Genomic DNA, 72,089 nt, shown 5'->3' with positions numbered 1-72,089 from the left:
ACCACCATTTCAGTGAAGAATTTCTTCCTAATATCCAGTCTAAACCTCCTGTGATGCAGTTTGAGGCCTTTACCTCATCCTACCACTTGTTACTTGGGAAAAGACAGCCCATTCTAGTACATTCTGGTCGTGCTTAGCTGGCAGCCACCTTGCCGATCAAGTGACTTCTGCCAGCTCTTTCAAGAAGTGCAGAAGCTGGAGATTGGGAAGGGAAGGTAGCCTCTTGTGTCCCCTCCTGGTACTAAGGATCCCTCATGGAATCAGACAGAACCTGGCTTTCCAGAAAATATTCTTTTAAACATCGTTTTGTTCTCACCAAAGGTAACTTGCCTGCAGAACATCCAGACTAAGATAGGATATTACCTTTAATCACCTCATTTAAAAAGAAAGTATTCTCCTTAATGTGCTTGAGGATTTTGCCTCGGCTGGGCAAGACTCACAGGTCTCTCACTAGCATTTTCTGCTCAATTAGTTATTTCAAAGAGGGTGTTGAATCTACACAGATATTGTGTAATCTGGGTTAAATCAGGAAACAGTATAATGAGAAGCAGTTACATAGGGAAGGGAGGTCAAAAAAAGCAGCAACAGGAACTCAGAAAATATGAGGATATAAATAAAAGGACAGGTGCTATGTTCAGTCATGTAATGTGATGGGGACTCAGTAATTGACCTAAAAATAGAGGAGACTAGAAGAAAACATGCTGAAAAGCACAGCAGAGGCCGTAACCTCAGCTGGTGTAACTCAACATACTTCCACAAGAATGAGTATAGAAGTGAATCACCACAGCAGAATAATAAGAACTTACATATTTATAGAACTGGAAAAAAATATCACTTGTAAGAAAAGATTACTCAAAGCTAAAGAAAAATACTTATCAAAGTAGACCACAATCTGTGATCAGAGCTGCGATGACTATATCATACAGTAAAGGCAGGCAATGCATAGACTAGGCTAATTTTAAATACATGTTAAGCAAGAAACATTTGGTAACTATGATACAGATGGTAACAATCCTAAAAAAAGAAGGGATCATGTTTATATTTTCCTCCATGGCAGTATTTTTGGAATGACAATGGCTAAATCAGAACAAATACTCAAGTGGATCGTGCTCAGCTGGATATATATCTGATCAGATTTCAAACCTTGCCAGTTTTGCCTTGGATATAATTATCTTGGGCTCTGAAGAATTACTGAAGGAATTTTACTTATCAGAGGCAACTGGTGATTTTAAAGGATGGACATTCCCCATCAGTCTATGGACAAAAGGAGACTAAAGGCTACGATTGTCTCAGACAACCTAAACCTGAATTCTAGCTCTCCTGCTTTGAAGTGAGATATTATCAGATCTCCATTTTCCCCTGTTTCAAAACATGCTCAGCTTGTTCTGGATCCCATCCTGAGCAATTTCACTCTTGAGAAACGTTGAGAGACAGAATGGATGAGGAAATGCTAATTTTCTCCTTGGTTGATTTTTTTTCACTTGAATAAAAGAACTTTCATGAAGTTGGAGAAATTCTGCTCCAAGAGGAGTAAACAGGAGGAGAAACATGCTTTCTGGGTGGTATCCTGAAGACCAAGAAACCTGCTAAATCTGGGCTTTAATCATTGACATTTTATGCAACCATCTATAATTAAAAGCAGAGTTCTCACCCAAAATGTATCTTATGCAATCAACATATGTTTTGTGCAATTGCGCTTAACTGTTCCTATTCAGTGAAGGAGCAACTTCACTCCTGGAGAGCTGAAACTGGACCATTTCCTTACAATGCTGCAATGCTTCAGGAAACCAAGCTCAGCACTACCATTTCCACGCTCATAAAGTCTGTGTGCAATACCCTTGTTGTTGTAAATTAGCATAGCACCATGAATTTTCACAGTACTGCACAGATTTAAGCCTACTGAGACTGTGACTCCCACTTAAGCAGGACCATTTGACTGCTGAGACTTCATGCAGCACCAGGATAATTGCATCCAGAAGTGGTTTTCTCCCACAGTGCCTAAATGCAAAGCCCTGTAGCAGAGCCAGCTCCTCAGATACATTGCTGGGTCACTGCATCCATTTTGCACATTCATAGGTGAGCAGCATTGTAGGAACCATTTCAGAACAGTGCACTTCAATACAACGGAGAAATGATAAATGGCAGAAAGCGCTCTATTTTCTGTTTCAGTGAGGCTAAAGAGTAATTTGATGGCACAAAAATCATACTTTAATTGAACCTTTTAATGGCTTTGAAAATACATTTATCCACAAAATAGAGTTCCAGCCTTTCCAAAGATCAATGAAAGCTGTATGAGGGTATTATTTCTTGAAGAATGAGCACAGCCAGAAAGTGTTATGGAAGTATTATGGTTATTGGCTTTCAATGGAAGCCAACAAATTTTAAACCAGCTCAACCAACACCTTTGATTCACTATGTTTGGTTTGTAGCTGAATAGGCTAAACAGAAATAAAACTGATACATGTGCCTCAAGGTTACAAGATAATTTTTCAACGGAGCAGAAAGGTAACACACACAGGCTTTTTTCAGAAGGAAAAAAAAAGGCAGGAAAAATTTCAACACCACTTAGAGATGTTTGCAAAACATTAACAACTTTTACAGAAAAAAGGTCTTTTTTTTTCACTTAATTTTGAACCAGCTCTCCTCAGATGCTTAGAAATCCCTTTTAAGAGCCAAGCAGGGAGTTGGCATCAACTGTGCTGCAACATCATGGAACAATGAAGCAGGATAATATAATAACAATCCTTCTTGTTCTCTTAATATTTTCTCCTTTGTCTGTTTTGCCCAGAAATATCCTATAGGTTTGTTTCCGTTATCTCCTTTTTGCCTGAAATACTGATCTGTTGCCGATCTGTTTTGCGAACCTTATCCTCCAACAAATGTGTCATCAGCTGTCACTGCAAAGGTCACAGGACGGTGCAAAGCACTTTGACAAGCAACAAAGATGTACTGATGGTTTGGTTGTTTAATAATTTCAGAAATATCTGAAACCACACAACTAGTCACACACTGTCATCACTTTTATTGCATCCTATTAATGCAGAATTTGTTCAAGTCTTTGCTAGATTGAGCCTGAACACACATAGGGGAGTATACTCCGCCTTCTGTGCACAAGAGTCTTCTTGTTTCTTACTGGAAACTCTGATGTTAACCTTGGAAGTGGTCACGAGAAATGCATTGAGGACTGTGCAGTGGCACAGAAACAGTAAGGAAGCCTCACTGTGTGTTTATACTCTACCAGGAGAGGCAGGGGTGTCTGAGGCTCTGCAGCAGTACAAATTGCAGACCAAGCCTGCAGCAATGTGAGATGTGATTAGCAAATCCGTGCAATTCTTTGGTTAGTAATAGGCAAACTCTTTCTGACTGTTTAATAAAAAACATTACAATAGGATTGTCTGAAACCCCACTTAAGTATTTTCCAGTCTCTGTGTTACCCATTTTGAAAACCCCATCTTAAATGTTGACATTGCACTAGAACAAGATTATTTAGTGAAGTCACTGGTGGAGTTGGGAACGTTTTGAGACAGGTTCTTAAAACAAGCAATTGATTAGTAAATGGTGTTCTCTGCAAGACCAGTATTAGGAGGATGATGAATATTATTTGTGCTCAAAATTTGAAAACACTTCATTTATTTAAACAGCAACAGCATTGTTTTAGCTGTCACAATATAAGTCCCCTGGCAAGGTATGTGGGAGAAGCTGACATGTTTTTGTAGGCCAACTGATATAATTGGGAGAAAAACAAACAAGCAAGTGTTTTTTGCAGTTTCTGCAGTTTGCAAGAGCTTGTCTTTTGAGTTCCCTCCACCTCTTTTTTCTCAGTTATATCCACAGGTCTAAGAAAAGACAGTACCTTTTCACTTACGTTAACAGAGGGAGAAAATGCAATTGTGCTTGAGGAATAAGAGAAATGTAGGAACTTTGATAATTTAACCCAAAAGCAACCAATAAACCAAAAATCTTCACACAAACTTTAATGTTCCTTTATGGTAGGTAGATAAAATCAGGAAGAGCATACTGCATTCCCTTTATCTAAAGTTTCCCACTTGCTTTGCTCAATGGCATACCCGTAACCAGCAGTGGAACATTTTAGCAGATATTCCCAACACTGACAGATCTTGGGAATAAGAAAATAGTTTAGAAAGCTGGGTACATCAGGGGACCACATAAAACACAGTTTAACTCAGTCCTTAAATTCTACCATAGTGTACTTTTTAGACTAGCCTCTCTTACGGTTTTCTGATGTTTCCCTAACCTCTCCCCCAGGATAACTGTGAAAATGAGAGGAAGGTGAGCTCAGAGACTCCCACACCATGTAACAAGCCGCAGAAGTTTGTCTAAGAGCAAACAAGCCATTCTGTCATCAGCTACTTTTGAAGAGGTTGCAGATGCACAAATTGATCTTCATGATGAATTTGACAACAAAATGGAAGCACTTCAGTACATCACACATTTCTAAAGCTAGACTTTCCTGGCAGATGGTTAATACATTAGGATATGATGTCTGACACCAGAACTTTGGTTGTAACAAGGGGCCAAGCATTCAGATACCCTGATCCCTTAATCCTCATTCAAGTCACTGAAGTAAACGTAGTTTTCCCCTGGAGACAGCCCTAGAAAACATGTTATAAAAGCAACGTCCTCTCTTCAGAAGTGAACATTAGCAAGCTACACATGTTTCAGAGTTCTTAGGGTTTTGTTCTTTCAGTGTCAGAGCCCCTCTACCCACATGCAAAAGAGGTATAGTTTACACATTGCATTTAGAAATCAATATCCTCAAAACATGCAACTCCTTTTCTGAACACACGTCCTCTTATTATGGGACTGGCATGAATGGGGAAAATAGACTGTTCTGTAGAGCCCAGATTTGCATATATCAGCAGAGCTCTCCCTCACCCTTGGACCCTACTGGAGCTTGTCATTGTTCTATATTAATCCAGAGGACTGAATTTTGCCTTCAGCAGCTGGCAGGAAGAAACACAGCAAATTGAAAAGGGAAGAAACATTTGTCACAAACATCCTCACTCCTGGGGGTGATCTGGGAGATAAACTGGCAAATCATACCTGACAAATTTGGTGACCTTCTATGATGGGGCCACGGCAATGGTGGATAAAGGAAGAATGACTGACATCATATACCTGAATTCATGCAAGGCATTTGACACTGTCCCACATGGCATCCTTGTCTCTGAACTGGAGAGACATGGATTTGATGGATGGACCACTCAATGTGTAAGAAATTGGCTGGATGGTCACACTCAGAGAGTTTCGGTCAACGGCTTGATATCCAAGTGGAGACCAATGATGAGTGGTGTACTTCAGGGATCAGTACTGGAACAGGCAGTGTTTATCATCTTTGTTGGTGACAGGGACAGTAGGATTGATGCTCCCTCAGCAAGCTGGCCAATAACACCAAGCTGTGTGGTGTGCAGTCAACATGCTGGAGGGAAGGAATGCCACCCAGAGGGACCTTGACACGCTTCAGAGATGGCCAATGCAAATCTCATGGAGTTCAACAAGGCCAAGTGTAAGGTCCTACACTTGGGTTGGGGCAATCCCAAGCACAACTACGGGCTGGAAGAGAATGGATTGAGAACAGCCCTAAGGAGAAGGACTTGAGGGTATTGATTGATGAGAAGCTCAACATGCCCAAATGAATGCATATCCCCATGCAGAGCATTCTCTCCAGGTAGTCATACTTACCTCAGCCTCTCCTACCCCTCCCTTCCCACTCTTCAGAGAGCTCAGGGCTTCTCTCATATAGAGACTACCAAGTTTCTGCTGTTTACTGGCTTTTCCAGGCATTCCTGTAACCCCTTACTTCAAATCAGGTCCTCCTTCATTCGTCCCAACTACTCCTTTCTCCCTGGGAACAAAAGGAGCAGATTCCCATCACCCCTTGCCCTGCCCCTCCACCTGACCTCTTCTCTCTGATAGGAAATGAAGTTTACATGTGGAAATGCACAGTATCTGAGGCAGCAGATAGTTTGCCATTGAAGTACACACTGAACACCAGTGAGCGTAGCTGTCAGGTGAGCAAGGTGTGTTTTGCTCAGAGGTAGGTGCCCTGCGGTTGGATCAGGGATGTATCAAGAACTTGGCTGACTCCTTGTCCTGGGGAAGTGGCCTCAGACTAAAGCAACCTGCCAAGCTTTGCCATGACATACAACATGCAGTAATTAAGTGCTTCTGCATTATGCAGCACTATGTAATGTTTTAATTACTCTACCTTCATTTTTATGGGAAATGTTCTATTACTAGGTCAGTAAGAGGGCAGAAGACAAAGTAAATATAAACCTTTTATATCAATACTGGAATAGCACATAAGCATGGTGAGCACCGTTGACCCTCTCCCACCTACTCTCCAACAAGCCTTTGGATAGCTTCCCAGGATATTGCTGCAACTCAAGCCCATCATCTGTATACACACTAACCCACAATGTGGGGCATATAAATTCCCACCAGCAAGACCTAGCTGAGTCAAATGTTACCACACCCATACAAGTGTACACACACATGCATGGAAGCACAAGCCTGGAACAACTGAAGCCCATGTGTCATGAACCTATGTTTTCCATAAGGCATGTGAACTGGTTTTTCAAACCTAGTGAAACAGCTTCATGAGGCCTTCAGTGAGGGGTGCCATCTACTCACTCTCCAAATCTTCAGGCAGACCATGCAATGACTTTTGCCAGCATCTTCTGTCTGTTCAGAAAAGTTGGTTCTCCATTGTGCTCAATGGAACACCTGCAGCAGAAGGAGCACACTCATCAGACACCCAATACTGCACGCCCTTAGCATGAGTGGTCATCACCCATGCACCTCTACCACCTAAAACTGTCATACCATGCTGTGTCAAAAGAAATCTAGTGTCATGAGAAGGAAAAGCATTTCAACACTTGCCTGCAGGATTTTCCAAATGTAAAGCTTATTTAATCATTGCATTTCTGTAAGTTGCCAGGAAAAGCAGCTCAACTCTGAATGACTCACCCTTCTCAGCCCAAACCATTTGTCCCCTGTGCTAAGTATGGCATCTACTTACTCAAGCAGTCAGGGGCCAGGCATGAAATGTGTGTCAGGTCTCCTCAGGTCTACGGTCCACAATTACGTACTGTTGTTTTTAATTCAGGTAGTTTCCATGAAGAACCTTTCCTCCATACCCTCAGGAGAGCTTGTTCCCTCCAAGACAACCTTCTGGTCCTCTGCACAGTGGTGTTTGTAGATACAGAGAATGTGTTCACAATGGTGCAGAACAGCAGTAATTGTGGAAAAATACTGGAATACAAGCACTCAAACAACAATAACGGTGATTTTCCAGAAGCCTGCTGACTCCAGTGATTCTGCTATAAAGTAACTTTGTGGGTGATGCTGGCTGAACTGTGTGACCCATTACTGGAAGCTAATAACATGCAGTCAACCTACTTAAATACCTTTTTTTTTTTACACTGGAAAAGCCTGCCCTCATACATACAAACTTCAAGATTCCAGAGGGATCTGTGTACAGCCAAATACAATAAGGCAGCATCTGTCTTTTATCATATAAACAATAAAAAGTTAAGGCTATTGTCATTGCTCTTTGCCATCAGCATGAAGAAAGGCTAGTCCCTCATTGCCCCTCCAGAAGTCTGAGGGTGCACCTCTCTGGAGCTGTGTGATGCAATTATTTTGAGGTTGAATCCACATTAACTCCTTCAGTTCACAAGCAATTGCCAGAACAGTCACTCAGTTCACCCTGTGTCAATAACTTATTGCAGAAATGCTGATTGCACTGAAGGCAATGGTGGAACTTCTGATTTATATCCAGCCCAATGTGCATTCCTGGGTTTGGGAAGAAAGACTGCTAATAACGAAAACACAAATTCAAGTTCAGCCAGGAGTTTTGGTACATCACAGCATGAGGACCCAAGTAAGAGATCTGTTTTCTTCTATTATCTAAAACCAAATTATTTTCAGTGTTGCAATTTGCATCTAACATGATGAAATTATGATTTCAGGGTTTGCAGTTTTTGAAGAGAAACAAGTGTTTCAAGGCACAGCAGAGCTTGTCTTTTGACAGAATACCCTTATACATTTCCCACCTCTTCTAAACAGATTGTCTTTTTTTTACTTAAGAATAAAATACAGTAAATTTCACTTTGTTCATTTATTGATCAGCCATTATTTTAAAAAAAACTTGTGTATACACATTAGATCTCTTTTCATTCTCTTTATAAAAAAAATTGGTATTAATCAGTTCACAAATCTTGTAAAAGAGAAATGAGAAGTGACCAGGTCTATTGGCCCACCCATGCACAGATTTCCCAGTAAAGTCTACTATTCATAGCAATAAGAAATAATTTTTGATAAGTGAAAACAAGCTTGCTGAAGGTTCAATATGAAGAGCTGTGAAGGTTATTAAACCACAAGACTAAAGAGGGGGAAAGAATTCTAGCATTTTGGGCATAACTACGATGCGGTTAGACACCCCCCTGAACAATCAAACTGGCTGTGCTGGTGCTTTTCAGTTTATATACTGGAGAGTTTGATGTCCCAGTTGTATCATTTTGTAGAAAAGTAGCCATGAAATTGCCTTACCCTGGTAATTTGGCTTCATCAACATGTCAGGATGCCCTGTCAGGGGAAAAGAAAAGTAAAAAGGGGCCCTGTTGTTTTAAAGGACAAGCTGTCTGGGATCTTGAGCTATGATGTATTTATCTGCTGCTAGTGGTAATTGAATCACGTCAAGAGGGTTCACAGATGACATCCAAACAGCAGTTGCCCTCCTTTTACATATAGCCTAAGCCAACATGGCTGCCTGTGCTGTGGTGGGACTCTGAGAGAACTTCTCTCAGGGTGGCACTTTCCATATGCAGTGTTTCCCAAAGCTTTTGTCCTTAGTGACTACATGAAGAAAGACGTAAGAGGTTTTGTGTTCTGTAATTGCAATAATACCCATAGCTTCTGAAACAGGGAAGAAATAAAGGTGTGTTGGTTACCCTATATACAGCCACATTAAGAATACAAAAGCTGGTATCTACCTGAAAACCTGGAATCTCGTTTCCATTACCTTAATTCAAAAATTCTTTTCCTTTGCCACCAAATCTAATTAAAAGGTTATAGAAATATTATCTAGAGAGCTTATTTTTTTGCAGTTACAGGGTTTTTTTCAGCCAGAGAATACCTCAGTATTCTCTGAGCTGAGAGCTCCACTGATAAGAGACTTTGCTGAGAGTGGATGTTAACTGGTTTAGGTACAGAAATAAAAAACTAGCAAACCATGAAATGCAGCATGAGCACAAAGCTAATCCTCAAAGGAAGAAACAAGAATAAGTTGTGCTAGAGCTTATTTTTCGTCTTTTTTTGTCCAGCTTCAATTTATGAAGAGAACATGAAAGCTCTGGAGCCTGTTTTTCCTTTCCAGATTTTTCTTTGTTTTTTTTGCATTAAAAACTTTCAGAGCATATCTGAAAGAGCATGGTCTCACAATCACACCTATGTAAGGGGAATGTATGATTTTTAATATATACCTGAATATTTTTTGCAGATATGCAGACAGGCACACAAACAGACCTCAGTGGAGACAAGGTCTAGATAATGTTAAGCTTCAGTTGCCTTTTAAATACTAGTACTGTCAAGTTAGATAATACCAGTATTAAGGCAGATGTGTTTAAAAAGACCTATTTTTCCAAATTAAGATGCAGCTATGAAAAGCTTTAGTGATCACAAAATCTTTGCTTATGAGACAGAGACTAGTAATTGTGAAGCATAGAAATACCTAACCAGACTGTTCAACATATGGAATTTTTCGTTGCTTGTTTGGGGGTTTTTTCTCCCCTCAATGCCCAGTACAATCTGCCCCTAGTGGGCTTTGCAGATTGTTGTGTCTTTATGAAATCTGCATGCAGAATGCCTACCAACCCAGCAGGATGCTCACAATGTGCGTTTGAAACTTCACAGGAGCATAAAGAATACTACAGATGTTTGTTTCATTTCTCAAATATTTAACTGCTTCTCAAGTTTTCTGCAATAGGGAATTCCCATTTTTCATTCTGGAGCTTTTGTTAGATTTAGCAGCTGTATTCAGATTTGCAACCGTCTCAAGAAAACTCCTCCAAAGGGCATAAGTATCACCTAGGAGAAAAACATAGCCATATATGCTGTAATGCCAAGAACCTGCTCATTAACAAGTGCAGAAGAGGAGAACAGATCCGGGATACTAGCCACTGGGATACTTGCCACATATGCACTCCATTTTTTACAAACAGGAGTGTTCCTTATGAGCATTACATCATCCACCTAAACTTTTTTCTTCCTAGAATATTGTATTGTTTTCAGTGAGCCAGAAGGAACACAAAAGGTTGTTCACAAAGGTGAATAAGCTGTAACAGCTTTATATGGTAACCAATGGATTTGAATCTCAGAAAGCGGAGGAGCCATGCCAGCATCACCCCATTTTCTTCCACGTCATGCGCAGCTGGTGTTGGGACCAGGGGGCATTGTGAAAGGCTGAGGATGGAGGTGTACTTGGCTCAGAAGCAGCATGAATCATGGCTTCAAAGCAACAAAGCAACCTGTTTCATGATTAAATAGGAGAAAATGAAAGCTTCCAAAGTTGTTTCTGTTCCTGTTCTGCTTGCATATATGTGTATGCATATCTGACACACTAATGCACACAACTAACCACAGGGAAATGTAAATGAATTTGAGTAATGTATGGATGACCTGCACACATACATACTCATGTATGCATTGGCATGCAAAAAGCACCTACTTCACATATTACTGTGGTACTGCATGTGTACTCTGTGTTTAATGCTTGTAGGCTGGTTTCACTCCTCAGATCAACTGACTCAGACAAACCAGAACTAAATATGCCAGTTATTTCTCTGCCCTAAGTGGCACTGTGAAGTACTCATACTTCCATTAAGTCATCACACCAGTTTCCACCTCAAGAAACAGACAATGTTGAAGGAATTTCTTTATGAAAAACAATCATCTTGAAGCCTTGTTTTAATCAAGAACCTATTGGGAAATCACCATCCTTTTAAGATGGATCACCAAGTGAGTTGTAACAGTAGTATCAAAGCACCACGATATATCAGGGAAGATCTCTGAATAACTTTCCCACATGTCCCCAATGAAAAGCTGTCACTCTTTTAGGTAACAGAGTCATGGTACAACTCAGCACAGAGCACCCAAACCCTGCCTGGCAGTTAGCACTGCAATTCACAGCAAGGAGACACCAGTGGTTAAATGTGATTTTGATTCCCCTGGGCTTTATTCCCACACTATGCATGTGAAGCCTCCTTATCTACACAATAAATGTCCCCTCCTGCCTCACAGGGAGGGTAAGGCAGAACAGTTTTCATCACGAGGGATGCATGAGAGAGAGCATCAGTACCATAAAATCAAGCTCCTTGTTGAACAAGGTGTTCAACAAACACCCACAGCAGCACCTCAGAGAGACAAGAGAGGCACAAACTTCTGAGCCTCTCCTAGGGAAACCATCCCTGTTTCTTTGGATGAGGGAACGTTCCTTCTTGAGAATTGTATCTACATCAATGTTAGTGTTAAACAACTTCTGACATTTCTAGCGTTCTACATTTGGATATGCGTTTTATTCTCTACAGTATCCCTTATTTTATCATTTAAATGAACACTAACAACAAATATTAAGAAACCCCGAACAACACCTGCTGCCTGCTGTCAGAACTGCTCTGTTTTCTGCTGTGAGAAACAGAAATCAGTCCTTCACAAGTTATCTTTTGTACATTACTCCAGTTGTTACCATGTCTTCTGGCATCTCATCCACATTCTTGGAGATGTTCAATGTTTTTTCTTATGGAAACAGCTTCACATCTTTGATTATTTTATTGCCTTTATCTACATGATCTTCAGTCTCTGAACTACTGAAAATCTGTTTTCAAGCCAAGGAATACCTGAATTTAATGCAATGTTAGAGACTGGTGCTTGCCATCAAGGAGCTTCCCACTGTGCCTCCAAGATGTTTTTTTTAACATTTGATTATAGCCAGTTTAGAGAATATCCTTGTGTTCATAGCTAAGGGTGTGCCATCTGCAGTACTTTGCAATTATCACACCAAATTCAACCTTCATTTTATCATCATCTGCTAACTTAGAAATGTGAGAACCTTCTGTATGACTTCACATTCATCTATAGGTCGGGCTGCCCTCAATAACTGTTCATCATCTACAAATGTTATCAGCTTATTATTAACTCCCTTTCCACATCACCCAGGAATATACTGCGCAGCATTTGCCCCATTCTGAGATCTTTGGGACATCTCTGAAATTTCAGTAACCATCCTCCTTCAAGAAAAGACAATTTTTTCTTACTTTTGTTACTTATCTTGAAAGCAGGAGCTAATTTGTAGGATGATTTATCCTCTTCTCAGAATCTAGCCTGGATTCTTTTAGAACATTTGCCGAATCTATCCATTACTCCAGGTGGATTCTCACGAGATCAGAGTAGAGGGGTAGGATCACCTCCTTTGACCTCCTGGTCACACTTCTTTTGGCACATACCAGCACACAGTTGGCTTTCTGGGCTGCAAGTGCACACTGCTGGGTGGTGTTGAGCTTCTCACCAAATCAACACCCCCAAGTCCTTTCTCCTCAGGGCTGTTCTCAATCCATTCTTTGCCCAGCCTGTATTTGTGCTTGGGATTTTCCTGACCCAGCTGCACGACCTTGCAGTTGGGCTTTATGAGGATGGCATTGGCCAGCTCTCCAGCACGTCTGGGTCCCTCTGGGTGGCATTCCTTCCCTCCGGCATGTTGACTGCACACCACACAGCTTGGTATCATTGGCCAGCTTGCTGAGGGAGCATCAATCCCACTGTCTCTGTCACCAACAAAGATGCTGTTCATATTAGCATATTAACACTGGTCCTAATACCAACCATGAGGAATACCACTCATCACTAGTCTCCACTTGGACATAGAGCCATTGACCACAACTCATTATCATCAAGCCTGCTCTTAGAATCACAGATTCATAGAATGGGTTGGGTTGGAAGGTACCTTAAAGACTGCAACCATCCAGCCAATTCCTTATCCACTGAGGTGTCCATCTGTGAAATCCCCATCTCCCCAGTTCAGAGACAAGGATGCAGGACAGTGTCAAATGCCTTGCATAAGTACAGATACATGCCATCAGTCATTCCAATCTTCCCTTATCCACCAGTGCCATGGGCCCATCATAGGAGTCCACAAAATTTGTCAGGCATGATACGCCCTTAAGTGAAGCCATGTTGGCTGTGACCAGTCACCCCCTTATTGCTCATGTGCCTTAGCATATAATCCGGAAGAATCTGCTCCATGATCCTGCCAGACACCAAAGTGAGACTGACTGCCCTGTAGTTTCCTGAGTATTACTTTTTCCCCTCAACAGATAATGGGAGATTGAAGTTCCCCCCTGAGGACCAAGGCTTGTGAATAGGCTGCACCTGTCTGTCTGTAGAGAGCCTCATCTACTCAATCCTCCTGGTCAGATGGCCTGTTGCAGACCCCCATTGTAATGTCCCCCACCCCTGCCCTCCCTTTAACCTTGACCCATAAGCTCTCAGTTGGCTCCTCATCCATCCCCAGGTGGAGCTCTTCACACTCCAGCTGGTCACTGATGCAATGGGTTACACCCTCTATTATACCTTCATCACCTTACCTTTTTACGATACCCTTTGCAATACACCCTCTATGATACCTTCAGGCATTTCAGCCTCCAGCTGCTCCTTTCACTTCCCTTTTTCTGCTTGCTCATTCTAATGCTTACAGTTCTCTCCTTTGCTCCTCGAAAGCACTGAAGTGGATTTTCTGTATCGTATCTCTTTGGTAAACCAGCATTCGCTTTCCTCCCTGGGAAGACCAGAACTGGCAACATCACACTTTCTGTTCGTACTCAGCCCCTGAAAGTTATGGCAAATGTAGTGCAAAATCTTGCTACTGAAGACTTAAAAACATAATGTATATTAATGGTGAAGATACCTGTATCTAATTCTATACAAACCTGGAAACAGAATAAAAGTATAAAGAACTAGCCTAAATACACACAGTCCACCATCAGAGATCTCACCCACAGGGAACAGTAACACCAGAAAATCAGCAGAGAAAAAAAATCTACATTAGTTTTAAGAAAATATTAATATTGAGAGTTAACCTTTAGAAACAAAAACTAGAAAAGCTTTCTTTTAAAAAGGGTAGAGAAATGAATCACATTTAAGTTATTGAGCCCCAGCTCCACTTTTCCTGAAGCATCTTAATAAAAAAAAAATCAATCTGTTATGCATTTCCCTCCTTATTTTCTCTTATATGCTATCTCCTGTGACTGTGGAAACATTCATTTCCTCTCAACTGTATTTATATGCTATGGTATCACAGCTAAAAATATACAGATTTACTAATTTTTGAGCAAAACTGGGTTTGTAAATAAGATAACTCCTTGAAGAGTTATGTAATGAAAGTTTAAAGTTTGTGCCATTGACTTCAAAGGGCAGCACAGAGAATTCTCTACAGACAGTAGTTTTGCACAGAAAAGCGTGCAATAAATACGAAAACAAGTATCTTCTTATGCTACAGGTTTCTATCTTTCTTTTCTGTTTCTTTTCAATGAAATAAAGAGACATGGCTCGAATATATGAGTTGACAGGAGTACTAGCACTGTCAAGTCCACACAGCTGAGGAACAGTGATTTAATTAATTCTCCTCATCAGCTGAATTGAGCTTGACAACTTTGTATCTATTGGTTGTCAGAGAAGTGCCTTGATTCCCAGATTTTAAGCAGAGATTTCAGTATTGGCTTTGGAAGAGGAAAGGCAAAGTTTTGTGAGGAGGGGTGCTTGATATGTAATCAATTGAAGAAAATCAGGAATGATATGAAACCATCCTTCCAGAGCCTTTCTACAGAATATTGCTTGGTTTAAATTGGTTTTGGTCAGGATTTAAACATGTAGGATCAGAAGCTCAGCTGGTACAAAACTGTACCAGCTCCAGAAGCAGTCTTACAGATCAAGAAATAAAGTAGAAAAATGGAAAACCTAAAGACAAATTATTTATAGTTTTGTCAGTCTTGTGGAGAAGTTTTTGTTTGTCTTGGGTTGTTTGTGGGTTTGTTTGTTTGTTTTTTAAACACTGCTTGAAACAAATACTGAAATCCTGCAAGTGTTTTTAAGTTTTTTAAGACTGACCAGCTTTTTGTAAATGTTGCTGTTTGAATAATTTCATCCAATTTTTGTGGAGAAATTCCTGCATTTATTTGTGAATAAGCAGCACCGAATTCTTTATTAAGTTAGTACCTCCCGCTCAGTCCCTTCTTTTAGGTAGTCCCCCCTGCTTTTTCCAAAAGTAGCATACCAGTTGGGATTCAAAATGTCACTTGGGGAACACACCAATAGAAACAAGACAAATTTTACCCTTACGGAGATTTTGGAGTAATGAGGAAAATTGTGTCAGGAATGAACTTGGCTCAGCCTACACAGAGGCACTACACATCCTGTTCAGTAGGATTTGTTGGATTGTCAGTACAATATAACATTTTATCTGCTCTCTTCAGATTCAGATGTGTATTTAACCCTACTGCTTCTGGTTCCTGCTGGAGGCCACACAGAGCCCAGGGGCCTGGGGATGGCACTTTGGTGATGATGGAAAGATCAGCAAGATAGAACTTGAAAAAGGGAAAGTATAAAATGCAAACTCAGCAGGATGTGTAACCAACAGCCTCCTCTCCTCAGAAAATAAAATCTCGACTTAATGGGGGGGAAAGGGAGGCGGGAGAAATATCAGCCAGCAGGTATTCTTTGGGCAGACTGTGCCCTTTACAAACATTAACATGCTCCTAATACGTCAAAAAGTGCTCATCGAGATAAAACAAACAGCTGAGTCAGTCACAAGAACTGTTACTCAGGCCAGACAGCCTACAAAGATGACATAAAAAGTTGAGTCTGTGCATATTAAAAAAAAAATAAATTTTTTATTTTGCTGTTTGCTTACCTGCCTTGAAACAAATTTTGGGTATTCTTTCAACAATGGTCTGAAAGAAGATGAACAAACTTGTGCCCTCTAAAGAGCATAATTGTAACACAAATAATGGATAATCTAATGGGAGCTATGACCGAAGTTCCCTGATTTTTTTGAGACTGCTCTTTAACAGTTGTTTTTGCAAAGCAGCATTTTGCAGATATTTTAATCAACCCTTCTGCAATCCGTATTCCAATGTCAATTACACTAGATCTGTGTGGACGGACCCAGAGACAAGTATCATTTTATTATGGTAATGAAGGATGAAAATAATACATTGTTGCAAATTAGTTCCCTTTGAAACTTTCACCTATGAAAGGAGAAAACCACCATGGTTTTGAAGACAGCAGAGCTTTAAAAATATCAATTTCATAACCAAGGCCGAGTTTAACTACATGGGCTTTACATTTTCCTAAGCATTTATCTGTAAAAACATACAAAAATATTTCCTAACACACAATAGGATATGCCCAGTCTGTGTGTTCACTTATTTCATTCAGCTTTTTACAAAAGACAGCATATAAATATATATAATATAAAGCTACTTTTAGTTACAAACCAATATATACATTAAAAAGACTAATTTAATTAACCCTTTGTTTTTAAGCACCACTGGTCACACTCTAGTTTGAACAGTACACTAAGTTTGCTCTTGCCTTCTTGTTGTCCTCCCCATGCTGGGAACACCTGCCTGAAGCTCATGAGAGGCAGTAAGTGGGTGTAAGATGAAAACTCACTGTATTTCCCCACTTACCTCTTTTCTAAGTCTGTAATGCAGCTCCTTCATGTTGGCTCCTCCACCATGCTGTTGAAATGCCCTCCGGGGGCTTACCCAAACATCAGTCCCATAACACCTGGAGTCAGGACACTTTCCTCTCCCCACGTCTTTTTTCTGTCATGGCAAGCAACCCCCAAAATGGGCTACTATTCACCTGGCACCCTCCATGCACCTTCAAGACCTTCTGATCCTGGACTTCTCACAATCCACTTTGTCATCGCCCCTCTCTTCTACCTTACAAACACTGATCAAACCAAGTGTGCTTGGGCACAGGACAAGCTTCTAATCAATAAATTACTCTGTTTTACATGGTTCAAATTTGAGCTTTTATTTGTTTTTTAAATTAAAAAAATAAATTTCATTATTAAATAGTGGAATGGGTCTAAACTAATGTTTACACATTAATTCACTTGCTTTAGGGTACCACCAGAGAAATAATTAAAGCATACCACCCAGACAAAACTTTCTGTTAGAAAGCTCAACAGTGGCATAATTCAGTTAAACAGGAAAAAAAAACCCAAAAGTCTTAATGTTTACAATGAACGTTAGAAGTAAACCTCTGGTTTGAGTGACATCCAAATCTAGTTTCCATCACAAAGGTAATCATTGTATTCAGAATACTATACCACAGTGCTAATGTCATCAGCTTCATCTGGTTTCTTTTGCCTGCTTGGCAGGGATTTCAAGTACTCAAGGTGCCTCCTTGCATCCTCCTGGTTTTGCCGGACATAATAAACCACATATGAGATCACCATGGTGAACCAGCCAAACATGGTGACCAGCATGGCATAATCAGTAGTCTTTTTAGGAAGGTTGCAGAGGTCAGCATCATTGGCAGCATTGAGGAACGGTCTCCCCGCGTGTTCATCCAGCACAGAAGTCTTGCAGATGACGTTGTTGGCCGTCTCGTGGTTGGAGGCCATGCTTCTCAACACCTGCTGCAGCGTGCAGTCACAATGCCAGGGGTTGTTTGCAATTCTGGCTCTGGCCTTTAAGTTGTTGAAAGCGTTTTTGTGCACGCTCTGAATTCGGTTGTCGGACAAATCCAGAGTCTGCAAGGTTTCTGCCACCCCTTTAAAGGCGTGCTCATCTATAAACTCAATCCCATTTTTCGATAAATTAAGGACTCTCAGTTGGTGCAAGTCCTTAAAAATTTCGTTGGGGATAGATGTTATCTGATTAGAGTCCAAATAAAGTAAGACTGTTTCTGGAGGAAGATCTCTGGGTATTTCCTTGAGATTTGCATTGCTACAGCTGACGTTCAGACCTCCAGAGTGAGAACAGAGGCAGCCTTTCGGGCACATACTGGCAGAATGAAAGCACAGTATCATGAGGACAAAACTTTGTAAGAGCAGACACATGGAGAGGGAACGAGTTAACCACAGGTCTACCAAATGCATGCTGGGCTGTCAGCATAATCACGCGACCATTTTTCATTCAGCCGACAGTGGTGGGAAAAAGATCGGCAAAGCTGAAACGTGGCTTCATTTTCTTCAGTGTAATTAGTGGACCATCACATGGGCTTCCTCATGGTCAATACTCTTTTTAGAAGCACACCTACAGAAAGGAAGGAAAAAAAATTCCTTATACCATAAACTCCAATCTTAATTTTGTATTCATTAAAAAAAAAATAGAAATAAAATGAAGGTGAAGTGAAATGCAACACTGAATAAATATCTATTGTCCTATCAGTGTACCACAGGATTTATGCAGGTAACTCCAATTAGCATTAATCTGAGTTTAGTGCACAAATCCCAAGGACATTTTTAAGAGAATAGACTACATTTATTACAAATTTCATAGGTTTGGGCTTAAATACTTATTAAAGGAGGCACTGGCTTGCTTTTGTTACAGATGTTTCTAAAACAGCTATAAATCTAAATTACATTTTCCCTTGCTAAAATAGAAGATGTATTAACAGGAGCTTAGAGATGGATCTCCAGCAACAGTGACAAGTAAGCAAGGAATTTGTGGTGGCTAATGTGAACTTATCTCAAAATAATTTACACTATTTTAAGTCCAAATCAAAGTACTTCAGCAAGGAAACATTTTTACTATACCAAGAAACAAAAAAAAACAAGTAAATCAAATGTTGCTGAAAGACACCACAAACATCCATCATTGTCTTGTTTGTCTCCCCATCCTGCCCTTCTGCTTTTGAACCCCAGATTTCCTGTAACTCCAGCATTTTGTGAGACCCATAGAAATAATGTTTTCTTGAAAAATTTCTTTTTGTTTATCACAGAGAAAAAGAAAGAAATGTAACAATTGCTAAAATCTCACACACTCACCTCCAAACCAAATAGAACTCACACAAACCTATGTACAAGCCAAACAAAAACCATCTTATTCATGGCATGCAATTTGCTAAAAGAACACATGAAAAATAGGTTCTGCTTCAGCTTCTCAAGTTGGCTTAAAAATAGCAACTATCCAGAAGCTTTTCCATTTTCTCCTTTAATTGAAGTACAAATACAGAAGTCTGAAATGCTGACCTATAAGGTTTCAAAGACAACCACATTTAGTTTTTCCCCTCTTACGGTACAATGTGAATTTTTAACCACAACAGGTCCATTTGCTTTCATGTACATGCCCTCTGTCTTTGTAGCAGCTTGGATATCTGCAGCCTTATTTGCATTCTCTTACTGCAGCTACTGCAAGTAGTAGTGTATCACCACTACTCTTCAACTTATTTATTGATCGAGAGAGAGATTGCCCAAGAACCTAAACAGAAAGTTTACACTTGGAGTCCATAAAACTTCTACTGTTCAATTAAAAAGAAAGGAAATTGTCAGCAATGAGAAATTGTGAAGTTAAGCCTGCAAATGTGAAACCATTAAGAAGGGCTGTAAGCAGAGCACAAAAAGCTCCCATTGAGGATAGAGAGGGGCGGTAGTATCTCCACAATCAATGGAGTTCTGCAGGACCTCTGTTTACACGAAAGCCTGCTGCACTGGTTGCAACCTCGCCATTTCTCTCTTTGGCTCTTTGGTCACTGCAGTGCCTGGTCTTTAGATCAGATAGAAATCTGCTACAGAAGGAGACAAGCTCCAGAAGCTGCTTTTTTCCCAGCCTGCCCCATGAAGAATGCTTGTCCCATGGAAAAACACTTGTTTTCCTTTCCCTTCATGTTTATGTGTCTCACTGTGCTACACCAAAAGTATATGAGCAGTCAGCTCATCACCACAGAATGAGCATCATCTCATCACTTAATACTTGTACAAAGTGCCTTCCTGCCAGTGATACTGCAGTCCTCCTGCAGGAATGGACCGAGGTGAAAGAGCAAAGGCCTGAAGGAGTCTCAGATGCTTAATTTTGTAGAAGCATGTGACCATTAAATATCATACTTCCTTCAGTACAGGCAGAAAAAACCCTGCCAACCTGGAATTACACCATGTATCCTGCCAAGTCCTCCATAATGCTGCTACACCACCAAAGATCGTATGTCAAGCACCAAAGACAATATGGAACATCCCACTGAAGACAAATGAAACTTTTTTCTTTAATGTATTAATGTGCTTAGAGTGGAAGAATTAGGGTCATTACAGACTAAGCAGGAAAGTGTTTAATGAAGCAATGCCTCTTCAAAAGAGATAGCTAAGTAAATAGATAAAAGGAGAAAAACTCCCACTGTTTTGTTAGAGCAAATACAAGTTAAAACCCATAATTAAAAACCCAGTCAACAAAACTTAGCTGAACAAGAACAAAGCTCAGCAAATTCTCAGTAATTTAACCGTAAGCAACCCAAAGGGACTGAGCATCAGTCAGGGGAAACAGAACTTTGTTTACTTCCATGATCAGAATATCTTATCCAAGGGATAGCTGAGGTTCAGGTTTCACCAACAAACTTACAGCAAGGACTTTCTTGACTCACAGGTATCCCAGTGACTGCAACAAGAGAAAAGAGAACTAGGATCCTCAGATTTGCAATGCTAAAAGGAAGATTTTTGGCTTCTTGAGCAGCTAATTTTTGCTTGTAACAAAAATAAAGGTAACAAAGTTAGACTAAAGACAAGAGATATATACCAGACAGAAACATTAAGACTACAGAGAAAGGCATGGAAGATGCAGAATTAAAATAAATATATGAATTAGAAATCTGCAAATCAAGAAAAAAGAAGAAAAATAAGTAGTAAATAAAAGCACACAGAAATTACAGCAATATTTCAAGCACAGGTAACAGCATAGGATAAAAAGGCTTTTTGTGTACATCTCTAAAACACATATATAAACATAGAAAACCTAACATAGAATTCAAATATTGCAGGGCAATAAAACTATAGAGGGAAGGTCACACAAAAGAATTCTTCATAGTTTTGCAATTTAAACTGGTTTTCAAGCTTTCCTAGATCATTCATATACAACAGCATAGGAAAACGTACAAATCCTGAAATTATGAAGGAAAGCACATTTGCTTTTAATGCACAGTGAGATTTCTACTGAGTTTCAGGTGCCAGGTACTTGTAGATGACTGCCTTTCAAGCAAGGTGCAGAGACTGTATCTTAGCATCTGGATGCAATACCACTAAATTGTGTATTTGACTAGTAACCCCTCCTCACAAGAAATGAGTGATGTAAAGAAGCATTAGTCCTTCCCACTTCCCACCTGGAAAAAAAAGGCCTCACAAATCTTCAAATGAAGTCCCAAACACTTCTGTTGAGGAGGGATCAATAATATCACCCTTTTCCTGATGCACATTCATGGCATTTGAGCAACTACATCATGCTTCTGTTGCGTGCAAAGACTGCCTGTCACACACATCACGCTGTGAAGGATATTCAGCGATAGCAACTCCATTTCTGTATTAATAACGTACTAGAATGTCTGTTCTTGCCTTCAAAGCTGGATCCCCTGAGGAAGAAGACTGCACTCATTACCCCAGCAATGTCAAAGGGGTGACAGCTGACTAGAGATGCTCAGCACCTGTACACACAGCTTGTATTTGGCATTACATGATTAGAGAGGAATTTCTTGTTCCTGTAGTTTATGTGCTCAAACGAGCAAGCAGGAATGGAAAGAGGCAAAAGGAAGAAGCCAACAGATAACCACAGGGGGTGGCCTGTTGGTTGCATCATGATTGCGCTCAATCTGTCTGGTCTGTCACTTTTCAACCACCAGAAAAACTAATTTTAGGCACAGTACCTGGAGAAACCCTCATTGGAAAACAGACATGTCCTAAATGACACTGCAGAGCTCCACACACCTTGGGATCACACAGTCCTCCACAAATGACACTGTTTTTTCACGAAATACCAAAGGCATCCTATGAGTAACTGCTGGCCCTCCATATTGGAGATGAACTGCACATGTCAAGGTGCCTCCTGTCCTCACATACAGCCCACAGACTCACATACAAATCTACCAACTGCTCATATTTATATGTGCAGCTCTATACCTTCAAATGAAACTCTCAGCTCCCCAAAAACCTTCAAGAGATCCCTAGAAAACCAGCTTGACTTTTCAAGCCAAGTTTAAGTAAACTCCTATCCTTCAGAGTAACAACTCTGCATGCCAGCATTGGAAGTTTGATATAGCATTAGAAAAGTCCAGGAAATAAAGACTCTGCAGGGCTCTTTTTTCAGACATCCTTTAGAGCAAACTTGCACTTTGAATAAATGTTAAAATTTTATAACTAAAAATGCATTAAAAGAGTACATTGTAAAAAGATCATTATTTTATCTGACTTCCACAAAATTACTGAGATGTTTTATAGTTTTGGAAGACCTGACATTATTACAATTTTTTTTTTCTCCTCTTTAAGACATTGACTATGTTGGTATGTAGCAAAGATGCTCATTGATAAATCTAGTCTCCTATTCTCTATTAAAATAGATCTTTACCATATTGACTGATTTTGTTTTGAATGAGGTTTAGCAAATTACCCACTGAAATAGAAACCACTTGTCTTTTTAATAGATTGTTTTCCTTGAACTCTTCTTCCTGTAATGCTGATCTGTTACCGCACACATAGATCTGCCTTGCTCTCCACACTCAGAGAGACCTATATTAGAAACCTATATATTTTCTCTTTGTACTCTTTTCCCCCTGCCCTGTTGTCATAAAATGCCATATACTAGTTTATCTCTAAAAATATTACCTTTTATGTAGTACTGACAAGACAGCCATGAGCTGGAGACTAAAGGCTTAAATACTCAGATGATTAGCCCAGCTGGAAAAACCAGTTTGCTAGAAGACTGAGGACAGGACAATTTTACCTGAACCAAAGAAAGAGATTTGCCACTACTACTTCCAAATAACTGCAGATAGCATACTTATGAAGAACCAAAACAGAGAAGATATCCATGGGAAGAACTACTTCTATACATCCTATCCTTAATCAATCTTATACTACCTTCCACTAAACTACACATTGGATTGCCCTGTGCATCTGTATGCTGTGTTTGAAAGCAGCTGAGCCTCTGGAGGCCAACAGACTGTACACACTGGGGGAAAAACCGCCATGAAATCCTGCCTGCCTCTTCCAACACCTGTGGGCTGAATCTGATCATAACTGTTTAAAAACACAAGAAGATAGATGTAAAAATGTGGAGCCTCCTTCTTCTACATGTTACTCTAAATCTGTTCCAGGATTTAGATGATGGCTCAAAAGCAACAGAGTCAAAATAACAGTAATTAATTATTAAAAAAAAAAAAAAAGGTATTTTTGTTCACTGTGGATGCGTGATAAAGCTACACCATGGCAACGTTACCAAGTGAGTACTGAGCCTAAAAGTGAGGATACCTGCAAGCTGGCGATGAGTGGGAGCTGCGGGACCCAAAGAACACAGCAGCTGCGTCTCATCTCTGTGCTGCTTGTGTGCTACGGTACAACAAATTTCATGGGTACCAAGTGAATTCCTGCAGACAAACAACCCAGTCCTTTAAAACAACACTGCCTGTGTACTGTCAGTGGGGAATGCACTGTGGCAATCTCACTAGCTGCACACGCAGACTCTGAGTTGGGAAACTTGATGGTGGCTCCAGGACAATGACAGGAGATGCAGTTTAGAAGATGAAACAAGAATCTGGTCTTGAGTCTTGGGACAACCTCTGTCCTTCACTCATCTCTCCCTGGCACTCCTCAAACACAGTGCTGCTGCCTGGCTGCTTCACAGCACAGTTATGTTGAAGGCAGGTAGGCAGTCAAACCAGGAAGAGCCAAGAATTGCTTGCAAGGTGCCAGGTGATGTAAATTCACAGATGAAAGTCTCTGGCAGTGGAAAATTTTCAGGATTTCAGAGCACAGCAAGATGAAATCCTACAGCAGTAAGAACAGAAATTAATAGAAGCCAACAGCAAATGAGGTGGGGAAAAGGGGTGCAAATGATCATTGATTCAATGAATAATTGAAATGTCATGATTAATCAGTGTGAGCCTGAACTCCAAGTACATAATGGATTCATTATCTGATGAAACACCAAATGTACTCAAGCTAGAATATTCTCCTCTAAGACAGGACTCAGAATGTCAACATTTTGTTCCCCAAAATCTCCCAGTATAGACATCTTTCCACCAGCTGCTCATAGCAAACCAGTCCCAGTTGCAGAAGCAGACTGTGTAGGTAAAAGTTACAGATCCCAAGCTACGAATACCCTCTCTTAACAGTCGTGGAGTAATAAATGATAGAGAAGAGCCAAATGAACATTTTAGGCAGGCTATAATCACTTTATGATTGTGAGATCATTGAATGTATAACTCCTTATTACAGATTAACAGCTTAATTATACTGTGTGGGCAAATGAATCAGCACTTTAAGACTGATGAGTTGGGTCCACGTTAAAAAACGTATTTGACTTTTCTCCCTTTTATTGTCAAGTTAGGAATTATTTCATAACTCTCAGCTGATAAATAATTGTGTGAAGCTTAGCAGATATAATAACAGATCAAAGGCAGAAAAATATTACCAACTATCTCCTATCTTTCCTATGATGCTTTGCTCTAGGAAGTCTCCTGTGGAAGCATATTTCCTGGAGTGAAATTTGATATACTTGAATGAAATTAAAGACACAGTTGTCAGGGATGCTACTAGACCTCCTTCTTTCAAGCCCTAACACAGACTGAATCACTTGCTTTTTAGAAGACACTCAGTGCTGCCTTCTTTTCCTCGTTATCTCTTGCATCCTCTTCATAGGACTACAAAAGGCTCCTGTCCCTTCCCTGAGCAATATACCCTTCTGGGAAATATAAACCACATTTCATATGCATATCTATGCCATTTGAAAAAGGAAAGAAAGCATTATATATGCTCACAGTGCATATATAATGGCAACATGAAGTAAATTAAGAATTAAAGTCGTAAGATAGAAATAAGATCAATATAATCTCTAGAACATCATTTATCACTATATAGGCAAGAAATTGGCTTGATAATCTATACAAGCATAAAAAAATGCTCAAGGTATGCCAATTACTGCTCAGCAAACATATCTGCAAAATGGATGTTTTTTTTACCCCTATATAAGAACATAAAAAACCGCATTAGAGATGCTAAGTGGAAATGCTCCAACACAGACAAATGACTGTAAAGAGTTCTAAAAAGCCATGTAATTTGTCTCTGGATTAATTATTCGTGTGCATTACAGTCAAAAACATTTTTAGAGTTTGGAATTATAGCTACTGAGTCTCAGTGACATTTTCTGAGAAAACATCAACAACCATTCTGTTTGGCAAGAAAACCCTTTCCAGCAGCAGCTGAGTCAATCCTCCATATGATCTGTACTAGAAAATAATATACTCTGAAGGCTTAAAATAATCTGAAGTGGAAATACTTTGTATTCCTTGGGTAAAGAGACCCTGACTCAAGTCTGTTCTAAAGTCTGGTTTTCAATAAATCTGACAGAATCCAATGGAAAGTGTTTTCAAAATAAAAGGTCAATTTCACAATATTTGCTCATCTATTTTTCTCGCATATAATAAAATAACGTGATCAAAGTGAAAAACATGTGCTTAGTTGGAGCCATATGCAATAGCTAATGATGGGTGCTTCTTCAACGTAATTCTGCTGCAGTACCGTATCAGGGAAAACACCTTCTCAATCTCAAGATAATTACATTGACCACCTCAATGATTACCAGCATAATCAGTGACAAGTCTTTCAATTTAATCTTGATAACTGCATCTGGTGACTGCAGATGGTGTCCAACCGAAAATCCTGTTTTTATTCTGCAAAGTATAAACTAACCCCTCCACTGGTAACAAAACCAGTGCTATCAGAAACTAACAGGCCTTTAAAGTACCACCTTGCAAAGATAAGCAAGATTCAGACCATCTATATACCTTTCTTCCACTTTTAAGAGTGCTTATTTGGTTCTGCATACTGCTGTCTTCAGGCTCATTTGAGGTTCATCCAAGTGTTCCTGTAACTTAGTAGGCAGTAGGAAGAGGTAAGTTGTAATTAGGCTGGGGAAGCTGAAGCTGTGTTGATAATAAAATCAGCAAGGCAGAAATAAACGTGCAAACCTGAAGGGACCATTCAGCAAGGAACATGCTAGCAGCTCGGTAAAGTTGACAACAGTTGCACAAAGAAGACAGCAAGACATCTGCTGGCAGCAGATACCTCAGCATCCTAGGAAATGTGTTACAGACTCCAAAGAAAGACAGGGAAGGGAGGAGGAGAATGAAGCAGAGCATGACTGAAAGTTGCTTCTTCCAGCTGTTCCTCTGCCACAGTGCAAGTTCCCAGGAACTATAGTGTGCTACCGCAGATGAGACCATCCTTTGGGTTACATGACTCAAAAGGAAACACAGATGTGAGAAGAGGCAGTGCCACAGTGGCATCTTAGCATCCAGTTTGGGATCTAGATTACCCTGTTATCTTAAACCACAGGAAATCAGGGATGTTTCTCTCCATGCACAACTGCCCAGTGACATAAACACAGAGCAATAATGTGTGATACAAGGAATCTGCAAGGAAAGAAACCAGGGCAGTAGAAGGTACTGCTGGAATAAAACAATCTGATTAACACCCACAAGATGAGACCACAAAGAAAAAGAACATACTCCCAGACCGATTACTGTGTATGAAAAAATCTGAAAAGGAGAAGTGGGGGGAACCACAAGCTAAATTAGCAATAGGGGACAGCACTTCAGAATAGAGTACCTCAGCAGTTATTAGTTCAGCTCCTTGTGCTTTCAAATATCCTACCTGTACAATAATAGGACATTTGAGAGGTATGCAGGAAAATCTGATTTAGAAAAATGCAAGAAAAATGAAATGTGTAACATTTGTACATAAAGGAAGCCAACAGAGTTTGAAATTCCCAATTAAAAGTTCTAAACTTAAAAATGAATGCTCGACATCACCAACACACAATCTTCTATTGAAGAAATTAAAATTGTGACCTACCAACACATTTCAGAAAATGGTAAAAGAGACAGCAAGTATGGAATAATTATGAGATCAATAAGCAATTAAACAACTTTAAAATGACATTCAAGTAACCTTCTGGATTGAAGTGACACACTGAGTTAATTACAAGCCATTTGGGCTTGCCAAAGAAAGTGGCTGATCAGTGATGCTGGTTTTGCTATGTCCGTGGTTATTAAACCTGCACACTGCCACTTGCATAGCTGAGCAAGCAAAGCGCACATCTACAACAACACACACATATGTACTTCCCATTTCTGCACCAAGGCTGTTAAGCAAAAGTATCATGAACCTCTACCACATCAAACCACCCACAAGTAAAACCACATCCCCACTTTAAATATTTAATCCATGAGCAACTTCAAATAACTGTAATTTCTTTCTCATCAGCTTGCCAGAGAAAATTATCTTTTTCTGTCAATGAATGCCATAGTACCGAGCTAATAATAGAATTTATTTCTGTATTTAGATATCATTACAGCTCTAAAAGCTGAGACAGTCTGAAATAGTTAGACACAGGGCTTTTGTACTTTCATGAAACCAAGATTAGCAGGTTCCCATCAGGACTAGCGCTTAGCTCTGCTGGCTGCTACTGGCATTACAGGGCGAGGAAAACAGTAGCCCAAGTACAGCCTCTGCAGTTCTGCTTCAGCTGAGGATCTCCCAGGCAAGCAAAATCTAACAATGGAAACCTTCAATGCCATCTTGTGCTGGTAGCACTTCCCTAATTAAGAGTTTGAGGCCAGATGGAGTCATTAGATCATCTAATCTGACCCTCTGCCTATCACATGACATGTCATTTTACCAGCAAACATCATATTGAGCCCAGTAATTTAGATCAGACTAAACCATGTCAGAACTGAGGAGACTGGGTACCCAAGGCAGTACCTTTTGTACCCACCATTCTCCCACCATCTTGTACCAGAAGGTAACAGGAGACTTCACCTGGGTCTGAATGCTCCAAGAAAGATCAATTCTGTCAACATCCACCATAATAGTTAAACTACTCTAGCAGATGTGTCTGATCCAGCAGGATCTAGACACCAAGCAAGGGTGTCTGCTTTCAAAAGAAAGGGTATGGTGAAAGAAAACATTTGACTGCTCATCAGAAGCAGTTGTGTGTTAGCACTTATCTCCAAACAAGAGTTAGAAAAACCGGCTATTGTTTTAATGTGCTGGTGAGTCAGGCCCTCAGCTGCCACTAAAGGACTTTGCAAATTACATGTGTTCCACCTAGGCAACAATCAGCATGTTTTCATTTTGAAATGACTGCTCTGGAGCATGACAGGAAGATACCGAAACTCAGTTCAATAAAATCTTTATTTTTAAAGACAAGAATGCATTTGCTCTTTGTGTGTCCCCACGGAGGTTATACAGCCAAGTTGACTTTGGCAGAGATAGCTGATACAAAATGCAGGAGTTCTGAAGGGAAAAAAAAAAAAAAAGTATCTTGATTAGCTGGGCAACAATCCAATGAGCAAGACACTCAAGGCTGAAAGTTCACAGCCGAAGCAGCTCAGGTAGAAATAATTTATAGCAAATTAAGTTAGGTCATGATAATGAAATTTAAAGACAAGTGGGACATGATTTATTTTACTAAGGCTTGTTCAAAACTGAAAACTAAGCAGAGCTAACAGAAGGGCTAATTTAGCTCTAGTTACAGGTGGTACTGGCACCGAGATAAACTTAACTTGACATATTTGGAATGAGGAAGAGAAGAACAGGATTTAAAAAAAATAAAAAAATTAAACCATTTTTCCAAATTGCAGGAGGGAGCAGGGCAAATTCACTCCTGCAAATCATTACTACTTGTTTGCCAATTTTAAAACATCCTGGCACACGGCCCTCAGTGGACACATGGTGGAAATACCTGATTGCAAGTGTCTGGAAGGGATGGAGACCAACACCTGCACTGCAAAACCCCTGCCATCAAGAAGCAGGAGAGAGGATGGAAAACCCTAATGGGAGTAGCTCTTGGAACAAGAGTCACTAGAAAGCGGCAGCCATGGCAGGAGGGATATTGTTATCATTGAGGGCTTTGCAAGTTACCTCAACAGGTTATCTAGTGGCAGCCCAGGGTCTGGCTTTGTTTGACAACAGATGCAGTGCTATTATGTCCTCAATTGTCCCTCCTGCCACCCACCTGCTTCTCCCTCCTCATGCTGTGAAAAAATGGCATATAATGAGAAAAAGAAAGAGCCACTTTATAATGGATAAATGCAGCACTTTGCGGGGGAAGGGAGCGGAGGGAGAGTAATGAAAAAGCATTAATATTAAAGTAATAAAGCTTGTGGCCATTTTTCAGTCTGAAACGCATGGCACCATAAAACAATACTTAAAGGCACCCACTTCTGTTCCAAACCACCTGCATGCTAAAGGACCCTGCTATTACAGCACAGAAGTTTTCTGTGCTATTATAGCGCAGAAGTTGTTTACTACCAGTCTCATTTCAGTCTGATTCCAAGAGAGACATAAAGGTGAATTTTTTCACTTGGTGTGAGAGCCCAAGTAGCCTCAGGTTTTCTTTGGTATGGCAAGCCCTGCCCAGTCACCTGCAATCCCTGTCTGGTCACTAACCACTCATTTCTAACAAAATTTATGAAAGTCACATCGGAGCAAAGGGAATCTGTCCCCAGTGCGTGGCACACATACACCCTCCTAAATCAAGATAGTCTGACTTCCACAGCCACCACAGAGGATGCAAAGAGCATGTGCTGTTCTATGGCAAGCAAAGAGACTGCAAGCTGGCAAGCAGCTGGTTACCCAGGGCATGAGCCTCAACAAAGCCCTAAAAAGCTGTTATGATGAGTCACTTCACCTGCTTTCCTCTTCATTAGGAAGACACTCTTCTTCCTCAAACTTCTCCTTTCTCTTTCCACCAAAAAAACCTGTTATCTTGCAAATAATAATTCTAAAATTCTTCAGAGTCGCAACACTGAAATGTACTTTGGCATCTGTAAACACCTCTGCAGACAGGGAGAAGTAGCCAAATCAACCATCAGCCCTGGACCTGTCTTACAACTTCAACTACAATATTAACCCACAAACCTATCATTTCCTATTACGAAGTTACTTTCATGGTTGCATAAACAACTTCATTAAGAATGAGTGATCTCATTTAATCATTGATTAAAATAATTGATTAAAATAATTGATTTTAACAGCTGCCTTAATATGGCAATCATTTATTTATAACAAAAGAAATACTACCTTCTCTTAGAATCAATGTTAGTAGTGAGATGAGAGAAAATATCTTCTATTTATAACCTGCTAATAATTATTTTAAAATTATTAAAGTATTCCCCAGGTAAAATTGTACAGCCTACCTTTACTCATTAAAGTAAGATATGGCTGAAATCTTGATGGCAGATGAAGAGAAATAAATAAAGGAAATTATTTTACGTCCTTCTCTTTACAGTGCCATTCTTTCAGTTAAGTCATTTCTTATTTCTGCTGCGGTTTTCATAGCATTTGTATCAAAGGTGTTATTGACACTTGAATGGATTTTTTAATATTATTGGAACATGTTTTCTTCCTGCATTTTATGAAAATTTTATAAATAATTATATAAAATGTGACTTTTAAAAAATTAAAAACTTTCAAACCCCAAGACAAAAAAATGTATAAAACATTATACAATGTATAAAACATATAATATGAACATTTTTAGTTGAAATACAAAATTTATATAGCACTAGCATTTTTCAGTCTTACTGAAAAGATGGTATTTTTTCTTCAATCAGTTCAGCTTTCAGTGGAGCTTTCAGTCAGCTCTCCTCAAAATGAAGAGAAGGTTCTTCAGTGTACTAAGGGATACAGCCTCTTACAGACTGGTGAACAGGATGCTGCTTGTCTGGGCTTGCACTAAAGATCTTAGTAATGATGTGGAGCAGAAGCTCAGATGGTTGGACAGAGCCTTGGGTGACATGGTTTAGTGGGAGGTGTCCCTGCCCCTGGCAGGGGGGCTGGAACTCTTAAGGTCCTTTCCAACCCTAACTATTCTATGATTCTATGGATTCAATAAGATCATACAAAGAGTCTGTAAGACTAGACACCTAATATGAGGTAAGTTATGATATGTTATTATAACATACCTATGGACAAGACACACACTTTGCAACCCTGACTTAACAAGAAGCATTAACAACAAGATCATAGAATCATAGAATGTTTAGGGTTGGAAAGGAACTTAAGATTATCCAGTTCCAAGATCCAACAGTTCCATGTCCTTTTTATGTTGAGGACACCAGAACTGCACACAATACTCCAAGTGAGGTCTCACGAGAGCAGAGTAGAGGGGCAGGATCACCTCCTTCGACCTGCTGGTCACTCTTCTTTTAATGCTGCCCAGGGTATGGTTCGGCTTTCTGGGCTGTGAGTGCACACTGAAGCCGGCTCATGTTCATTTTCTCATCCACCAACACCCCCAAGTCCTTCTCCGCAGGGCTGCTCTGAATCTCTTCTCTGCCCAACCTGTAGCTGTGCCTGGGATTGCTCCGACCCAGGTGTAGGACCTTGCACTTGGCATGCTTAAACTTCATGAGGTTGGCATCAGCCCACCTCACAAGCGTGTCAAGGTCCCTCTGGATGGCATTCCTTCCCTCCAGGGTATCAACCGAACCACACAGCTTGGTGTCATTGGCAAACTTGCTGAGGGCGCACTCAATCCCACTGTCCATGTCAGCGACAAAGATGTTGAACAAGACCGGTCCCAACACCGATGCCTGAGGGTCACCACTCATTACTGGTCTCCATGTGGACATTGAGCCATTGACCACAACTCTCTGCATGTGGAACAGAAGATACGCTGAGGAAAAAAAACAACCTTTTTTGTGCAACAGTGCCAGTAGAAGGCAGCCCAAAAGACGGCACAGCTACCCTGAGAATAATTACTGCAATGTCTGCAGTCTCCCTGTAGTTTTGAGACAGTGCCACAGTTCCCACCTGGCGCCTTTCTTGCTTGCATGCAGGAAGAGGAGTGACCCTGGCAGATCCCCATGTGATGCTAAGCTGTGTCCTTGCTGCTGAGCAATCCCAAGAGCTGGTGGCTGTTTAAGGAACCCTAAGAAACTGAAAGGCTTTTTAAAAGTTATTATTAACATAAAACATGCAGAGCCATGCTGGAAGAGTAGATGATTGCTGCCAAAGATGGGGGCTCCTCAGCTTGGACATCACTCAGTGGGGATGCCCAATTTCTCTTTGGAGGGCAGGACTGACTAACTGGCGGCACATGCTCAGCAGGAAAGGAACAATCTGTGCTTTGCAGCCCTCTGAGCATTGGGATTCCCAAGCTGCTGCTGGGCTTGGAGCTTTGAAGAAGCCAGGAGCCAGGGCTGTACCCTGAAAAGCAGCAACTTCCAGCATCTTTTCAGCTCAGGAGCTGTCAGGTTCCTGCTGAGCTGGAAACAGCATCTTCATCTTTTTTTCTTACCTCCTTTTCTCCATTTGACAGCTGCATAGAAACGTTTGTAGATTTGGACTGTTACATCTACACAAGCTGAAAACAACCTTGCTCTGGTACAGACAACAGCTCTCGGTGGCAGTGTGAATGCGACTGCAGACTAATACACCTTGTTCTTCTGACATACAAAAAACATCTCAGAAATCCCTGCGCCGCCTGTACTCACTCCTGTTACACATCTTTGCACATCCAGAGCTCAGCCAGGCCAACACAACAGAGAAGCACAAAGAAAAAACTCTCACTTTTGGTAGATTCATACTCTGCTATGCACTAGAATTTTTCTTCAATGTAATCATGGAAAGACATTAATAGTTTATCTTTAAATACAGGTCAATCAACAGACTTTAAATGTAGTTCATGTATTTAACACACACATTCTGCAAAGAAATGGTTTGCATTTAAAGCACACTCAGTCTGTCTCTGAGGGGATAGAGGGACAGACTACTACCAGAAAAAAGGCAGTCAGTTTAGAAGGTGTTTCTTCCTTCAATATTCTATTCTCAGAAATCCCAGGCCCCTGCAACCAGTGAGAAGTTCTGGAGAAATGGAAACTTGTCATCAGCAGAGGAGGGTACAGTTAAGGGACATTCAAACAAACTGGACATACACAAACCCATAGGTCTTGAGGGGGATGCATCCACAGGTGCTGAGGGAACTGGCTGATGTTAACAGGAGGCTACTCTTAACTGTCTTGGAAAGGTCATGGGAATCAGAGATTGTTCTTGAGGACTTCAAGAAAGCAAAAGTCCTATTTTCAAGAAGGAGGATCCAGTAAACTACAGACAGCTCAGCCTCACCTCCAACCTGGGGGAGGGGATAAGCAAATAAATCTAGGAACAATTTCCCTAACATATGGAGTAAAATAAGGTGATTGGAAGTAGTCAGCATGGATTTATGAAGGCAGAAATCACATCTGACCAACCTGACAGCTTTCTGCAATGAGATGCCTGGCTCATGTCATTTAGATGAAAGTGCATGTTATTTATCTTGACTTCAGCAAAGCTTTTGATGCTGTCTCCTATAACACCCTCACTGACAGACCAAAGAAGTACAGACTAAATAAATGGTGAGGTGGACAGAGAATTGGCTGAACTGCTCAGCTCAAAAGGCTGTGGACAGTAGCATGAAGGCCAGCTGGAGGCCAGTCACTAGTAGAATACCCCCAGGGGTCTATACTGGGGCCAATTTAACATTTTCATGAATGACCTGCACAATGGTACAGAGAATTCAGCAAGCTGGCTGATGATACGAAACTGGGAGGTGCAGCTGCTACACCAGATAGGTATGCTGCCATCCAGAGGAACCTGCACAGGCTGGAGAAATGGGCTGACAGGAACCTCATGGAGTTCAACAGAGGGGAATTCCAGGTCCTGCACCGGGGGATGAATAACTCTATGTACCAGTACATGTGTGGACCAATTTGAAAGGAGCCTTGTAGAGAAGGACTGAAGGGTCCTGGCAGCCACCAAGATGAACATAAGCCATAAACATTCCCTTGCAGCAAGGGCAGATACAGCATCACATCCCGCATTAGGAACAGCATCAGACAGCCGGACAGAGCCCTGAGAAACCTGTTCCATGTGACTCTGCTTTAAGCAAGGGATTGGACTAAGTAACCTCCTAAGAGACTTGATTGGAGTAAGAGCTGCCTTCCAGCCTCACATTCTGCAATTACTTCCAAATAGATTAAAGAAAACATCTGAAAGAACTACAATTCAAGGAAAAAAAAATACTTGAAAGCAGTATAAATGAAGACAGAGATAATGCCAGACCTTGCATCACAGCATTTAAGTCCTACTGAAGCACATTTTAATTTCCTGTTTATATTACACATGGTTGTACAATCTTGTTGTCTGTAAAGAAGAGATGCATTTCATGGGGTGCTTACTTGCAACAGGGAGTTATAAACACATACCCCCAAACCCAAAATTTGGCTGCAGATGTTTTCTATCACTTAGAATAAGGTTTATGGAACATCTTACCCCTGAGTACAGTTTCCTTTACGACTAGGTGGGTAAACAAGTCCAATTACAGATGTTCTATTTTTAAAATGTTAATTGTAAGGCATATAGCGTAAAACTTTAATTAAAATTATGCTGGTTTCCACAACAACAGCGCTTCCTGAGAAATGGCTATATTAGCAAACAAACATTGAAGACACCCAATTATTGCATTGCTCTGTGCATTACACTCTAACTCAACATAGTGCTGCTCTTTTTTAAATCATACCATCATCTAAAAGCAATGGACCAAAACTGCAAATATTTTTTCATTTATGTAACTGTACTGAAGTAAAAAAATTGAATTACTGAATTGACAGTATGGTAATATCTCCAATAAATACACATAAATTTATTTGGAAACTCTTGAAATTAGAATATTTTTAAATGACAGCAAGCCACACATGGCCAAACTTCTGGTAAATAAATTCTACATCCCTAATGAACCAATTCGGTGATTGACTGATTTCAATGCATTAGACACTGACTTGGGTGCCTACTTTCACACAAGTTGTTTTAAGAACACATTGCCCTTAAAGAAAAAAAAAAAAAGACAAAGAAGAAGAAGTTTAAGCGTTGGTTTTTTTTTAATGCTTTTGGGCACTAAAATGCCACACAAGTTGCCCAGAAAACAAGGGTAAATTTTCATTCTGTTTTCTGCACTCAAATTACAGAACAAAATCCTATAAAATGTAGCTAGAAGGCTTAAAAACAAAATGAAAAAAAAAAAAACAAAGCAAAACAAACTCACTGAATTTGTCCCCATATAAGTATCTTGTAAACTTTCCCAACGATTTCAGGAAAAGCTGAACTGAGCCACGGTAGAACAAGCTTTCCAAAATTCCAACTTGTGTTATTAATTTGAGAAGTCAGTAAATGGACTCTAATAGGAAAAGTATTTTTCCATCCTTCATTTACCATCCTGCTTAGAAAATCTGATGTCAACTCACATGGAGAGTTCTACAGGAACAAGCCACAAAGGTTTTTCTTGAAGCCTCCCACTGAAGCCTTAAAAGAAAAACAGTCCTTTATCCTGCTGGTCCCCAGCTTGCCAAACCAAGAGCACCCACCTCTGCTTGGTACCTTGTGATTGCATTCACTCGGGGATTCTCTGTGGCTTTCTGCTGCTATTTTTCAGCACAGCCAGCACAATTGTTTTTATCTCCTGGTATTAGTCAAACTTCCTATCAGGCTATTTGCTTAACCTAGCAATCTCTGTGACTCCCAAGAGGTCAGACTGAAGTAAAGTTCAAGTGCTGCAAGTTGCTGGAAAAGCAAGACATACCACTTCTGCTCCATACTTGTATAGGTCCAGATAATCTGCAGGTGAAAAGGGGAGTGCTAGTGCTGACCAGATTTCTTCCAAAGCCAAAGAGTTACTCAGCTGTGGAGATGACCTCCACATGCAAGCAAAGGTGCTACGTCATTGGATCATGTAGTTCATGCCCCAAAAGAAAAGCACTATCTCAATTTTCAGGTTCACAGTAACAAATGGAACTCCTTTAAAATTCAAGGACTGACAGCACTGGTAGCAAACAAATTCCTTTCAAATGCCCTGAACAATTTGGTTTTATATTTTAAAGCAACAAGTCCAATTTCTACTCCTGTTTTATGCTGAAGAGAAGCTCCCCTAGGCATTAAAGCCTAAAAAAAGTCAGCCCACCACATAATTGCCCACAGTCCTTGCCTCTGAGTTATGACAACTACTGCTTACTCACTGCTCCTTACAGCACTGCTCATGGTGGAAAGGTCTGATGGTAAGGAAGCAATTAAATCTCTATGGGTTTTTTAGCTCTTTCTGGCCATAAGGCTAGACTGTTTCAAAAGTCACTGTTTGTATACTTTCCCCTTGGGTTTCACAACTTTCTCTTAATGTCTTTCATCCTTCTCCACAAAAATGTCCATTCTTTTCTGGTTAGCCTTATTAGTTTGACCATTGGGATTAAACCAATTTAAAAAGCTATATCCGAGAAAAGTTGTCAATTCTTCTACGTGTTAACCTGTTTCTCTGTTTATTTAACTCATGGTATCTTCATTTTGGTTAATTTGACAGATGAGGATTAAAAAAAAGAGATCTACACAAAAAATTAACGCCTAAAAGAACCCAGAGTACCTATGTAAAGAAGCCAATAATGAGTTACTTTGATCTTTCAGTGCCATCTGAAACCATTTTTTCAAGTAGCATTTTTTAATTCATAGGTCTATGCATAAAAAAATTAAAATGTCCAGATAACTCATAAAAATACTACTTAATATGGTGTATTTATGCATGACTACCTAAAGTAAGCAGGATTCAACACTACGGTAAAGACAAGAAATGAAGTGTAAAAATACCAAATGGAAGTCACACTCAAGTTAAGTAAATATTTTGCTACACTGATGGAAGCCAAGTCTGTGGTTTGTTTTTTTTCTTCAAAGCCTTGCTTTAGTCATTGTTTGTAAACTACCATTTTGATCTGCTTCATAAGAAATGGCACATAAAGTTTGTGCTCATATAACTATCAATGAAATGCACTTTGTTTTTTCGAAGTGGCTTGTAAAAAAACATTTTAGCTCCATCAAAAGGTAAGGAATACAGTCAGCCAATCTCTTTGTGCGTGTGCTATGAGGATACTTATCCTCGGTAGAAACAAATTTCCCTAGCTTTAGTCAGCAGCTGTAATGGCATGTGGTAAAACTATGATATGCACCAAAAATTTAGAGGCTTGTTAATAAGAAGCAAGATACAACAGAATATGCTCTCTGAAAACTACCCAAATTTCCCAAACAGCATTCGGATAGCTTCCCTTTTTGAAAGGGGACTTGATGCTTCACGTTCAATCTGTGCACACCATTTTCTCCTTCCTGCCTAAATTCTAAACATTTTTCTTACATTTACTTCTTCTGAGATTCAGTAGTGACAGTTTCTTCCTTACACTCCTACATATATTTTGCACAAGCTGTTAAACAGAATTAGTCCACACTCCTCTTTCGTATCAGTCACCATTGGCCAAAAAACCTTCTGCAGAATCTGGTACACAAGAATGTAATTGACTTCACGGTTTCAAAAGCTCAACAGCCAGACTATTAAAAAAAAAAACGAGAAGGGAAATATTTATAAGCGATACTTGACTATACAGTTGGATGGAAGGTTGTTTTGTAGGAACCTAATAAACCAGCCTTAGAGAAATCCCAGTGCTCACCCTCCCCACCCAGCTTCTATCTTGTGCAAACACAGCTTGGCAGCAGGGCTGAAGAACAGTTCTGGGGACTATGGTCATGCAGACTCCCCAGATGGCCGCAAGAAATGTTTATTAGGTGAAGACAGGTCCCAGGTGGCTAACAGAGAAGGGGTATGAACACAGCATTTAGAAGACAGGTTGAGCATGCCCAGTGTAAAGTCTTTATGCCGTTTTAACTACCATGAGGGCATGACTTACAAGCAGATAACAAAAATACTGCCTGGTATCACTTGGCTGTTGCATTCTTCACATTACAATAATCCATCTTAGTTCAAAAAGATGCCATCAGCAAGAGCACTGGCTGAGACCTTTACTTAAATAAGGAAAGAGATTATCTATTTACCCTGAGCATAAAGGTATTCTTCAAATTCCATGACAAGTCTTTATTACAAATTCCCCCATACCATTCAAAGCCAGCAGATAAAAACTTGGAAACTGTACAAGCTAGAATTACCTAGAAAATTAAACTTTGTAGTCTTCACAGACCCACCAAAGCAGAAATACTAACATAAGCAAATTCCCTACCCTGCAAAAAAAAAAGGCAAAATTATACCCTGATAATTCTTTCAATTGCAGTTCACTAATATACCTTTTAGTAATGAACAGGAATAACCAGTTTTATAGTAACAATCTAAATTCAATGTCTTATTTTTAAAAAACTAAATAAAAATACCAGAAGAAATACCAAGAAGAAAAAGTGACACTGGAAACCTGACAGATGAAATAGTTCAAGTCTGAATATCCTTCCTTCACCATGTGTTAAAACCACATGGCATGCAAAGAAAAATCAGCATGTGCAGTATCTGAAACGCATGTCACAGAACAGAAGAAACCAGGGGATAATAAAGAATTAAGTTATTAGGCAAGCACTGATTTCTGCATATGTTTAAATCTGGAGGCACACGACCCTTCCTGCACAGCTTTCTGCCAAACACAGGATCCACGGGGAAAATGGCTTAATCCCCAGCAATGACACAGTGTGAGGATCCTATCTGGGGCATACTTCATCCATGCTGAGGGGATACTTCCAGGAACAGAGTTAGTCACCATGTCTCCCTCCACCACCCATCTTTTCATCTTCTGCATATCCTGCTCTGTAGAGACAAGCATTCACACCTACTGGATGCTGCTAAGTCATGTAGGGACATGGTATGCAGAAAACTGCTCCTCTACAAAAAAACCTCCTGTAAATGCAGTGGACAGCCCACTAGGAGTTCTTTCTTTGTATGGATTTCTACAGGATGTGAGATGAATGTCTCTGGTGGTGGTGGTGGTTGTTTTGCTACACCCTGCTCCTGAGTGGAAGCATCAACTCTGCTTCTGAACACCCTGACTTCATTCATGAGTGCTAGAAAGGAGCAGAGAGCATCTTCTTACATCCTTTGCATACAGTGAGGCCCAACAAAGGCATAATAAAACAGATAAATTATTCTTTAAAAAGTGGCTTAGTTACAGCAAACCTTTTTTAGATGTTTGTGGTTTCTTTTTTCTTTTTTTCATTAACCAAGTGTGTCTGTGGAATTTTGATTTACCCTGAATGCTGTAAACATTTCTCATTAGCTCGCTTCCAAAGCTCATCTGAGTATGGGAATAGATCCCATGCAGCTCTCCGGTGAAGCAAAGGAATGAGTCATCAGTCTGCAATCTGAACAACAGATGGAATCATAGATTCAGACCAAGGTAAACACAGCAATAAATGAAACACCAGTCTCAAAATTACACCTCTGGAGAAAGCAGTCTAGGATGGCAACTCATAAATATACCTACCTAGCCTGGCATTAGAAAGCATATAGGGAATGCAGTGGGCCACCTGAGAGAAAAACTCTGTTGAATTCAATGGGGGGAAAGAATCTTCCTGAAAAAATGTTTGAAACAGCTGAAGGAATTCATACAACTCTGTAACTAACTGGTTCAAGTTTTGTGTCCTATGTTCTTACAGGTTTGGCACAAATACTATGGATTAGGAAAATGTCTTTAAATAAACAAAGTAATTTTAATTAATTTATAGTGAACTTGATTAGTTTTACCCCTACTAAGTTTAGTATAATTTTCCTCACAGAAGGAATAAACTCCACAATAGAGCCAATGCTTTCTCATTTTGTATTCAAGCAGTTTCTTCTTTGACTCAACAAAGCTAGCAGTCTCTTCCCACCAGCCACACTGACAAAAAAAGGCTCAAATTCTGTTTGCAGTTTTGCTGGTCTAAATGCAAATAATTTAGGTAATAAGTTTAGATTTCTACCAAAGCAACCGAAAGCAAAACATATCCCCAGAGCTCTACAGCCTGATTAGTGATGATGAACTGAGATAGCGCAGCCCCAGCTGCTCAGTGTTACACAAAGAAAGAGGCAGGCAGGTTCAGAGAAAGCTGCGCATATTGGTTTCACTCCTATTCACAATTTACCCCTACTATTTCACTCACCCACTCTCTCTTCACCAAAGCATGAAATGCCAGTTGCTTAGATTTAAGCTGTTAAATATTCAGCTACTGCCATCACAAATTACTAAACAAATTAGCAAAACACCACCATTCCACACACAGACTCCCAAACACCATGCTAGCCCCATGTATTTTCAGATGTTTCACTCTCCTCCCAAACTATTCTGCCCTGCCACCACCCAACCAGATATAGGACCTGCACTGAGCTGCAAACACAGATCCTGCTAATTCCCTGCCCCAGGCCATCAACCCTTCACTGAGGACTGCTGTGGTGCAGTACACATCAGGGGTACTTTTCTCCCAAACCTTCAGCTATACTATATATCACCAAGCTGCATCCAAAAAATTATCCCTGGAGTTACTGCACACTACAGAGGTCATTCTCATCGGAATACTGTCCACACCACTGCACAGTTGCCTGAGCTGGCTTAGCCCTCAGTGCAAGATAGAGAAGAGAGCACGAAGAAGAAATAGGGCCTCCAACTCAGCTCTTCAAGAAACTTCCCTAACAGACAAATCTGCTGGCTCAGATGGAAGACTTACACTCAAGTCTATGTGGCCAGATGGGTTCCACCCAAGAGTGCTGAAAGAGCTGGCAGGGGAGCTCGCCAAGGCATTCCATCATTTACCAGCAGTCCTGGTCTAGTGGGCAGGTCCCGGAGGACTGGAGGTTGGCCAACATGAAGTCTCTCTAGAAAAAGGACAGGATGGAAAACCCTGGAAACTACAGGCCTCTCAGCCTCACCCCAGTGCCAGGGAAAGTCATGGAGCAGATTATCCTAAGTGAGATCATAAAGAACATGCAGGAAAAGAGAGCAATCAGGCCCAGTCAGCATGGGTTCATGAAGGGCAGGTCCTGCTTGACCAACCTGGTCTCCTAGTCAACCCAATGCAGTGCTCCAGGCTTGAGGAAGAGTGGCTGGAAAGCTGCTCAGTGGAAAAGGACCTAGGGGTGCTGACTGATGGAAATGAACATGAGCACCTTGTGCCCAGGCAGCCAAGAAGGCCAACAGCATCCTGGCTTGTATCAGCAATAGTGTGGCCAGCAGGACCAGGGCAGTGATCATCCCCCTGTACTGAGCGCTGGTGAGGTTGCACCTCAAATCTTGTGCTCAGTTCTGGGCCCCTCACTACAAGAGAGACACTGAGGTGCTGGAGCAGGCCCAGAGAAGAGCAATGGAGCTGGTGAAGGGCCTGGAGCACAAGTGTGATGAGGGACGGCTGAGGGAACTGTGGGGGTTAGTCTGGAGAAGGCTGAGGTGGGACCTTATTGCTCTCTAAGCTACCTGAAAGGAGGTTGTAGCGAGGTGGGGTCAGTCTCTCCTCCCAAGTAACAAACGATAGGACAAGAGGTAACAGCCTCAAGCTATGCCAGGGGAGGTTTAGACTGGGTATTCCGGAAACTTTCTTCAATTGAAAGGGTGCTCAGGCATTGGAACAGGCTGCCCAGGCCAGTGGTGGAATCACCATCCCTGGAAGTATTCAAAAACTTGCAGATGCAGCCCTCAGAGACATGGATTTGTGGTGGAATTGGCTGTCCTGGGGTCATGGTTGAACTTGATCATCTTAAAGGTCTTTTCCAACCCAATTGATTCTGTGATTCACAAGTTTAATTTCGGTGGTCTCTTCCTACTAACACTTTATTTTAGCTCAGACATACTGCAACACACTGTGCACTGACTGCACCAGTCTGGGCAGGGTGAACACGCTCAATGCCTACGGCTGAGAAAAGCAAGGACCTCGTCAAGAAAAATAATACCAAATATATATTAAGAGGACAAGTTGTCAAAATGTACAGAACAACATGCCATTTTAAGGACTTCCAACATATACCAGATGTCCCAAAAAGGGAATACTACTAAATTTTTGCACTGATACCTCCAAAACTACGCTTAATAGAAAGATAATTTTGGATACTACAAAGCTTACTTCCCTTCTTCTCTAATTTAGACCTGCTTCTTCACTTACTGGTTCTTTAAGGTAGCTCAGCTTCCAAACTCTGTTTCATGGCTTCTAATTAACATTTCTCATTTTAAGTTTGGGAGTACAAAAAGCAAAGGAATAGGTGATGAGCAGAAGGAACAAAAACTGGCTGTGCAGGATACCCACTACAGGAGCTGGGCCACCTCACTTGTAGGCAGGATGGAAAGCAGCTTGGAGATATCTCCTGCCTGTTCATGAAAACATGAGGCACTGTGAAAGACTGCTTTCCCACCAGATTGTGGCTGTATCACACCTACCACGCAGCGACCCAGAGCACCCCTGCCACACACACAATTAAATTCTGTCAAACCACTACTGACCACCCCCAGCGCACAGCACATGGCACACTTTAATTTAGCATTAGCAAAATACCAATAGCCCCTGGAGAGACTTGGATTTATTTCTACTCCAAAAATACATTCACTGTACTAGAAGCAAAGCAGCATCAGCAGTGAATAATACTTACTAATTGCCAGCTCTTTGAACAATTTCATACCTATACCGAATATGTTTGAAAGGATAGCTCCTCTTCCCCAACAGGAATGCCAGAAACAGTATTTTTTCTGAAAAAGGAAGACCATTTCAGATTGCAGACATTAATTCTACATTTGCTTTCTAAACTCTTCAGATTCTGCAAGCCAAAGAAACAAGAATTCAGTATGTAAAACTGCAGCACAAGTATATTCAGCAGCCCAGCGAAATCCTCTTGCACACATTCTTGCGAGTTAAAAAACAGATCTGCTGTGAAGCACAGCATGTACCTCATGGCAACAGCGTAGATTTATGTTTCTGCTCTCTGGGAAGTCACTGCTATGTAAAAGGATATGACTGGCTTTACAGGTCAAGGTAAAATCTATTGCCTGACAGGACCAAAATGGAAAACGGATCTAGCAGCCTATCAGTTCTAGCACAGAACTACCACAAGGGGCTGAGAGGTATGATACACCACTGCTGATTTATACAGTTTAAATAGCACAGTCAATGTTTTTCTTCTCCATTTGACAACTTCTCTTTTTGCTTTACATTTTCCTTGCTTTTCACTCCTTTGGAAACCTCACTCACAAGGGAGAAGATGTCACATTTCCCATGCAACAAAACTGGCTTATGACACATTGTATAATTCCAAAAATGCATAATGCATTAATTTGACACACTCCTGTCATCAAGACCTTAATTTCTAATATCTTGTTTTCCAGATACAATTAAAAATTTTCTCTGCCTTGCCTAATTTGTACCACTTGAAGAGGGAGAGTTCCCTCCTATCCACACTAAGGTCCTTCATGTTGGAGATTCCCAAACTTCTGGGGGAAGGTCCACTTGAGTCTCCTCTTGAACGTACCATGTTCTCACCCTAGCAAGTGACTATTAGTCAGTTGCTTTTCTCAAACAACACAATATTCTATTTCCTATCTTTCCTTGACTGATTTCCCCCTCTTTTTCTGTGTATTAAGGTCACACAGACACACCATTCTTTTGTTCCCATTAACTCCTTCCTTTCACCTTGGTTTTGCTCTCTGGACCTATGTGTCCTTCCTCTTCTTTATCACCAGGCTACCGTGCATACTACAAGTTCTCAACTTTTGCAAAGGACTACAGCAATGATTTCTGTGTGATATTCTAAAAGTCCAGGAGTGTTATCTGGCAATTGTTCAAGTAGAATCCTAAAACATAAGTGGAGCATTTTCTGTAAAATAGATGTACTTCTGCTATATAAACCTTATGACCTCCTACCATCTCTACAATTACAATTTCTTCTGTTTCAGTGCATAAAAGGCAGGGACAGAGAGAAACAATATCTGAATATACTGCAATGTTTTATAATGTCTTCTGGTAGATAATTAACTGTAGTTTGTGAGGGAACTTCAAGAAATCCACCTGCTCACAGGTTTGCGACATTTCTGGTGAATATTAGGAGTTAACATAGCTCCATTTCATCTTCACAACAGACCTCGCCTCGTTAAATATTACATATAAATTGCAGAAAGAAGAAGAATTACTGGTAGAGCCAGTATACTGCAAGAGACCATTTTTTGTTTCCCACAATACTGAGCTATGCCTGCAGTGACCCAAGATGAGGGGACAGCTGACTAGGAGAGGACAGAGACACAGAGCTGTCAATGCCACCACAGGCAGTATTATCACAATCTGACCCAGCATCTGTCTTTCCCTTCTCTCACTCATCATACATCTTTTTCTCACCCTGCAGCCCTAACTCTGTGTACACACAAATCAAATGACCTGGTGCTATGTTTTCTCACAGAATGTCCATAAGTCATATTCCCTGGTTTCAGAGTTTGATGGTACGTAGAATAATGGGAGAGGACCCAAAAAAACCCACAACCCCACAAAACCATAAATTGATTTTGCTGACATCAATCTTGCCTCTCTAAATCAGTCATAATCTAAAATACCAAAATGAAAGGGTGCTTTACAGACATAATAAATACAGGTTATTATTTTTCATAGCCTTCAATACAGAGCCTTTTGCACTTGTGAAAGACAATTACAAAACATTATTCCAAATCCATACATCACCAAAGCAAAACAGTGAATGTAAAGTACCAACATACATCACTCTCTGTGACTCTATAGGCAAAACCACAAACCAATAATTGGTAATTTTTAAAGAGTTCCTTTCTGTGCCCTCTTCCCCATTTTTTGTTAATGCCTTCATCGTCTCACCATTGAAAATCAGAGCACTATTCACTGTCATGAAGCTGTATATATCCTGGACATACAGGAAAACCAAATCGCTCCTTGTTGGACCAAATCCCTTCGATGGGAACACTGCCAAGTGAAAGCAGCCTGGCCAAGCCATGTAAGAGGTGAGGAGGCAGGGGATCGCATAGCAATCTTAGTATTTCTGGATGCAAGCCTAGGAAATCAAAGCCAAAGCAGGTGCTGGTAGCTGCAGAGGACACCCGAGGAGTCACTCCATGGCATTGCACACGTGGGCCAAGGCTGATCTTACTTTTCCTTCCCACATACCTGGGCAAGCAGCCCAGCTAAAATGCACAGAGCACCAGCATGGAGACTCAGCTCTGAATGTGATCTTTATACGGCATTCACTGGCCAATTCGATCAAAAATACACCTTCAATTCTGCCTGGCACAAAAAAAAAAAATATATAAAAATTAATGGAGCTGAAAGGTCACTGCTCTGGAGAAAACTACCCTGACTTGAGCAAGAAGCTAAAAGAAACAGAGGAAGAACGACTGGATGATGTGTTTTCATGTGGTCAAACATACTCTTGGTCATGTCTTTGTCATTAACTGCTGTTTTCTTCTGCTAAATTTGCATAATCCTTTGCACAAAATATATTAGAAACGATTTTAAAAAGTTGTTTTTTCTTTTTTGAAAGAAAGAAACAAAAATCTTTTTGCAGCTATGAAGGCTAAAAAAAAATAATAAAATCAGTTTTCAGCTTTTACCCTGGTCTACTTCATTACACACTTTGTGTGCAAATTTATTGCTTGAAAATGTTACCTAGTAAAATTTATTATCATTTTTTTTTGTTGTTACCTAACTTAATTAAAAACTTCTTGATTTATATAATTTATTATGGCATAGCCATTGTTAATGAAGCTCACAAAAAGATAAATTCATATAAAGGAGATGAAAGAGCAGAATGAGGGATTATGTTCTCAGGCTTCTGAGGCAAAGCAGTCTGAAATAAATGCAAGTTGTGAGTTTTTGGAACAGAGGGTGCATTCATTGTAATTATTTCAGACTGCCTGCTGATTGCAAAAGATTAACATAAATAGGAATTGTTACTGCAGATGTTTCTATTCTTGCTAGGAAATCCCTTGAATGTGGGAAGTACAGAATAAAAAATATGAAGCTGCTATATTACAGGATCATAATGTTTGTTCTATTCTTTCTTCTGTTCTAGACTTATCAGAAAAAAACATAAAGTTGTTCATCTTCAGGTCTTGAAGGAAAAACACCGCTTCCCTCCGGCAGCATGACAAAACATCTAGATGCAACCTCACTGCTCATCAGTGTTTTGGGACATTCCCTCCTCCCTCCCAGAAGTGCTCTTAGACTGCATGGCACTAAGTTACCCTCCAGAGCCTGCATGGCCTGCAGCTACAACCATAGTCAGAACATTGAAATCTGTAGCAATTAACAGCTTTTAAGATCTTTGCTCCTCCATTCACAACAGCAAATTGAACACATAAATAATTCACATGTAATTTTGATATTTCCAACTCCCTTTCTACATTAAACAAAAGAAAAATTTCTATTCAGTCTAGAAAAAAAACAACAAAACAACCAAAAACCAAACCAAAACACAAAATCTCTTACTGAAAAAATTAAAAAACCAGGAGCAGATAAAAATGTCTCACAACTAGAGGCATGTATAATACATCTCATCATATCCTCTGTTTTACTTCCTCTTCTCATAATTTTCCCTCTTGTCTCAGTAGGATCACAATGCACAGAAACCAAGAAGAGTAAATGCCTCAGGGCAGGGCTTTTTGACTGTAACTTCAGTCCCCTCAGGTCTATCACTGCAACACTTACTGCAGTGATGAGAGAGAATTATAAGCTATTCAGACTCTTCAGCTATTTGTGAACCAGCTGTATGAAGTATCCTCCACGCTCAGAGAGATCGCTATGAGTCAAAGACACTATAGTGAGTACAGTATCTGTCTGTAGGCTGAACAGTATTTCCTATGGTTCTGCACTAAACATGAAACAAAAAAAGTCATACAAGCCTTTCCATACAGCAACATACACCTCCAAGTACCCTAATGTTTTGCAGTCACCAATGGCAGGGCAGCAAGCTACACCACCATGGGCCAAACCCCAGAGCTGCAATCCACTGCCTCGAGACTAAGGTGGTGCAGCCTCCTGCCCTTTACATTCCTCAGCCCCCTGCTTGCTCCATACTAGATGGTGTCAGAAACATGTCAGACCTAAACCCAGTTTTCTTGGGCCAGGCAGGACAATGTTCTCTGCTGCCTGGGACTCACTGTGCTGCAGTGTCCACCAAGATGGGCTCAGGACTCGACACCTCTGCTGTCCAGCCCTGCCAGCAGATGGGCCTGGCTCCTTCCCAAAAGAGATCAGGCCGTGAGGAGGATGGTCACACTGGGACCAGCGATTTGAACCTTGCCAGGAACCAGAAGCCCATAGAGCACATTTGTCTCACAGCACAGACACTGCTATGGCACCTAGCAGACAGTATTAGTAGCAAACTCCACTGACAGCACAACACACCTCATACTCTGTCCTTCTATTTCAATGTTATGCAACAGTATCATCGACTGCAGTTCAGGTATACAGCTTTAAAATAAAATGTACTAGGGCAAAAACAACAGCCCTAACATTTACAGAGCTACTTTCAGTGGAGCAGATCTCATAGGATTTCTTAAGTCTTTCCAAGCCGATAGTAAAATGCCACAGGTTTTCAAAAGTGTAGCTGAGGGCAGAGTTTGAGTCTCTGTATATATGATTTCCTCTATTTGCTGCCAGCTGCAAGGGGTCAAATGCTGACAGAGCACAGAAGCAACTCTACATAACAGCACTGCAGAGGAAGAAAAGCATGGTCTGTGCACTGCAAGCACAACACAACCACGGGGGGCTGAAAAAGATGGAACAAACAAAACAAATAAGACAGAAATGCTGGTTCCCCAACACAGAACAGTAGGGTTGCAATGGAAACTTTACCATGTTGCAGGGAGGGGTGGGACATTTATGGGCACAACTGCAAATTAAGCAAATCTTTTTCCAAAGGAATGTCCTTGAACAACTGAAGCAAGATCCCAGTCTCCCTGAACAAACTACATAACCTGGCTCAGCAGGAATGAAAGGCATTGTATGACTGTCACTTCTATAATTTTGAGCAGAATTCTGTTTTAGTAGCCTGTCAGATGACAAGGGTAGATATGAATTCAATAGATAACTCCCAGAAATAGTTATTTCAAGTATTTTTATATCACAAGTTAGGAACAATACCTTACTTCCCATTTGGATATATGCTGCATTCAGATCAGTGTGAATACTGATACATTCACCAGGTGTTGTCGTTATCATTTTGCGTAAGACTATCACAAACTGAGGCAGCATATGCATTATGGACATAAATTTGCTACAGCTTGCACCCACCTTAAAGCAACTTCAGTGAGCTCAGATTTATGCAGGTTTACCTCAAATCCTTAAATGTGAGTGATGAGTGATTCCCAAGGGGAAAAAATAAAAATCCCATAATACTGATGTTTCCAAAACAAATAGCAATATCATTATCAAATGGAACACCTCTGCACAACCCTGGTTTCAGGTGTGAACCTACACACATTCCTGCTGCGCCTTTGCCTCATAAGAATTCAGCTCCATCCCCAGCAGACACATTCACCAGCTTCATCAGGGGCCCAGGAGGACCAGCTCCAGGCACCAGCACTGAAACTCTTCTACTGCCCTGCTGCCTTTAGCCCAAAATAAGGCTTTAAGTTGGTGGATTGTAAAGAGTTCTCTGCAGCTCACACCCCTAAGACAGGGAAAATATAACTTTCAAAAAGCAGCAGCAATGAAAAGGGAATAACAACAGGAAGATAAAAAGAAAAAAAGTTCAGGGGCTCTAAACATTCTCGTTAGTATCCAAATAATTGCAAGCAACATTGCACAAAGTTTACTTTTTACTAAGTTGACTGCTATGCTAAAATAAAACATTTCTCAACCCTTGACTGGGAAACGCAGAAGTGCTGTAAACCTTTTCAAGGGTTTTCTAATCTGTCACTTGACAACACCTCAGCTTCTTATTCAGAACGTCCATTTTCCTCTGAGAAAGGGAAGACCTGTCCACCTCCCATTTCAGACCTCCTCATCTGACTCACATCTTCCAAAACTCTTTTTCTTTGTTGTGCCAGCAACTCTAATGGACTTTGTTCTTTAAACATCACTTTGATTCACAGAAAAATTAGAACAAGGTTTTAAAAGTTCTTGGGAAGGGGAAAAGAACCGAACCAAACCAAACCAAACAACCCAGAAACATAAACAAAAAAAACAAAGAACAACTGGATGGCAAGTTAGAGGTTTTAAGCCTACATTGCAAAATGCCACACAGGACTCGTTCATTGCTGAGAACATTGAAGTCTCACCTACCCACTCTCCTCTAAACCATGCCACTCACTGGGGGAAAAGAATTGAGCACTTTTCCATAGTAAGGTTTCAGAGAAGACCTCCTGAAGCCCTGAATCACAGCACTGAAGGTTTTATGCAAACGATGGCAATTAAAAACATCCTTGACTCACACTGATGATATTCATATTAAAAACTCCAAAGGCAGGATTTTAGAGTGCAGTGAGCCTAAGTTTCACAGCAGCAGGGACTGAAAACTTGTCATCATTGGTCTTACACCCTGGACAAGACACCCATCCTATAAAGAAACTCCTCTTTTGTAGAAAAGCCCAGCAGCTCCTGAACAGACTTGTAAAATGACAGCTTCTGAGGGAAGCCCATTACTGCTGATAGCTGTGAACGCTTCACACAGATGCCCACACAGAGAGCTCCTGCCCAAGATTCTTCCCTGGATGGATTAGGGGCTCCATGACTTGCCCCTTGTCCATGTCTCAGCCCTGACAAATCCCAAGGTCCTCTATGCATCCAGAACACCCATTTTCTCAGGGCCCAGGAAAATACCTGCATCAGGGCTGCCAAGAAAGTAATTGTAGACTTAGCAGGGATATACTTTAGCATCAGCAGGATGTTTTATCTTTTACTGCTCATCAGAGGTACAAATCTTACTGAAATGTTTCAGCATGTCCTGATCTTTCTGCCCTTCAACTCTTCAGATGAGCCTTCTTACACAGGTATTTTATCTGGTACATCCCTGCCAGCTCTTTATAGATAGCATTTCCCTCTCATGCTGCCTCCAAGCCTGACAAATGCAAGTCCCAAACTGAGGAACACTGACCTGTCACATCTGATGAATTTTTGATGACAGAAGCTAGTGCTTTTGTTTGGTCCATTTGGGGTTTTCATGGTGGTGGTGTTATTTCCTGGATGGCCAAGGAAACAAAGTTCCCCCTTCAAATCAACCTAGGGTCAAAGCCCTAATGAAAGATTAAAGGCTTTCATCAGCAAGGTGAACTACAGCACAGCATTAGGATGGAAGATGAACTTTATAAGGTCCCACAGAACCCCTGCAGCAAAGAGGTGTGCCCCAAAGCTGTGGTCTGATGTAGTTGAAGGTGCACCCTGCCCTTGAGGTGATGAGACTCACAGGGAGCATACAAACACCCACTTGTCACTACAACAGTAGCATTGAGACACCAGTTCCGCTACTGGGTACCTGACTTTCAGACAGTGCTCTTTGCTTGTCATCACAGTGGTTGAATAGTACTACTCTAATCATCGTGTCTGAGGAATTCAGTGTTCCTCTCCAATCTGAAAAAGGGCATGGCACAGCAAGCAGGTTTCAATGGTTTACATAGATGGGCTTTTTTTCCCCCTCATTCTGGTGCAAAAATGATGAAAATATAATTACACTTTCTTATAATTTGAATTTGGTTAGGAAGTAAAAACACAGAGCATTCACTTTTCATTTCCCTTTTCCATTTTTCATTTAGCAAGAACTATAAAAATTCTCTTGAAAAAGTAATATATTTGAGACTAATAAAATTCAAGTGCAAAATGTTTTCAGAGGCAGCTCAGGTACAATTATTAAGTTGTCAAATAAAATCATCTAGTCTAAGTTATACTGGAGAAGGGACAAAGTTTATAAGTAATTTCTCAGACCACAAGGGAACTGCTTCCAGGAGCAACACATCAATCAAAGATGCTGCTAGGTAACTCCAAGAACATGGAGTATACGGGTGAAAACAGTGAACCTGACTACAGTGCCAATGTTAGCAAGAAGTCCACCACTCCCCAGTCTCCAACTTTCATACTATGAACCTTCCACCTCTACAACCAGCCTACCTCTACTCACACCAACTGATCATAACAAGCTCAGCATCTGTAATTAAAAACAAACATGCTGTTTTTTTCTAGATGGCAATAGTGAAGTACACTTTCCTGATAGCTGATCCAACGACAATTAATCTTTCTCTGTCAACTGTGGTATTTAAATATCTAAAAAAATATTTCCCCGTCAGTGCCATTTACCTGCGACTGACCTGTCCAAAATGAAGAAACAGTAACGTGGGAAGGGCTGAGACGGATCACTCCATTAGTTCCTGCACACACACATTTACACCTGCAGTCACAAAAATGTTGCTTCTACCACAATACAGTTATTTATTAAATTCAAGTCTTTTTAACCCCTTACCTTTAATATTTTTACAAGAAAGGTAATAATAATATTCTTGAAAAAAAATTCTAAGGAAATTATGGACACATTGTCACAGAGTCAGCCCATAGCTCCCCGCGGCTTTGCATTCCCAAAGTACTACTCTGCAAGCCTGATGGTATTTTAGTCTCCCTTTGCAGAAGCCCAAGAGATTATTCAGGATTCAAAACTGCACTCCTCAGCTTCTAGAACCAGAATTTAAAACTAGCAGGGTAGCCCATAAGTTTAAAATTGCTTTATTAAAACAAGTATGACACAGTAACTCCAGTCAGCAAGACTCTTTTTAGGGAGCCCACAGAGCTTACCTGCTCTGAAACTCCACAGCAAGGGGAACACGATGGACCTGCGCAACCTGCAGCACCTTCATTCGCCTCATATTTTTTTAATGATTACCCATGTAACTCAAACATCCATAAACTTTTTAATGCAATTTACTCATCATCTAAGCATCATCATCATCATTGCATGCCACAGTGAGAAAAATACTAAGATGATGATGCATGGAGCTGACACAAGTTTCTCTCAAGGCAGGCTAGGTTCTTCTTTGAAGAAGGGACAAAGCCTATAGAAGGATGCTTGTGGTGTTGTGATACAGCCACACAGAAAGTCCAAACTGGAATGGTATTTTTATATAAACTAATCCTAAAATTAATGCAAAATATATTTTATGGGATCTGACCTGCAGGCTGATTTCATATCAAGAAAGATCTGCAGCATGACAGCTTTTTGTATGTGAGAAATAAATACATTTTGGAGTGAAACCAGTGGCAAAGGTGTAATACGGCAAGCTTGTGAGAAAGAGCTATTCTCAGACAACAAAGACTGAATGCGAGAGCATACATCAATTATTGCTGCACAAGCCAGATCAAAAGAACAGCACACAGCTGATATATTCATAGTTCTTCATGCAGCATGACAATGAGAAGGACTGAGATGCTATTAGACAACAAAACAGCACGCATTCAATTTTTAACAGATTCATGCAAATATCTTTTTTTCTCACAACCAAGGGAAGCTGCAATGCTACTGACACTGCACAGTTGACTGCTGCTGTTCAATGTGTTAAACAAAACCCTGCTATAATTAAGGAACTGCTTGGACTCTGTCCATTTTGTTCCACACTGCTGCCTCACACTTGTTTGAAGAACTGAGAAAATTTGTTGAAAATGTGGCAGATAGTGGGAAAAAACAGTTAAGCTTGACTGGTTCAAATTAGGCGGCATTTGTACAGATGGAGCACCTGCCGTGACTGGCAAGAACAGTCATGTCGCCTTGCAAGGAAAGTTTTTGGATCGAAAGTTATTGAAATACCATTTGTATCCATCAGGATTTTTTTCTGAGCCAAAGATTTCAGTTTCTTACATGTCTCAGTCCTGTCATCTCCTACTCTAGCAAAATAAGTATTTATGCATGAGAGCTGCCAATAAGAGTACCATGTAATTGATGAAAATGATGAGCAGAATACATATACGATGTCTTCTATCAAAGGCCAAAAATGGTGAAAGATTCTGGAAACAGAATGACCAACACATTTTCTCAACAGAAATTATTAACCCTTCAATGACAACAGTCTGCTTAAAACCAAGAATGGGATCAGAAATCTGGTCTGTAGGGACAGGACAGCTCAGCTTTGCAGCCTCAATACGTACTTAGAGGGAAAAGATTGCCCATTTACTGCATGCTGTCTTCCACGTGCTGCTTTTGAGATGAAGCTGAGATATTCTGATTCTATTTGAATTGGCATACTTCTCTTCTTTGCAGTGGGAACTTGCCTCTGTTCTCAGGAGTACTTGCATGAACACTGTACACCCAGTGCTTTTGTTTCGTTTTCATTCTAATGCCTTTAAAATAGCCAACCGCATAGATTCATTTGAATGTCCAAAGGCTTCAACTTTTGGCTGCAAATTATTCAAATGCACATGAAAATGTATACTTAGTAATTATGACAAAAACACTTTCCATGAAGCAAATTCTGCCAAAGGGATACACATTTGTAATCTGGATGAGGAAAATAACCCTCACGTGCTTTTCACATGTCCCACTAACTCCCAGTATAAGCATATTAAATAGCCATTCAAGCACTCTAATGAAATGTTGAATACTCACAATCATTGCACACAAAATGTCTTCAGTTAGGACAGTTGCAAAAGCATGCAACCCACTTTTGGAAAGCTGCAATAAAATTACTCCCTTTAAAATCAACGCTATTTTTCTTTGGAGGAAGAGCTAACTTTCACTGCAACTTTGACAGAAGAGAAAACGTATGTTTTCTTATGCTGTACATTACATTATGCTGTAATGCCATAATGCCATTAAAACTAACAGCATCCACAAAGTATACTTCTTAAGACAGGCTGCCACTAAGGCATGCCCCCTTTAAAAAGATATGCCCCATTAACTGAGGTAGTGCATCCAATGGATGAAGCAGGAACATGAAGTGACCCCTCCAGGAGAACACTCTGTGTGAGGCTTTCACAATTCAGGTAAAATACAGGTTGTTATGTAAGCACTGCAATATACGGATTTATACAGACAGTATTTTCCAATGGAATTTTAAATCCATGCCCTAGCTAATTGAACTGACCCTGAAAAGCAGAGGTAAACCTTATCCAAGTACATCAAGCTCTGTAGTGCTAATTTTCATCTCTGCTTAAGTAAAAATTCCAAATACCCAGTTCGGCGTATCTCTGAAAAGGCCATTTACTAGTCCCATTTACTAAAGAAGAATTTTTATCTCCTTTCTGTCTGTGGAGTGAAGACACAAAAAGCCAAATTCAATCCTTCAGCAAGGCTGCTAATCCCACTGAAATCAACCAAAATATCTTTTCTGAAGTCTCATGGCACTAGCAGGGAGCTGAGTCAGAGGGCTATGGTACAACCCCACTGACCCCTCCATCCTTTGGGAAGCTAAACTGCCCAGTTCAGCTACTACCTTTCTCCTTGCTGTCTTTTACTTTTCCCCTATTACTATTTTCTTAGAATTTTACTATTCCCCTACTTCCTTTCTACTGTTCCCATTTCTCTCTCTTTTTCTGACCCCTGTAAAAATTCATACCTTCCAGAGGGAGATAACCTGTTTTAATTCAGCTAACATTGCCTTTTCCTTGTTGATGGAAGTACTCAGGAGCTGTGCCAATCCTTTCAGTAAAAGGTTTTTCCACTGTCCAGTGTTGGAGTCAGTGCAGAAGGAGCCTAACTTAAAAAAAGAAATCTACTTGCTGAAGGTACTCAATACAGCATTTAGATATCTAGGAGGACAGGAATAGAAGTTACTTTCTTCTTCAGCAGCAGTTAAGCATTGTGTTTCCAAGTAAAACAAGCCAGCACTGGGTACAAACTCTGCTTAGTCTACAGGGGTAAGTAATGCAAGTCAGATGGCAAGTATGGACACAGACACCAGTTACCCACAGAGATCTTGATGAAGCAGGAACATACATCTTTAATTGTGAAATAATGAGATCCTCCTCCGCAGTGTGTTTGGCAATAGTTTACCTAAACAATGAGCTCAGCTGAAGAAGCAAGTAGAACTTCATACTGCTTTTTCTCTAGGATGCACCCATATGTCCATTGTACATCCAGGCTAACAAACTGCATCAGAGTGACAGTCAAACAGAAACTACCTTATGAAAAGAGCTGGATTAAAACTACAAGCAGAGCTCTAAATTCACCAGAAGAGAACAATTCTTTGATGCTACTTTACCCACAGCACATTGGATTTAAGAGTAGAACGTTGTTCATGTATTTACAGACTGTAATCCATTTAAAAATACCTGCTGCTGAGAAATTCCTATATCCTTATTGCATGTAGTTTCTGTAGCCATCTTGACATTTGATTCACCCCAGCACTGAAGTGCTCTATCAAAACTGCACTTTCTGGAGATTACTTTCAGTAACTAAAATAATATTTTAAAAGGCTTGGCCAAACAAGTCAAGGTAAATGCTACACATTCCATTGCTCAATTTATTCTTGGCTCAAAAGACCATCATCTTGAAATTAGGTCCTGTTTAGCATTATTATAAGTTGCTAAATTTCATAGCTCCATAAGAGTTTTCTCTAAATTTATGAACAACTTTTACTGGATAAAGCAAAATTATAAAGATGATTTTACTAGCCACGAAACACTAATTTAATCTGCATTCTCAGGCAAGGGCTGATCCAAACACCATGCATGCAGATAACAAGGACAATAGTTCCATGTAAATCCCATAAGTCATCACAAATGCAACATTCTGAGAAAAAGTATCTTCCTTAGTCCACCTTCTGATTACCTGAAATGGTAACAACAGATATTTCTACACATATTCCTGCTTTCTTAAATCATTCATTTCATTAAAAAGTTTAAAATCTTCCTACCAGTGAGCCGCATATCCCATGTGCTACTCCCATAAATACTCCTAGTGAAGTGACAGGAAACACCCTTAAAATCAAGATTTTAAGGTGCTTCTGTAATAAAGCAAAACATTTTCTCTGGGTTTAGACAGCAAAATCAGCACTTCCAAGTAAGGCTGTATTTTATAAATTCCAGTTCTACTGCTTGGAGATTATTTCTTGAGTTGGCATTCACTCTGAAGCTACTCTAACACAGCTTCAGCGTGAGCAGGAAGTTTACTACTTCCCAAAAGATCCGAAGCACAGGCTCTGTAAAGCGCATAGAAGAGACAAATCACAAATGTATACTTAAATTAAGCATTCTTTCTATCTGTGGCAAAGCTCTCATGAACTTTATTAGCACAGGACTGGATCCAGAGCACAAACCTGTATGCCTGTTAAATGATACTTTTTCGATTAATCTCTCATTTGAGGCAAAACATATTGATTTCTTGATAGTCACAGATACAAACATCCATCTCATTCCCTCAGGCCTTGGTCTCCAAGATACTGAGCAGCTTCAACTTGCCCTAAGGCAACAGAAACCTACAGTTAACCACAGGAGCATATTTTAGCTGGACTGAAACAAATTTTATAGCAGACTTCAGAGAAAGCAAGATCACGGCTCTGTGACCCAACCAGCAACAGCTGAGAGATCTGGATTTAACCCTGAGCTGTTCTTCTGAAATCAAAGACCTCTCATAAATGCCAGTGGGCGCATCCTCACACAGTACGCTGGAACTGACAACGGGCCGGATCCTGCTACCTTCGGCCATCAGAATACAACCTGTAGGAGCAGTCCCACAGAAACCCACAGCACCTTGCACAAAGGCAGGATGCAGAATCAGCTAAGAAATCACAGTTATAATCAATTCTGAGCATTTTTACTGGTTAGCAATTAAACTAGGAAATTAGTCTCTGAACATAGCAAAGGTTTTACAAATTAGTTCATTCTACAGCTTAAACATGTTCTAAATCAAACTAGAAGCCCATTGTGTGCCTGTCCTTTTTAATCAAATTACTAAGAATAATATGAATGGGTAAGCCATATGAACACTGGGGTGCTCTATATCAAAGCCTCCAAGCTACCGCCTTCAGCAGGGCGTGACACACACCTTGCAATTTAAATGTACAAATTATTAGACACATTACCACAAGAAGAAATTGTTGCCAGTTACTTCAGTATTCAGAAAAGGCTACCCTAGTCAGTTTTCCCCATGAAAAGTACTCATTTTCCTTTCCTTGCCAAATCTGCAATATTCTCATGGATATTATTTAATAATTACTATCATCTCAAAAGCATTAGTTTGTCATTTTCATATATATGTATGTCTGGGCTTACTTCTTCGAAATAAGCACTGAGCACTGTTCACCTGGTTTTATTCTGACTTTAAGTAGTTGGCTTATTCATGCTTTTCAAGTTATTTGGCTGGTTTTATTCTGTAATCACATCATTTCTGCTGTCGAGGGACATTCCAAAAGACTGGCTGCACCCTGAATCACTTTGCGATTTTCTAACCGTCACCCAAAAATCGTCTAGTTTTTGAAGGCAAAAGCCAAAAGGAAAGTACAGTTTCAGCTGGCACATCTCCAGATTTCTGGAGAGGGAAATTCTGGGCGTGTAGAATGCCAGAAGGTGAGAAAAGAGCCTGCAGTTTCCACTCGCACACACACTGAGTAGCCGGTACCCGCTTGCTGCGAGCAATCACGGCATGTCAGTGTGGGCTCTCAGGTCGCGGCCGCGCCCCGTTCGCCTCGGGGGCTGCTCCTGAGCCCCGGGGACGCCAGCGCCGCCGTACACCGCACCCGGTGCCTCACCAGGCAGTGGGGCTGGGCGGCTCGGGCCGGTGCAGCTCACCTGGGCGCGGCGGGCACCACACAGCCACCCCTGCAGCCCTGCCACCGCTCGCTTCCATTTGCTGCTCGCGATCCAGAAGGAGCTGCCCTCTCCTTCCTCCGCATCACAGCCATCGCCATCTGCTCCGTAGCAACTGGTCCCGGTAGGTCTCAAAGTGGAAAAATCCCGCGGCAACACACACACAGCGTCTCCCCATCGCTCCCCGCCGCTTCCTTCCCCGCCAGCCCCGCGCACCGGCCGCCGCCTGCATGCTGATCAGCGAGACCTAAGGCTGTTCGCCCCGCACACTGCCGGGAGCGCCTCAAAAACACATACATACAGGGGTGCGCTTTCTTCCCCACCTCCTCTTTATCCGATGCTGCTCCGGTACGAGATCAGTCTCAAATCCCTCGTTTGCTCCTAAAAGAGGAGGTGGCAGCCAACCTCCCGGCAGCCTCCGCCTCTTGATTCTCATCCTTACACACCCTCCGCTGCCTCGGCGGAGCCCCGGACCCGTCACCCCCCAGCACTCACGAGGTGCCGGGAGCTCAAAAGTATGTCCACTGGCCCTCGCCTATCAGTGCTGGGGGCACAGCGGTAGCCCCTTGGCGGCAGCAGCTCTACTCGCGTCCCTCTCTGCCCGTCGAGTTTCCTCCCAGCGCTGCCCCGCAACTCACGTGGCGGAGCGGCACCTCCCCGCAAAACTTCGCGGCGCCGCTGGCGCTGCCGCTCGGCTCAGCGCGCCTCGGTCCGCGCTCCAGCGGCGCAACAGGCAGCGCAGCCTCACCTGGCGCGGGGCCGCCGCGCCATAGGAGCGACGGGCGGAGCCTGCCACGGCGGGGCCGGGGCAGCAGGGCCCGGGCGCAGCCCCCGTCCGCCAGCCCTGCTGCCTCCGCCGGGCGGTTGTGCCTGCCGCGCCGCGATCCCTCCTGCCCCTGCGCCTCTGCTACCGCTGCTGCTGCAGGCAGGGAGACTGGCAGGGAGGGAGGGAGGAGAGAGCGGGGCGGGGAGGGAGGGAGGGAAGGAAGGAGGAGACTTAGCTCTCGCTCCCACAGCACAGCGGGGAGGTGCCCCCTCTGCCACCCCCAGGAGGGCTGATGCTGTCCGTCCCTCCCGGGCGCTGCTTTTGGCTCTCCCCGCGAAGCTGTAGGGGCTGGAGCGCGGGGAGCGGCGCTCTCTGTGCAACCCGCACTGGAGCCCGGGGAGAGTCCTCCCTTCCTGCTGGGATCCCCGCCGGCCCGCGGAGTGCGTTTATGGGGTGTTTCTGCTCTCCCCAGTGCCCTCCAGGTTCCCCAGCAACAGATGAATAAAGTTGCTTTGCCAATCTGAATGAAAAGCTGCTGTCGCCGGTGCGTAACACTTGATGTGGCAAACTTGCCACTGCACCGTTTATGGTACAGTAGGTAAACTTGCTCTGCACCCGGTCTGGTCCCGTGTGGAACCAGTTATTCAGACCGTGCTTTGGGTTTACCATTATTCTTGCCAGGGTGACTATTCTCCGAGAGGTGCTTCTTGTGAAATGTGCCATGTTGCAGCAGTTCCATGGACTGTCAAAATACAGGCTTGAAGGAACATCACCAGTTAGTTGCCTCTGTCACTCAAACATGCACTTTTCTGCTCCAGGTCAGCAAATTAATTTTCTATTTACCTCGTGCAGCAAAGCATTCTGTTGCCTGTCTCCAGCTGAGAGCGTCTGGGTAGGAGGGTTTTAGAAAGATTCATCTTTGCTTGGTAGCTGGTTTGCTTTTAGCCACCCAAGAGGCTACATGGAAGAGAAAATTAATTGGCTTGGATTTCCATGGTGCTTCTTTTGCCTTCAGCTATACTAAACTGTTTTACCTCCGTATAGGCAATTGTGAAAAAGAAACTGCTGGCTCAGAAGGAGCACCACTATGGCCACACACCGGTGGTCTTTTGCAGGAGAGAAGGAAAAGCTTACATCTAGTACACTGCTAAATGCCATTCTCCATCATTAAACCTCATTCCTGGGAGTTTCTGCCCGAGTAAATACTTCTCTGAGTAATGTGGCTGCATCACTTTAGCAAGATAATGCAGGACCATGCGTTTGTATTAAATCAAAACCTGCTTTTTCGCTCTTAAGAATATTTGCGAATTGGCTCATGAGCACTTTATGCATGCTTATCATTTTACATTCTTATTAATATAAGAAGAAATAGCAAAAAGAAAAAAACTTCATAAAAATTGCTTTTGTCAGTTCCTTACAAGTCCAGAGCACTGACTGACTCAGCCCTGTTTTCAAGAAGTAAGCAGTTAAAAAAGAAAAACTTAAAACATGAGCATGCATTCCTGCTTACAATGGATTAGATTGTGTCACAAAGTCAGCTACCAGAGGAAGCCATGACTGCACTGCCAGCTCCGTATTATGATTTTTAGGCTTTGTGAGTTCTATTCCTTTAACTGAAACTGACTCAATTTCATTTTAAGCCAGTAGAAAAATATTAATCATGGCTGAGAACCCAAATCTAATATGCAGGATCCATTTCTTCAAATCAGCTCATGTTTATTATTTTCACTGTTCAGTGTACAGGCATCTGACAACAGAGTGTAACACACAGGATGGATGCCCTTGGTTAGTCACACCCACATACCCACAGTGCACCACATGACAAGCATTGCAGGCCTCCTTGAAGTGTTAATTATTTTTTAATGGAAAAGAAGTTTAGCAGATCTATTCATCTTTTGGCTAACAGAAAAAGAAAAATAAAGAAAAAAAAATTGCTTTACTAGATAAAAATGGATGTCTTCCATGCGGTAATTTCCCTTTAAAACTGAACCTCTAGTTGTGCTCAGTGGAATGAACCACTTGTACAGTTAAAAATCATAAAAATAGAAGGGAAGACTGATTTTACTTTACATAACTTACCACATTAGCCATGGTGTTATTCATCCTATTTATTTAAGTGTGATTGCTTGTGTTCAGGAAAAGACATCACCAAAGAGAGAGAAATACTTACTTTTTATTGTTGAAATTGCAGCTTCTAAAATGTTTTTTGACCAGCTGCTCATGAGTAGCTGGTTTGCAGGTTTGTATTCAAAGACTCACTCCTGAGAGCAGCTAAGCATCTGTAACCTCAGTTGAAATTAATGGCCATTTAGTATATCTTTAAAAAGGAGAAAAAAGCATTTTTTCTGGGGAAAATTGCTGTGAAGGACTGCACAGCTACTTGCTGTTAAAAATATCACAGATTTTTAAGAACTGAAATACAGCTCATGTCATGCCCCCCCTCAGCTGGCAGTGTGTGTAGTAGAAGGAATATATTATCATTATAGGTGGAAGAAACTTTTTGGCTTAATGAACAAACCCACTAGCAGATTTGCTCATTAGCTTATTGGCATCGCATGTCCATTTTACATGGTAAGTAGAAATGAAAGGATTAGTTCCATGTTAGGAAGGGGTGTAAGTTTAAAGGATAAGTATAAGGTCTTTTGGCTGCCCTCAGATAAGAAAGGAACTGCTAGTACTTGCTGACTTCTACATAGTTATGAATATTAGGGAGCATATAATAAGAATATAACAGAATATAACAGATGGTTCTTAAGTTTACCTCATGAAATAATTTTTGTAAGTGTTCATAAATATTTGAGGGCCCACTAATAACCTTTACACAAATTAGTTTTTCTAATGCAAAAAACCCTACATAATTAAGCAAGACTGGTCGTGGGTAAGGTTTATTCATACAAATAAGACTTTACAGGACTGGATCCTTAAAAGTTAATAAACATGAACAAAATATTTAAATGGCTAAATTAAAGAATCATCTGGTACCATCTATTCTTTTAAGCTTCCCAGATATTAATAACTTTGTACAAAAATCAGCAAAGAATATCACTTCTTCCAGTTTTGAGATAAATTGAGCAACCTTCTCTTTATTCATTAACTAATATTCTTTTTACTAGATTCATTTTTACTTGATTCATTTCATAATGAATGGTATGAAATTCATGTTCTAGTTGCAGGTACATTAAAGAACTAAATCTCACAAGGGACTTACCTCTAGTAACATGCACTTAGGAGCTTAAAGTTCTGTTCATGGGCCGAAGTATGATATGGTTGTAGTGAGCAGTGCAAAGATGTGTCAGCAACACTTTCTCCTTGCTCTCTATGCCCAAAGAGAGGATGCACACAAAGCACAGAGCAGTAGTCTGCACTGAACCACAAGAGCAGCAAGAAAACCCATGAAATTCTGCATCTTGGGAATACCAAGGGTAACACAAACTACAGTGTTTGTGCTAGAGCCATAATCTAAATTGGATACCTGCTTTTGCTATCTCTCTAGGCTTGATGCTGCCAAGAGTCTTCATACTTCTCTCAGCCTATGGGTACTGCTCCTGCGTGTTGAGATTTTGCCCCAAGAACATTAATAGTGGAGAAAGCCCATCTTTGCAGAGGGCCAGTACAAATCCTTTCTGTCTCTTTATCTTGCTTAAGCCCTGTGCTAAAGAAGTGCAGACCATCTTGACTTCTAAGAGCTGCTACTCTCACAAGGATTTGAGGACTGGGCTCTAAACACTCTCTTCAAGAAGTAGCAGTAGCTTCTGTTTTCCTGTATTTGGCAGGTTCTGTCATTTTGAAAGACCTCACTAGTTTTGCATGTAGTCCTTTTTCTACATAGCAAAGAGCTGCCCTGTATTATAGAAGAGAGTTTCTGGTTTAAAGTCCCTGGGCTGTCAATGATTCATTAGCTCTGAAAGCGAAACAGCAGTTATAAATAAGCGCAACTGCTTCAGCTCATACTCCACCTAGCTATATTTTAGAGAAAAATATAAGTAGGGAAGTATATTTTTCTGCTATATGCCATCCATTACTTAAAATCGGTGTTTTGGACTTTGCACAAAAAAAGCATATATTTCTGGGATACTTGGAAAAAGAACTGGAGAATAAATACATTTAATGCTAGTCAAAACATATCAGTGGAAGTTAGGTCTTGTCAAACACACTTGTGGACTTTTTGGTTATTTACAAGATTTATGTAAAAGATTACAGGTCTGCATGAGAAAAGCAGCTGTATTGATAGGATGTACTTGGATTTCTGTAAGGCAGTTGACTTAATACGACGTGACATTTTGATTTCAAGTCTCGCATTACATGGAATTAACACATCACCCATTAGGAGGATTAAGAAGTGTCTGACAAATTTCAAAATGCAGTTTTTTAATGGGGAGATTTCATTCAATGTGGGAAGGTTCCCAGCAGAAGGAGAAACCATAGTCTTCACCTAATACTGTTTTATATTGTTTTCAGCAGTCCAGGCCATGAGATAAAATCTTTGCTTTAAAGGCTTGCATATGGCAGAATGTATTTTAGCACAGTAAATAAAGAAGATATATTACTTCTGCAGTGACTCGATTTGGCTAGATGATCCCTGTCCAGCAAGCAGCACACTAAATTCATTTTACTACAGTCTAATGCAAATTTATACCTCTGGGAACTGAAAGCTGGTAGGAATGGACACTGTCTCAGACAGAGAGACTCAGGGAACGATAAAAAGCAATTACCCTAGATAATCACCCCTAACATAAGATCTCAATGCAGTGCTGTGGAAAGGACTCAGCACAGTCCATGCATGCTTCCAAATTATCAAGCACAGTTCTGGTGCCTGCACATTAAAGAAGATGAGAAAATATTGGAGAAAATCCAAATATTTTGCGGGTCAAGCACGAGTCTTGAGATGGCAGGTTTAAAGAGCTGGGCATATTCCACTTACTCCAGACAAGGTTGAGAGGAGACAAGGAAAAGATGACAGCAGTGAGCTTTTTCACCCTTGCTGACAAAAGCACAACTAAATCCAGTGACTGGAAGTTTAAGGTTAGATGTAATCAGCCTTGAAATCAGATGCAATTTTCTAGCAGTAAAGGTAATTAAACTGTGTAAGAGCTTACAAAGGGAGGTGATGCACTAACCATTGCTCGATTTTGTCCTAAAAACTGGCTATCTTAAATACAGGCTTTACTTCAGCTTCTGGGAGAACATCTAATGGACAGAGCAGCCTCAAACAGGGAAGGAAAGAGGGTCACATCAGGTGAGATTCCCTGGTGTTCCCGCTAGCCCTACATCCATTAGAATGATGCATCTGTGCAACTTCTTCCATTATGGCTGAAACAAGATGGCTTGAATTGCACCCTGCCCTCTCAGATGTTTGCAGGTTGGCATTAAGGTAATGAGTATAATCAAACCCAATACCTGAGAGCTCCAGTTGGCTGCCTACAGCAAAGAGGAAGAATCTCTTCTCCACTTCTCCCAGAGGATATTTGACCTCATATATTCTGCAGTAGAAGTTTTTGCCTTCTCTTGAAGCATGTATTATTTATTTTGCTATAGCCAGGAAGAAAGTAAACCAGTGCAGAAAATTATCTTAGACTTCTGATGCTTGGATATGAATTAAGCCAAGTCCAGGAGCAGTAAAGATTTTTCTAGCTCAGACAGGCAAGGATAGTGGAGTTTTTTGCATTAATCTTGTCTGTGATTTTCTGGGCATATTATGCCTAATCAGTTCTGAAGTGTTGCATGAATCTCAGGTACTACTTTAGACACGTAACAGTTTGGTTTCTCAAGGACCAAAATACTATGGGCTAATGAAAGTAATTGTCTCAGCCTTGAGGTACATATACAACTTTTAATAGCCACCAATATACAGGACATTGGACTAGGCAATCTGATGATCTCTCTTGGCCTTAAATTGTGAGGTAATGTAAAGCTTGTACATAACATCATTAACAACCCCTACTTTTCCAGGGCTCCCAGGAAGGCAGGTGGTCCCATGAGCCACAAAGCACTGAACAGTCTCCAGTACCACTGGTCATGGAGAGACAAATTCATGGATAATTCAAAACCAAAGCACTCCCACCAAAATTAAAAAAGACACCAACACAAAATATTGCCATTTGCTTGCAGGTCTTTGCCCTGCATGTATGGGAAGAGCTTCTCAGAGGTACCTGCTTTAGTAGGAGAGACCTGGCCTCATGGCTACCACCATCCGTAGTCCCCTCCTGCTTATGCTGATAGGACAGGACTGCAGGACAGCCAGACAGCTTGGTCATGGAGAAGCCGTGTTCAAACCAGCTTTCTGAAGATCTCCAGTCCTAACCTATGAAGTGTTTCATCTTTGTGACAGGTGCATATGCTCAGCATCCCTGCATGAGAACTCGGATATTTAACACCCTCTCTGGCAAAACATTCACAAAGGCACCATGGTGTTCAGTGTGGTTGTGAGGTAGAAGTGGCTCCATTTGGAAAACAATTACTGATTAAAGCTAAATTAGCTGTTCCTCTCTGTAGACTAACATAACTAGTGATAACTTGTTTTTAACCTCTTACCAAAAAGAGTCATGGAAAGAAACAACCAACTCAGACTGATAAAACAAGACACAAAACACGTACGTGTATCAGATCGCTATAGATGCACATCTCCATGACTTATTGCCTCTGAATAATATACTAATGAGTGTTTTATTAATCACTACTAAGTGTAACGAATAGTGTGACACTTCAAATTAATCATAAACAGAATGAGTGAACCACAGTATTACAGATCCACAGAAGTTCTGCACCTGGCAGCTTCATATAGGTATAGCTTCATATAATGGTTATCACCACAGAACTGTGGATACATTTTGTTGCTGCAGGGTAGGACAAAAAGACACATTATAGCTTCAGCTCATCAAGATATTTTCCTCATTTTAGAATTATCACAGGTTTTCCTTAAACTACAATTTTATTTAAGAAACGGGATTGTCTTACTGACTACAGACTGCAAATGAGATTTTCCAAACAAATCCTCTATTGCATAATTCTTCTTGTCTTTTTTAATAGCTAGATGGAAAATAAAAATAAAAAAGTTTGCATAAAGAATCATTGCTTATGATGAGACACCTGGGCAGAAAATAAGAAACTTTGGTGGATTTATTATCTTCCTGAAACAGAAAAAGATTTTTAAAAGTAATCCAGCAACAACTAACAATAACAGAATAGGTACTCATTCCAGCATCTGAGACACTCTTCAGAAGATAGTTCTTACTTTATGTACAATATCATTAGGACTTCAGAAAACTTGATTGCTCTGGAAGAACTCACGTGGTACCCCAGATCTATTATCTTGAGTCTTTCAAATTAATCAACTTGATTGATTAGGTTTTAGGTTGAATTTTTTAATTATGTCTGTTATCGTTATATAAAAACTATTAGACAAATTCACTAGGATATTGCGCATATTTTGCATACATTTACATGGTATTTTACATAAATAGAGAAGTATGATGTGTCCCAAAGAAGCTGACAACCTACAATCCTCATCCTTGCAAGTATTTATACATCTGCTAAATATTATGCACCAAGAGTACTGCCATTGATTTCAGCTGAGCCTTTTAAAGGATTTAAAGTTAACTGTGTGCCTAAGTCTGTGCTGAATGACCCTTTTAAAGATACATACAGACAGAGCAGGAGAAGAAAATATATAGGTTAAATGATCCCTCATGCTTAGACAGTTTCTACCTAGGTAAAATGGGAAGGTATATGCAATTCACATTCAAAGTAAATCATGCTCACAATATAGAAAGAGTTGTATGAAAACTGCTATTACTGTAAAATCACTTCTTTTTTTTAATCCTGCAGCCAGTTTGTTATAAAAAAAAGTACTTTCGTCTCCCACAAAATTGTCTTGAAAGACAATTATGTTATACTGCAATAACAAGTGTGTTGTGTTATGGACAAATATGGTGTAGTAACAGGTATTACAGAGGAAATTACATGACCTGTAGTAACACATATATATATACCTATATATATACTATATGTGAAGATTTCCTTCTCTTCATGTATATCAGATTGTCCCTTGTTATTACTGTTCTTTGGCGCTGGACATCAGGGAGGACCAAGATGGAAGCCCTAAGATTATGTGCCTTTTTTACCCCCTCATAAATGAAACCTTGAAGAGAAGTTGATGGAGATCTAACATAGTCTGTGATTCTCATCACTACTCTTGAATAGTCTCCTTTTCAGGAGAATTCCACAGAAGACAGTCCAACATAACCCCCACATTGAATTAAGTTTTGCTATTGCAACCTGGATGGAGAAGCACCATAAAAGAACCACAGATCCTGGGAAAATGAGAAGCACGGACACTGTCTCTCTGGTTTTTAGGAAGTAAAAAAGAAGAAGCCCAAAGAAGGGCAAAAGAAGCCCACTAAGGGCTTTTTTTTTGTTGCTACAAGGTACTACTGATCTTAGGCAAATTACCAAAGCTGAAGTTACTGACCCTTGATAAATACATAGTAACCCACAGGAACAACTGTAATACAAGGGGAAAATAAGAAGATCAAGTAAGCAGAAACATTTGAAACATAATTGACTCCTTTTTTTCTTTCAAAAAAAATCTGACTTTTTGCTCTTGCTTAACTATTTCAGTGCACAAATTCTGATAAGAGTTCTTGTTAACTATTATGCTGAAATGCACTAAAGGCTGTCATCCAGTGTTTAACCTGAATAAACATTAGACCCAGCTTAAAAATCAGTGGTCTGCCAAGAACTCTTTCAGGCTCAGTGGAGTATCTGAGTCTGCTAGTCAAAACTGATCGTTACTTGGAAGAGGGGCAATTGCCCCAGATGCTCAACAGGGCAGAGAAAATTCATTGTGCATGCAGGGGGGGTCTTGTTGAAAGGAATGAGCCTGGTCACAGAGTTTGTATAAGTTATCTCCCTCTCTGAAGAACAGCTGGAGCTTAGACCCTCTTAATTTTGCTATTATACTGCAAGGGAGCCAATTTTCCTATGGCAAATTCATTTAAATTAATTTAAATTGTAAATAAGTAAATAGGATTAGACCAAGGATTTAGCCTGACTCTTGTCAGCATGGGTGAAACAATGAGATGAGGTCCCCAAATAATACTGCTGCCAGTTAACAACTTGGTTCACTAGGAGAACTGATAGTCATATTAAAAGTGCCTAAAGTCATTAGAAGCAATTTTAAAAGGGTCTCTGAGAAGCATCTGGGCAGGGACTTTGAGGAAAAGAATGAGAGAGAATGAAAAGTGAGGACATTAAAGTGGGCTGATTAATAAAATATGAATACAGACAAAGCTGTGCAGCTGGGGATTTACACTAGAATTTAAAATAGACATACATATTATTCTGCCTCTGGACCTATATCACTTTATATCTTGTAGAAACATATTAAAATTACTCAAAGAGGGACCAGTTTGAAAAGCTCCCTAGACTTATGCATGATAATTAACAAGAAGTTCATTGTAAATCCTTCTGACTAGTTCAACTATTCTGCTTACAGACAACCCTCAGAGGGCAAAGTCACAGCCTTGATCTGGCAAAATTATTGTCCAGTGATGATGCATTGTTTGTGCTTACAGGATTGCAGCATGAGCACAGTAATAACAGGTCTTTATATATGAATGCTACAGTGTGAGGAGCAAAACATCAAATACATCATTGTTTGTACCAGTGAGACTTTTCTGAAATAGCATTATTTGTCTAAACCCAAGGACAGATTAATTTCTAAAAGTGAAGGAGAAACAGGTAAGGCAAGAATCAGCTTTACTTCAGTTTTCCACTTCAGGACAAATGGATCACACAGAAACATTATGAAAATAAGTGTAAAAATGAATTTGAGGGAGATGAGTGTTTGGAAATATGTGGATGGCAAGATCTTTGTGTATGTATACGAGTTCAGAAGATCTTTGAAATAATATGATTCAGTAAAAAATGGGGGAATAAATCTTTTAATATATCTGAAACAACACTAGGAAAAAAAAAAAGAGAACTGAATTTGAGGTTCTTACTAGTCATCACTGAGTCAAGACATGTATCTGTATCTGACCTACAAAGAAGCAGATTATTCAAGCAGCATACCACTGTTCCTGTTGGGCAATCAAAGCTGCACTACATTTTGGAATAGCATGCACACTGATGCAGAGGGCTGGCACAGGACTGTGCAATTTTCTGCCATTTAAGCCTTCCAGACAGAACTGAAGTGAGAATTTGATCTTTTCTGCATCCTAAAGTCAAGGAGTGATTTTTATCCTATTTCTTTTTTTACCTCTCCATTACGTTCACATGCAAGAGTTTGGGTGGAACTTCCTAAATGTGCTGAGGAATCTCCTCGTGGAGAGGTTGTGCGTGCAAATATTATATGCACTTCCAAGGGCAAGTCAAAATGTGGCCCCTGTTACCACAGAACAGTAACGAAACAATGTCTTTGTTTTTATGAGAGCATAGTTCTTCCCATGCTTCTTACAGTTTAGTTCAAATTGTTGCTTTAATTATGAATGTGTTAGTCCATGGTTTAAACAGAGACGAGCTGCTCTGCTTTGGACTACTAACTGGCAAACAACACTACCAGTACAAGAGTAGTGGTTTATTTGGACAATTTAATAAGATTCAGTATCTCAACTATTGCCAGGCTCAAAGACAAGCAAAAACGCATGTGAAGACTTCAGATTTTACAAACTGTATTCACATTGTACAACCTGATCTCCTTCTACAGCAAGGTTGATGAGGGAAAGGCTGTAGATATTCTCTATTTGGACTTTAGTAAAGCATTTGACACTGTCTCCCACAGTGTTCTCCTGGAGAAGCTGACTGCCCGTGGCCTGGATAGGTGGATTCATTGCTGGGTTTGGAAACTGGTTGGATGGCCAAGCCCAGAGAGTGGTGGTAAATGGTATCACATCTAGCTGGCAACCAGACACCAGTGGTGTCCCTCGGGGCTCAGTGTTAAGGCAAGCATTGTTTAATATCTTCACTAATGATCTGGATGAGGGGATTCGTACTACACTCACACTTGTTTCTAGAGTTGTCTAATACACTTCTAAAAGCAGAAAGGTATTAAAAAAACAGCACAACTACGTATCACTTAAAATATAACACTTGAGTTGCCATATCTTATTACTTTACTGCTTGTAAAATGGGTGGTATCATTCTGGAGATTTTTCCAGGCACTGATTCTAGTGAAATTATATTTATTTCAGTTTCTGGGGAATGGAAAACCAGGAAATAGCAATATGAGAAAAACACACCGTTGGACAGAAAATGGAATATTTGAGAAATGTGAACTCTTGTGATACACTTGCCTGGGACAATGACCTGAGAAGTAATACCTTGTGCTGTAATGTCTTACACTACATTAGGCTGCTGAAAGAGTGTGATTCTGCCCCACAGTTTAACAAGGATTATTTCATTTTGATTATTTCTTCTATAGGGATGGAGACTCCCCACATTTAACGCACAGCATGTTGTGCTCTCTGTGGACTTATAAACATGGTTTCATAGATAGGCCCAAAAGTGCTTGAAGGCTGATCATTAATACTGGGTTTGTATATACTATATTTTTAAAACCTACATTTCAGTATAATCAGAACAAGTGAAGGATCACTTGGAATTACCTACGGCAATTTCTTTTTTGGCCCTGCTAAAATGTATGTTGGAATACTCCAGTCTTCCTCTCTAAGTAAGCATAGGGTGAGGAATAGCTATTCTGCATGTGTGGGAATTCATAGGATTGTATGAGAGAAGAGGACTAACTAGAAAATGAAAATGGGTCTGTAATGCAGAAGTACTTGGAAGAAATCTCTAATTCTATCCAGGATGGTTAACAGAGCTTGGCCATCATTTGGAGCTGTTCTGGGATATATCAAAATGAACAGAGATTAACAGCTATTATTTAGTGTCTACTTCAGCGTCCTCAGTATCCTATAAAATTGTGAGCTTTACCTAATTGACTAGAAGGAGAAACAAACCAATAAATCTATTTTTATTATGATTATGTTATACCAGTATGGTAGTAGATGAATGTTAAATATAATGCCTTGGAATACTAGCTAATCATCTTCCAATCATAAGAGTAGGTATTAGGAAGCAGACTGGTGTATAGAATTGTTTAAAAAAAAAACTTTTTTAATCTTACAACAATGAGAATAGCCATTAGTGCTACCCATCACCACCAAAGACAAGAGGTTGCCAGTGTAGCTGAATGTTTAGCCCCTTTCTTACATACAGGAGCAATTGAAAATGTGTTATACCAATACTCTTGTTACTCTAAGATTGGTCTTGGTTTCTGATAAGATTCCTGATGGCACTAAAGAGGTCAGCTTTAACAGTATGCTCTAAATGGTTTGCTATTTGAGAAATGCCCTTCAATTCCATGTTGTAGTGTTCCTTGGGAGACCAGACCAGCAGAGTCGATGTACCCTCTCTGTAAAGGGGGGTGCTGGCTGAAATCCTCTGTAGTAGGTTTAGATCTTGCTCTCAGCCATGAGCTTTGTTAACATTTGAGGCATCCTACTTTGCACCCACTCCCCCACACAGAGTTAAGGTAGGGTGGGCAGCTGCTTCTATGCTTACCCTGTGAATTTTTATTACTGATGACTGGGTAGGTGCTTTGATCTATTTTAGAACTAGGCATGTAGAAATGCATTTTGAAACTGTGAATCTAAATAATAACCATGCGTGATTAGCGGAAAGAATGAGGACTGCAGAAGGAAAAAAAGAAAACAAAACCAAGATAACAACCAAACCCCCCCAAAACCCCATCTGCTATTTAGCAGACTCCTCAGTGCTCCAAACTGAATCACTTGGAAGGAGACCTATGCTGTGGAGAGCTGCACTGGCACATGGGCAGCTGTATGGCAAGGTGCCTGGCATCCAGACAATTGATCTCTGTGCTATTTAGTATGTCTCTTCACAGGCAAAGATGTGTTGTGGCTGAATTAGGCAGATACAGGTGGCCTAGGATCATCTTTGCACCTTTCCTCACTCTTTTCTCCACAATAACTTGTTGTGGGAAGGGTTCTGTAAGACACTATTACTACTTATAAGTAGCATCGTAAGTAGAATAGATACTGGGATACCAGCTACATAAGGAACAGTCCTGAACAACCATTGTAGATTTATAGCAGAAAAAGTAGGCTTTGAATTTTTATTTTTATTTTTTTTTGTCACTTAATATTAGAGTCTCTTTTTTTCCAAAGACTAATCATGTCATACTATAGCACAAGACTTCCTTGGAGATGCTGCTGAGAAACAGTTGAGGATGGATGCTTCTCTGTACGTAATGTTATAGTAACTGCATACAAAAGCATAAACATGTTACAGGTTGCATATTTACAAAGTATAATTTCATTGACCTTGCATTTCTAGAAAAAAAAAATAAAAAGAGGGGTGAGGCAAGAAATTGTGGGGCTTTGGAAAGTACCGAGCTTTCAAGATTGAATGCTCCGTTCCTGGCAGTGTTCAAGGCCAAATCGGACAGAGCCTTGGGCAACATGGTCTAGTGGAAGGTGTCCCTACCCATGGCACAAGGGTTGG

At 40.6% G+C, this 72,089-nt stretch overlaps 1 protein-coding gene across 6 annotated transcripts; it reads right to left on the bottom strand.

Annotated features, from left to right (window-relative positions):
* Positions 1-17,089: 17,089 nt before the first annotated feature.
* LRRC3B (leucine rich repeat containing 3B) lies at positions 17,090-58,735 on the bottom strand. 6 transcript variants are annotated; one of them, XM_062603524.1, is made up of 2 exons: positions 58,548-58,735; positions 17,090-18,344 (listed from the first exon to the last, which is right to left on the bottom strand). In XM_062603524.1, exon 2 carries the CDS (start codon positions 18,185-18,187, stop codon positions 17,408-17,410), a length of 780 nt encoding a protein of 259 aa, XP_062459508.1. In that variant the 5' UTR covers positions 18,188-18,344; positions 58,548-58,735; the 3' UTR covers positions 17,090-17,407. The 6 variants fall into 6 exon arrangements, with proteins under 6 accessions (XP_062459508.1, XP_062459509.1, XP_062459514.1 ...); XM_062603525.1 differs by lacking the exon at positions 58,548-58,735 and adding an exon at positions 58,438-58,541; XM_062603530.1 differs by lacking the exon at positions 58,548-58,735 and adding an exon at positions 58,295-58,312.
* Positions 58,736-72,089: the final 13,354 nt, after the last annotated feature.

This window comes from Pezoporus occidentalis, unplaced genomic scaffold, assembly GCF_034315485.1.
Source record: "Pezoporus occidentalis ecotype Australia unplaced genomic scaffold, CSIRO_AGI_Poc_V1 ctg80, whole genome shotgun sequence".
In the NCBI taxonomy this organism is placed as follows: Eukaryota; Metazoa; Chordata; class Aves; order Psittaciformes; family Psittacidae; genus Pezoporus; species Pezoporus occidentalis.
This window is presented reverse-complemented; position numbering and strand designations above follow the sequence as displayed.

What these genes read in the sequence shown, in the direction of transcription:
- LRRC3B (XM_062603524.1), bottom strand. Translation starts at nt 18,187, where the DNA reads ATGCATTTGGTAGACCTGTGGTTAACTCGTTCCCTCTCCATGTGTCTG.